The sequence below is a fragment of the Fundulus heteroclitus genome, chromosome 16 (genome assembly GCF_011125445.2).
Source record: "Fundulus heteroclitus isolate FHET01 chromosome 16, MU-UCD_Fhet_4.1, whole genome shotgun sequence".
Taxonomy (NCBI): domain Eukaryota; kingdom Metazoa; phylum Chordata; class Actinopteri; order Cyprinodontiformes; family Fundulidae; genus Fundulus; species Fundulus heteroclitus.
The window spans coordinates 26,302,797-26,373,728 of NC_046376.1; the positions used below are offsets into that span (position 1 = coordinate 26,302,797).

A 70,932-nucleotide genomic window follows, 5' to 3' on the forward strand; every position below is an offset into this window, starting at 1 on the left:
CAGCGGCGCTAATGCAGCCCCATACCATGACACTCCCACCGTCATGCTTGACTGTCAGCAAGACACATCTGTCTATGCACGCCTCACCTGCTTGACACCGTCTGGATCTAATAAGTTTATCTTGGTCTCATCAGACCACAGACCTCGATCATATTGAGTTCCTCTGCACAAATGCATTGACTCTAATCTCTTCTCTCTCTGCAAGTATTAATTTGTCACGCCTGCTAAGCAAATTTGTTGTAGTTTAGGTTACCTCTTCAAATAGTATAAGATGTAAGTGCAGATAAGTGTAGTTGCATGACTCTAACTTTGCTGTGCAAGAAGTGTGCTATACAGATAAACTTGCCCTGCATTACCTTGTTAAATGTAAGATCAAATGTTCTTCTTTCTCTCAATATAAACATTTGGGATGATGAACATAATGTTACTCAGATGATAAAAGTGAACAACAGCTTTGCATCAAAGTCAATATCTGTTTGCAAACATTTTCTGTGCATGAAGCTCCTCACCAGCTCTTCTGCCGCTGGTGTTGACAAAAGATCACCTCCAAGATTCAAATTCAAATTCAAATGTACTTTATTGATCCCACAGGGAAATTAAATGTTTTTGTAACTCCTATTGATCCGGATTCTTCAAAGAGTTATTGTAGATACTGGATAGTGATGGCTGTTGGCAGGAGAGATCTTTTCAAGAAGCCTCTGATTGAAGACACTGTTTTCCCAAGACGGTCTCATGAAGAGGATGGTCAGGGTTGGTCGTAATGTTCTTGGTTTTATAAAGAATCCTTCTTTGCATCATCGTCTCCAGCGGTTCCACACTCGTCCCCAGAACAGAGCCGGTCTTCTTCATCAGGTTGTTGAGCCTTTTTAGGTCGCTGGCTCTGGTGCTGCTGCCCCAACAGATGACGGCAGAAGAGACGACGCTCTCAAAAAAAGAATTATAAAAGATAAGTCTGTTGTTAAGAGTGTTGTCCCGTCTGGACCTCTCAGTTCGTTGTATCTCCGAGGTTTTTGGCAAATCACAGGAAACAGGAGTGAGTGTCCATCTCAGTAAGCGCAACCTATACGACGATGAACTTGGCAGCTTAGCTTTAGCCATAAAGCAAGATTCAGATCTGGGTTGCTTATTTTATTGAATACATTTTCTGATAATACCATCCCAGTTACTTTATTTGTGCTAAAAAACTTTCAGATGTACCTGATTAACAGTAGCTGGATATTATCGTCAGGTATTCATCTGATTTCCTCCACTATGAATGCCTTCCAATGTGCTGTTGTCATGGTTTCATGATGGGATGTCTTTGTAGGGTACAGAGGGGTGAAAGGATGCCTGGGGTGACTGGGCCACAGGGTGCATGGGATCCCATGCTCCATGCAGACTGTGCTGGACTCCTGGAAAGGATGGGAAATCTTGAGTGTGTTGCTAGAAGGACATACGGTGTTTTCTCGGTCCTCTGTCACTTCTCCAGGTTGACATCAACCATTAGTTAATTAGATGAGTTTAAGATCCTAATAGTCGTCAGGGCCCATTCATAATTAACTCAGACACACATATGTAAACCTTTGGTGTTCATTTTGCTCATTGTTGTTGTTTCTCTCCAACTCTTATGGGAAACAAATGACTCTCAATATGAAAATACATTTGAGGTAATTCTTCATGATGCACAGCGATTAAATTGTAAAATGACCATAATCTCTGCCTACGACTTTGGAAGCCATTTTTGAATTGTGCTGTTGTCAGAGAAAAAGGCACGTTGTTGTGGTGTAGACAAACAGTAGAAACAAAACAAAACTTTTCTGTGTTCACAAAAAATAAATAAAGAAAACTGTATGCACAGGGTCTCAGTGGTGCCTTGTTAGGGACCTCAGTTGGGGAACTGCTGGTTACAAAATTCCAGGGATTTTCTAAGGTGTAACTTTCCATGGGGATTAATGGGAATCTGTGGGAAGAAGGTGAAATAATTCTGGAATTTAAAATATCAACGATTGGCCCTTAACAGGGATTAAATGAAACAGTAAGCGAAAATATAGCTTAGCAAAACCTTGACTTAAATCACACCTGAGCGTTTCTGTGTGATTCCTCAGCCAAGTTCACAGAGCACATTGCTTACTGCAAGCCACGCCCCCCTGCCTGCTCCATCACACCAGCATAGATCACTTCCAGACCCCTAAACCACTGAACCTAGAGGGGAAGACTATTACACGCAAAAGCCCGCAAACTAAACACATGTAAGGTCATTTACAATTATATTATTGGGTCAACATATTTAACGTACTTTATGTTAATCCTTGTGTGGTGTTCATACTGTTGTTACTCAACCAATGTTTGTGCGTCTGGTGGACCCGTTGCATTTAGGGCTTTTTAATGCCTCACAATCAAACACTTTTATGTAAAAAATACTCAACAAATGTTTCTTCATTCCAAGTTCAAGTTGTATAAACAAAATATTTGGTTATTTAAAATCACATGGATGTCTCCCTATAAAAAAACAAAATGTTTCTATTTATGTTTGGATATTATGCACTTCATTTATATCCCGAGATTTAAAGTTAACCCTTACAAAAAGAGAAAAAAATCCTACAGATTTGTATTTTTACCATGGAAGATTCCCAACTTCCTAGATTCTCCAAAATCGACTTTCAAAGGAAATTTTCCACCCATTTGTAACCTTAGCTGATTTTGCATAACCTGACTCCGCCAGATGGATTTGCTCCGCATATCCATCTGGAAACCTTCCGCTGAAGTAATTTTGGGAAGGGGCGAAAATACTGGTTAGCTGATTGGCCTATGTTGGTGATAGACGGGCCAAATGAACCAATCAGATCAACGAAGCATATGACGTACTAACAGCGACGACGAAAACACAACCGCAAGCTCTTGCCGAAACCAGTCGGAAGAAGAGCAAAAACATCTTTTCCTCTGAGAAAAGCCTCCAGAGCAGTGTTTTGCTCTTCTTTCAGTGAAGAAATACTCTGTAATTCCGATAAAACTTGCTCGATAGCCACACTAACGCTAGTTTCATCGGCTGAAGCCGCCATGTTCTTTAGACTGAACTGTCGCGCTTCTGGTTGCGTCACACCTCAACCCGCCTCAAAGCCAACGCTGATTGGACGTTCGTTTGGTGAACTGCTCCAAATTTTCTTTAACGGAAAGTAGCCAGACTGATCTGCGAGTGAAACCTTGAAAGCTCGCGAGATCAGGATGGTCTCACGAGGCTAGATTTTGCAGACCATCACAAAAATAGTTGCTTCGTAGGCTTTTAACTACTGAGGTACTGAAGAAGTGAGGGAAGTACTTAAACATGTAGGAGTCAGTATGTGCAAGATTAAGCCCGGTCTGGTGGTAAAGGTTTTACTGGAGCTGCACTATGAAGAGTCCTACATGCCTTTAGTCAATACATGCACATTTTTATCAAGCATATGAACCTAAACAGGAAGTGAAAAATAAAATCTCCATTTCTGGGGCGGCGTTGGGCTCATTCTTCACTCTTACCGGTGAGTCGGGTCATGCATTCCTCGTAAACAAAGGAATGCATTTCCCCACGCTATATGCTCTTAGAAAACCATTAGGACGCTGCTTACGCATGCACCCCCAAATTTATAGCTCACGTTCCGATTGTGTGCGTGTGTTTGTTTGAGATAAAAAGCAATTACCGTAGCTCACAAAGAGCCTAATGGAAATAGACCGCGTCAAATCAATGGAGATTAAACCTGCAAACCCACGTGACTTCGGTTTGTGAATCCACTTTGAGGTGGATCATGATCCAGGAGGATTGCATTTCCTCTGCTTATTTACATTTCGTTTGACTGCTGTTGCGTCGAAAATCCGAGAAAGACGAGTGCCGAAGACGGTGAATTATGCAATCTTCTAGTAACATTTTGTGCAGCTAATTTGTGTGTTTAGAAAGATACATTTTAAGAAAATGACAAAATCACTAAAACAAGCTTCATTCACTCCTCTGATCATTTGGGGTCTTAAAAGGCCTTGACATCCAGGCTGACCACACAGATTATTAGCGCAAAATCTAACATTTTGAAAGAATTTTAAGACAATTGTTATTCCAGCATGCAATTCTTTATGCTATACTGACCTAACTATGGCGATCTTATAGAGTTATGAAGACAGAAGTCCATTAAATCACCCTGCTGAGTGTTTTGTCTGAGTTTTGCTGTTTAAAGAGAAACATGGTTATGAATGATACACCCTGGGGGGCCCTTGCACTAAGACACTCTTTATAGCACCATCTGTAGTTGGCATGTTCAAGCACATGTTTTATAGATCTCAATAACCCCGCTGGGGAACCCCGGCTTCTGCTGATTTATGTTTTCATAATGCAGCATGAATGTAATCACTTTACAGCATCGGCAGCTTTCGAACGCAGCCGATGCTCCCCGGGGAAACCTGGTGGAGGAGGGCAATAGCTACGTGTAAATGGAGAAGCACTAACTCAACCTGACGGAAATCATTTTGATTCCAAAGCCCGTTTCTACGTGGGCATGAAGCGACAAGGTGTGATATTAGATGGAACAAAACGTTTGATTGGAACAGAAATGGGTTTCATAAAAAATGTTTGTTTTTGCCAACTTGAAGTTCTTTACATTTGGAAAAAAGAGCTGCCTAGAAATAACAAAAGAAAAAACATTGTTTATCTTATCAACAACAGCAATAATAATTAGAAAAAGCTGCTCCTGCGTAACAGCAAGTAAGAATGCTAATCTGCAGAATGATTTGAGGACAAGATGCAGAAGATCCCTGCAGAAGAGAAAAAGTAGCTGAAAAACGTTAAAATCAGATTTCAATAATTTGAAAAAATTGCAGAATTTGAAGGGATTTGAAGAATTTGAAAAAATGGAAGAATAAGAAGAATTAAAACCGCAAGCGGTGATGATCGGCCCTCGCAGCCAAGCGCCGCTCTGGCCTATGGCCCACCGCTAGGGTACGCGCACCTCCCGCCGCCAGCCACCGCAGAAGCTGTCAAGCATTTTCCTCACCCGTCTACCATGCAATACACACGTACTCGTTGGGCAGCACTCATCCACGACTCACAAAAAATCTGGTGCAGATCAGTTGATGCACCGAGGAGACACAGCCGTTGAATAATGAAAATGCATTTGGCCACCGGGCCGGACTAAATCGTTCGGCGGGCCATATTTGGCCCGCAGGCCGTACGTTTGACACCCCTGGTTTAAACACTAGTATACAAATTTAATCAAAGGTATCTTACTAGCTGTTAATCCAGCTTCATGTGAAAAGTTAACAAAACCTTTTTAGTTATTTAAAGTTAATTATTTCATGTGTTTAAGGGTTTCGTTTCTTGCATTAAGACAGCTTTTATGAAAGTTTGACAGTTAAATTGGTGGATACACACCCAAAAGTAATAATGTAAAAGTAACACTTTAGCAATTGGAATATTGCTAAAGTAACACGTTAGCAATATTCCACATGTGTATGTTGTGTACAAACTTTAGTAATTTCTAACAGACCACTTCACTCTCAGAAAGCAGGTCTGCTGGTGGTTCCTAAAGTCTATAAAACCAGAATGGTAGGCAGATCCTTTAGCTATCATGCTCCTCTCCAGTGGAACCAACTCCCAGTTTTGGTCCGTGACGCAGACACCCTGTCTACTTTTAAGACTAATCCTAAAACTTTCCTTTTTCCATCCATCCATCGTCTTCCGCTTATCCGGGGTCAGGTCGCGGGGGTAGCAGCTTCAAGAGGGAGGCCCAGACCTTCCTCTCTCCAGCCACTTGGGCCACTTCCTCCGGGGGAATCCCAAAGCGTTCCCAGGCCAGCAGAGTCTCTCCAGCGTGTCCTGGGTCTTCCCCTGGGTCTCCTCCCGGTGGGACGTGCCCGGAACACCTCACCAGGGAGGCGTCCAGGAGGCATCCTGATCAGATGCCCGAGCCACCTCAACTGGCTCCTGTCAATGTGAAGGAGCAACGGCTCTACTCTGAGTCCTCCCCGGATGACTGAGCTCCTCACCCTATCTCTAAGGGAGAGCCCAGACACACTACGGAGAAAACTCATTTCAGCCGCTTGTATCCAGGATCTTGTTCTTTCGGTCACGACCCAAAGCTCGTGACCATAGATGAGGGTAGGAACGTAGATCTACTGGTAAATCGAGAGCTTGGCCTTTTGGCTCAGCTCTCTCTTCACCACAACGGACCGGTACAGCGCCCGGTTCACAGCAGACGTCGCACCAATCCGCCTGTCGATCTCCCGCTCCATCTTCCCCTCATTCGTGAACAAGACCCCAAGATACTTGAACTCGTCCACTAGAAGCTGGCTCTTGGGACTTTCCTTTTTGACAAAGCTTATAGTTAGAGTGGTTCATGTTACCCTGAGCTACCTCTATAGTTATGCTGCTATAGGCTTAGGCTGCTGGAGGACATCAGGGTCTATTGTTCTTCAATTTTGCATGACTGTTGTCATTTCAGCTTTTAACTTTTTGTTTTTTCTATTTTTTCTTCATAGTAGGTACACCTGGTCTGGCCTTCTGTTAGCTGTGACATCATCCAGGGAAGACAGATCACCTGTTATTACCATCTAATGTAAAACAGATTACTGGATCAATGTGTGCTTCTGCGCTTTTTTGTCTGTCTTGTTGTGTCTCTTCTCTCTCTTTTGTAACCCCCAGTCGGTCAAAGCAGATTACCGTTCATACTGAGCCCGGTTCTGCTGGAGGTTTTTCCTTCCTGTTAATGGGGAGTTTTTCCTTCTGCTGTCACTTCATGCTTGCTCGGTATGAGGGATTGCTGCAAAGCCATGTACAATGCAAACGACTCTCCCTGTGGCTCTACGCTTCTTCAGGAGTGAATGCTGCTTGTTACGACTTTGATGCAATCAACTGGTTCCCTTATATAGGAATTTCATTTACCAATTTGGATAATCTGACTTAATACGTATAATCTGATTGATTTTGACATTGTAAACTGCCTTTAGATGACATGCAGGCATGGACTGGTAATCGGGCGTACCGGGCATTTTCCCGGTGGGCCGACGTGCTGTTTGGGCCGGCAGACCCGACATGTATATTAATAATATGTATTATTATTATTTTATATATCTGTCTTGTTATATTTGCATCATGCATGAAGAAAAATAAAATCAGCAGAGCAAGAGTCTGTTCCGATCATCCGGCCCTTACCACAGGCTACTGCAGCCCATTGGTTATCATCCCTGACAGTCTAAAGGGCTAGGCCAATCATAAAGTAGAAAAACACCTTCACGCTCCATGTGGAACTTTGTGCAGCGGTGTTCACAGTAGTAATGGATAAGAAACGCAAGGGAGGCGCAGAGAAACTGCACGAAAAAAAGAAACGAGTTCTTCAAACGGACGCTGCGAAATGTCAAACTGACTGACATGTTCCCAACAGCAGGCCCTTCATCTGCTCCGTTGTCTGATGTAAAATATGGTGGTGGTGGTGGTTGTAGTCAGTGACGTACGGTAGGGTTCATAGCTGGTGAGGCACTGACGTCATCAGAGTCAGATTTACAAATATATACACTCTACAGAGTAGACTCGTTGCAAAGTGCTGAAGGCGACTGATTGAGCCAAATAAATTCACCAAGATACATGGAAAAATATTGGTTCTTTGATGAAAAAATTAAAATAAATTATTTGTCATTTGATTGGTAACAGTTTATGAGTTATGATGGATTTCTGCATTTGTAACACATTCTAAAACTATAACCCACATTACGCACATTTTATCACAAAAACAAAACATGAATAAGTATCGCTGTCTTACCTCTACTTATAATTTAAGTCCCTGCGGCGCTCTTTCTGAACAAAAATATCATCATTTTCCGGTAAAAGTTCTCTTTATCTTCTTCAGTTTTAAAAGTCTCTCAGTCTCAGTGGAGCTCACTGCCAGGGAGGAAAGCCTTCCTTCATCAGTCCTGTTCCGGCTGGATGTTTAGAGTCTTTTTAGTGCTTTACTTGTTTAGCAAAACTCGCTAATAAAACATCAATAACTTGTTTTGACTCTACTATTTGGGGATCACGAGCGGTGCCCCTTGAGCGCCCCCTGCCTAGCGGCCAAGGAACTGCCGACCTCACCTACAACCAGTTCTTTGCTGTTTATGATCGGCCAGCACCACGAAAACATGTTATCTGCACACAGTTTGATGACCAAAACACAATTCGTAATCCACATACATTAAATTGTGGAAAATCTGTTCATAACTGTTTGAACAATTGAATTTATGATCTAGAGACAGGAAGATGCATTCACAGAATGGAAGTCAGCGCAGTTAACATGGGATTGCACAATCCCAGGGGAGGCCAAGCTCGCTGCGGCCTCACCGGCTTCGCTATGAAGCGCCACCAAGGATTTACATGAAAAATAGCGAAAAGTCTGCGATTTTAAAGAAAATAGGATAAAAATTAGGAAATTAGATAAATAAAATACTTATTACAAATGACTGAGTAAATCAAAATTTATATTATGTTATTATATATTTTCTTTCTTTCCATGATGACAAGTGAGGCATTCTCTGGTTCATTTTGTCATTGGCATCCTTTTTTACACAGTGAGTGCACATTAGTCCAATGTTACCCTACAGTATCTGGAAGACTGAATAGATCTGATGAGCAACTTACAATAACTTCTTATAATGATGTAACGTGATAATATGTGTGATTGACCGTGAAACCTCTCTTTCTCTCTCCCCTTTCTGATCTAAGAATTGTTGCTGTGCTGTGGTGGAGTTTACATTTTACAGTGTTAATAAATTAAGATTTTGGAAGTATTTTAAGTGTCCACTCTCACTAATTTCCATTAACCTGGCCTCAAGGTATTGCACAGTTGGTATTGCACAGTTGATATACACATTCAGTACACAAAACAAATGTGGTGGGCCAGTCTAATCCAAAATGCCAGGGCCGATTGTTTTGTCCCAGTCCACCCCTGATGACATGTTTCATGATTTGGCGCTATATAAATAAAAACTGAAATGTATTGAACAAGAGTAAGTTTGTCAGTTTTCAAGCAGGATTTGTACATCTGTGCAACTTAACTATATAAAGAAAACCAGAGTTAAGATCACTTACTTACCAAGAGAAATTCCTTTGGGGTTTATTTGTGGTCTCTTGCTGCCCCCTGCTGGACAAGTTTGATCAAATCCAAATGCTTTACATGTCAACATGGTGTCAAAATTTAGATTTCAATCTAAAATGGCTTACTTCCTGTGATACTTGCACTATAACATTAATTGTAAATTCTGAGCGTCTTGCTGAGATCTACAACTGTACAAAATTTCATTACTCTACGATGAACTAAGTGAATAGCAAAGGGTCCTTTGAAAATTGCTTGGTGGCGCTATAGAGAAACTAAGTCCTGCTCACTAAAGTTTGTTATGGATTCCTGTTGGGGGGTGGATAAGGATGCATCCAAATGAGTTTTAAGCAGCTCGGCCCAAAACTGTGGAATTCGCCCCCTGCTCCATCGAATCCAGTTTGGCCTGAAATCCACAACACATCAACATGTGTTCTGTCTGTGGACACAGTTTCATGTTGATTAGTTCAGAGGGGTAACATAGCGACCGCTTACAGCAAAACATGACACTTCCTGTTGTCAGGGGGCGTGGCCTAAGTGATGTCATCATTTGACCATTGGGTATTAAAGAAGACCCGATGATGATCAATCACAGAAAGTTTGGTGCCTCTGTGTGTTTCTGTGTAGGAGATATAACAGTTTTATTTTTTGTGGCGAGTAGGTGAACTTTGACCCCTGCTAATGCCCCTTCAGCATGCTCAAAAACTCACCGTTTTGATAACTTTTAATTGGCCATGCCTTATGATCAGACTGACCGAGTTTCAAGCCGCTCGCTCAAAATCTCTAGGAGGAGTTCGATCAAATACCAATGCTGTAAACGTCAAAAATGGGGTCAAAATCAGACCTTCAATCTAAAATGGCCGACTTCCTGTGATATTTGCACTATGACATTAATTGTAGATTCTGAGCGTCTTGCTGAGCTCTACCACTGTACCAAATCTCATGTCTCTACGATGAAGTAAGTGAATAGCAAAGGGTCCTTTGAAAATTGCTAGGTGGTACCGTTGAGGCATTTTTCTTTTGATTTTTGTGACGACCTTAAAATACAAAATTTTTAAACAGTCTTCATGCATCCGCCAAGTTTGGTGAGTTTTTGAATATGATAAAGCCCTCAAAAAGGCCCCTCTTTGGGGTGGCAGATTAATAATAATAATAATTAAACACTACAGATACAATAGGCCTTCGCAGCGCTTAGCTGAAACACTACAGATACAATAGGCCTTCGCAGCGCTTAGCTGCTCGGGCCTAAATAGAAGAATTTGAAGAATTTGAAAAATTTGAAGGAATTTGAAGAATTTGAAAAAATTTGAAGAAATTTTAAAAATTTGAAGGAATTTGAAGAATTTGAAAAAAATGTGAAGGAATTTGAAAAAAATGAAGAATTTGAAAAAATTTAAAAGAATTTGAAGAATTTGAAAAAAATTCAAAAAATTTAAACATTTGAAGAATTAGAACAATTGGAAGAATTTGAAGAATGTGAACAATTTGTATCAATTTGCATTGATTTCTATTGGAACAGCCAAAAAATCGCACAAAAAGTGAAATAGAAAGAGTAAAAGTTAGCATAACTATGAGATATAGCAGTCATTCCGGTAGTTGTAGAATGTTTTGATACCAAAATTGTTGAAATCGGTTAAAGTGTGCGGGAGTAGTTAGACGCCGACGGAATAATAATAATAAAGAAAAACAGGAAAACAATAAGTGAGAATGCTGTATAGCCTTGCATACAGGTTACAGGGTGGCCTTGCGCACTGCAAGGCCACCCTTAGTTGCACAGTTAATCTGAGTATACCATATTTAATAACTGTACACTGTTATTCCTGCTGTTGCTATTCCTTGCGTGCTGCTGACACACCTGACTATCACTACTGTGGGGGCGATAAAGGATTATGCACATTTTTATTTCTTCATTGTCCTGTCCGGCAATGTGGCAATAAGAATTGTTGTCTTAATGCTAAAAAGAGCCCAACAGATTTTACTTTCACAAGCGGAGCCGTAACACTTTCGCCATAGTGCTCCGCTTGATTTAAGCACGCAAGCAGCTTTATTATAATTGATGCAGTTATACGGACACTAAAACAAGAAGGTAGAAGAGAAAAAAAGGAGAAAAGGTGAAAAATAGAGGAGATAAAAGGGAAAGACTGATACAACATCCTCAGTTTACTTCTTCACCTGCAAAGGAGGAGTAAAAAGAAAAGCACAGCCAGCCGATAACGTATTACAGATACAATCAATTAATGCCTTGGTACCGTCACTGAAGTATATACAGTATTAATTAATACGACGTGTATAAAGTGACAGGGTTTTCTGTATGGAAGTGAGTCTGTAAGGATTATTCGACTCTAAGTAAATAAAAACTGTATTTTAAACACAGAGCATCAGAGATGGAGAAATCCGCCTTCAGAAAATAAAAGCCCTGCTTAGTTTTCCTCTATTCTGTTCACTTAACCAGGTGATGGTAACGTTAGTCCCCGTCTATGCTGTGGAGCTCAAAATGCAAACGGTTGGAACGGATCTTTGCACAGGAGTTTTCCTTTCTGAACCCGGATTACCCTCCTCTGTGGAGCATAAGACCAAAAAGTAATGAAATTCTACACATAATCAAAAACTGAATTTAAAACCTTAATGGTGATGTTTTATTTTTATTTTTTTGTTAGTATTTTACTGGAAAAAAAACACATTTAGTAAGGTCCTCATCAATGGGAAATACATTTGAACTTTTTGGTTATGTCAGTTTTGTTTTATCTTATTCTTCTGTAGTTTCCGACAGGAGGCAGAACACGAAGGCAGCATCATGACATTACATATATGTTAGCCGGCGCATAGCATCGTCGTTTTGGATCTGACATCAGAACTCGCATTGTGACAGTGTGACAATGACAGGTAGCCGTAACGACTCAGACTATCGAGTTACCATGGCGATGCGTTTAGGGAGAGCAGCCTGCAGTGGTGACAATAGTGCTCTGAATAGATGAATTTATAAAGAGACATGGCCCGAGCTGAGTGACTCTGAACAAGGAGGCTCGGGAGGGAACGGGAGACTTTTCTCACGTCTCCCTGTTTTCACCTGTGTCCCAAACGGGCTAAATTCAAACAGGTCGGAGTCCCAAGCTATTAGCGGTCCAACAACACTCACCTGGTCAGTCACTGTTCTTGGTGGGGATTATATTTCTACAAGGCTCAAGGTTTACCAGCAGGTGTAGCAGAGTGATGGAAAGCCAACGGACCAAATAGTCATGCGTCCTGTTGAATCGCCTGTTGAAATAGTAGCAAAAAGGAGTTCAATCGCTGAGGTCTTTAATTCTGTTAACCTGAGCTGGGAGCATCCATGTTCTGCTGCTGGGAAAGCAGAAAGTGATCTGAAGACTGAACTAGACCTCCTTTTTCAAAACCCATCTTTTCCCCTATAGACAAATTAGAATCAGAACAAAAACCTGGAGACCTTTTCCTTGTGGGTTCTGAGTGAAATTAGCTTAATCTGGCTAAAAATGGTTCTGAATGTTCATTTCTTATTTCTTTAGTTGTAGTAATAGTAGTATGTATATTTTTAGTTGAATAATCCAGTTTAAAAGGTGATTTTATTATTAACTCCGGATGATTCTCTCTCAATGTCATTATCTCTGGGTCACTAATAAATTTATAAATTTGAATTATAAGAAACTTTTGGTTATTATTTGAGAGATGATTAAATGAGCAGAAAATAATCTGTGCCATTTAGTCACTTCAATTTTTAACTGAGCATTTTGACTCGTGAGTACGAAAATTGCGGTCTATGAATGTAAGTTAATGCAGCATGGATCTGCCTGTGGCTGGTTGAAGGATGTAAACGAGTACGTAGCATGAGGAAAACATAAAAGTGTTGCAGATTTTCTCTTGTTTCTGCAGCTGAAAGTAGAAAATGAGTCATTTAAAATCCCTCAAGCCCCGTAAAAAAAAGAGAACCTTATGGCCAAAATAAGATTTCCATTTATGATCCTGTTATTGGTTTTTGCCCTCTGGCAACCATTTAGACAGACAGTAATTGCCATAAGTGTGTGTCTATTTTAGTGCTTCTGAAGAAGTTGCTTTAATATTAATGATTAATAGTAACTATAATAAAAGCTCCTTCAGCGAAGGCTAACATAGTGTGCGTGTTTGCAGGCTGAAGAAGTAATTCCCGATTCTGCCGGCACGTATACGATTTTTAGAACTGAGAAAGTGGGAAAATAACGTCATTTGTTTTGGTAGTTTACAGCTCTGGATGAGGAGGGGGGAAACTATACTTCTATCTCCAGACTTTATTTGCTGTCCCAAAGTCAAAGCGTTTTTTTCCCACCTTTTCATCCATCCTCCCAATCTTTAGTAAAGATTCAAGCTCTTTTAGATTACAGTACTATATAAATCAATATGTAATTCAACCTAATGCAGCTCATCATTAAAAAAGTTTAACTAACAATCTTAATTTTTTTTTAATCTGCTCCTAAAAAGTGTAGCTTGTTTCTGTGAGAAATAAAGGACTCGTCCTATGAAGCCTTGGAGATAACTCCCCATGAGCTACTGCTTGAATCAAAGCATACATTTATTAATTAAAGTATTCTATAATCACTGGTATTTACTGATGAAACATAGACTAGATGGCCTAACAGAAACACGAGACAAACAACATTATTTACTTTTACTGATAAGAATTTCAAGGCTTTGGCTGGAATAATGAATGGGACCTATCAGTCATGATGTTCTAAGGGCTGTAAGACATTTACAACCCTTTCCACAACCCTAAGAAGTCTCTAAGTCCCCAAGTCTCTAAGATAAAGTATCCTACCTGTGTGGCAGAGGAGTTCATCCTCTGCCTCTTCCAGCAGGGTCAAACTCTGGCGGCGTGCTCCAGTACTTGACCTCCATCTCTCAAGGATGGGAAATATTGGCACGATGTGCTCTGGGTCCACTTTGGGGATTTATTAACAGGTTTCCTCATCATTCAGAATATACACCAGAGGCGAACACAGGAACGAACTTCTGTTGCAAATTGCTCAGTTAGCAATTCCCGTGGCCAGGGGCGGATTTAGGAAATTTGGGGCCCTAGGCAAAGAAAAGCATGGGGCCCTCTGAATTTTGAAGTCAACACATAAAACAGACCCATTATACAGATACAAAAAATTGAATATAATAGACATTATTTTTTCTACCTTTTGTCCCTCTCTTATCCCTTTTCTTGTTGTTTTCCTCTATGTTTTCTTTTGTCCCTTTTTCTAGTAGACAAGCCATGATCTGCTTATCTGTTCTTTTATTTGAATGAAATAATAGCTGGAAGTAAATCTGCGCCCATCTCCATTTCTTGGCAAGATCCTCTTCTTCACCTGGAGTAGTCCTCTCAGTACTATTGAGCAGCGTGGATGGTCAGACAGCTGATTGGCCAGAGCTGGGTCATCTTCAGGAAGTACACTGTGCTTACTGCTTACCAGCAGAGTGGATGATGCTGGACTCTCTCAGTCTGGTGGAACAACGTCATTATCAAAGCATGGCTGGATAATCGGGGCCCCCAGGAACTTCGCCTAATGGTAAATCCGCCCCTGCCCAAGGCACTACACCTAAAATTAAACAAGTTTAAAACAATACAGTAAACAAGAAACCATATAAAAGCTGGTAAAACTATATGAAGCTAAACTGTGGCTAGAAGCGCAGCGACCAGCAGTTCAGCAATGACCCGGCTCTCCCTGACACCTTAAAAAGCTTCTTCGCACGCTTCGACTCAACCATTGGACTCAACCATCAGCCTCTCGTCCTGCAGCTCCACCAAGTGACCTCTTCAACTGAAAAAAGGTCCACATCAACAAGGCTGCGGGTCCAGACATGGTGTCGGGTCGGACGCTAAAATCGTGTGCTGACCAGCTAGCAGTGGTCTTTCTGGGTATCTTCAACCTCTCCCTGCAGCTCTCCGAGGTTCCTGCCTGCCTGAAATCATCCGTCATCGTGCCTGTCCCCAAGAAACCCACCATCACCCTCCTGGATGATTATCGTCCTGTTGCTCTGACCCCCCCCCGTCATCATGAAGTGCTTCGAGAGGATCCTCCTGAAGTACGTCAATGACGCCATACCTGCTGGTCTGGAGAGCCTGCCTACAGGGAGAATCACTCCACGGAGGACGCCGTCTCGTGAGACACACTAAAAAGTTTAGGTTTACGAATCTCACACAGTGGTGCTCCAGGAACAACTTGATCTTTAACACCACCAACACCAAGGAGGTAGAAATAGACTACGGGAGGTCCAGGAGGACCGAACACGCTCCTCTCTACGTACAGGGGGAGGCGGTGGGGCGCGTGGAAGGATGTAGCACGGGTGGTGAGGACAGCGCAGGGGATTGTGGGATGAGAAGTTTGTGGTCCATCATGTTACAATCACACTAAAGCTATATTTATTATTGCCTATTTGCACACTCTTATTCTCAAGCATAGCAAATTGCACATATCTATAAGTAAAGCCTCAAGATCACTTCACAAAAGTGATCTCATTACTTGTGATTCATGAAGGACGGACTGATCCATGCAACATGGATCAAATCATTCGCAAAGGGACTGATATCATAGCCTCCGAACTCTGATACGAACTTGCATTCTCTAATGTGTGGGGAAAAAAGTAAATACTAAGCCTGATGTGTATGTGTGTCATGTTATCTGTGTGTATCCTAAGCTGGTGTTTGCCTCAAAATTAATCTGACCATGATAAAACATTGTGACAATAAAAGATGCTTGACTCTTGAGAAGACAGTAAAGGGACGGTGTACATGCAGTGAGAACACAGCAGGCTTATTTCACTACATTCGAGGCAGAGCCAAATGCTGCCACAATTTTCCCTTCTCCACACTTGTTATCATCATTCAGCGCACCTGTGAGTCGCCTCCCGCGGCCGCAATCAGGTTCATCACCTCCACCTGTTCCTCCGCTTTTATATACATGCCGCTGACAGACAGAAAGCGGCAGATTATCGAAAGCCTTAGCCTGTGTCCTTTGTCTTTATCTTCTGTCTGGTGCGTCACAAACAGTCATATTTTTGGACTCTGGGAGGAAACTGGAGAACATGGAGAGAACCAAGGTATGCACAGGGCATGCAAACCCCCATGCCGACAGAGCCTTCTGGCTGCAGTGCAACAAGGCCAGCCACTGTTTAATCACTGTCTTTTCTATATGTCAGCTAGGAGGAAGAACTTATCTATCTCTTCATGGTCTTAATCCAAATCTCTAGGTAAAAGGGTTATTTTGTTGTAAAAACCCAATATACCGGAGGTGACAATGTGCATGACCTGAAAGGAAAACCATGTCACATTTGGGGGTCTCTCTGTGCTACACATCAATCCATTCGTGCATCTATCCAACCAAGGATGCAAAATTTAGAGTTATTTAGCAAAGAAGGATGGGCAAGCATTTCAGCCTGTAGATGTTTAAAGCTGGTGGACCTAAAAAAAAGAGAAATGGTTTCATTTAGGGAGTGGTGGCCTAGTGGTTAGAGCATTGCGCTTGGGTGCTGGAGGTTCTGAGTTCAAATCCTACAGACTGTCACTCTGGGTCCCTGAGCAAGACCCGTAACCCCAGATTGCTCGCCAGGCGCCGCACAGTGGCAGCCCACTGCTCCCCAAGAGTGATGGGTTAAGATGCAGAAGAGAATTTCTCCATAGGCTATTATTATAAACTTAATACTTTTGAACTTCTCGTTGGTCTATCTTAAAAAAATCCCTGAAAAACGATGTTGGAAGTTTGTGGTTGTAATGTGACAACACGGGGAAAACTTTAAGGAGTATGTAGAAAGAACTTTACAGCTCACTGCCGTTTGCTGGAGCCTAAATGAGACGAGGAATTTACCTCCACTGGCATCCTACACGACAGCTGGATAACCTCTGAATGATGAATTGATGAGCCGTGCCTGTGTGTGTGTGTGTGTGTGTGTGTGTGTGTGTGTGTGAGTGTCCAGACGTGTGTCAAAAAGAGGGTGTCTGCTTGTCAGCTGGGGAGAGCCACCCCACTTTGTATTCCACAGTATACTACAGCCTCTTTCATCGCTCCAGGGGTGCCTTAAGAGAAGGAGAGCTGAATGAAAAGGGGGTGAAAAGAGATTTGACGTTGGAAAAAAGAGAAAATCAATGGCAGACTTGGATGTTGACAGGGCGTGGTCACCGAAGGCGGGAGGGAGATAGAGAAGAGGATGGACGGAGGAAATATGAGATATAGATGCAGGGATAGGGAGGGGGGGGATGACACCGTGATGGATGCGTGGAGGAGAGAGCGGACGGCGCGCGAGAAGCAGGAAAAGTGAAAGCCAACGCAGACAGCAGACATGCATACGGGCATGACTTAGAGTTAGGAAGAGGTGAGACGGGGGAGGGAGAAAGGAAGCGAGGAGTGAACTAGGGAGTGGAGTGAGAGAAAGACTGGGGTTGGGTTGGGGGGGGGGGGGGTAAAGGATGAGCTCATTGCAGTCGCTGGGCTGATGAGACGAGGAGCGGAGGGAGGGATGCAGGAGGGGAGGGGTCCGCTGCTTGTCTGCGAATCAATAGCCAGAGTCTGAGTGCGCGCGCACACACACACACACACATACACGCGCACACAGCCGGCGAAACTGCCTTCCCCTCACGGGTCCCAACATCATTGCTGCAGGAAAAATAATGTTCAAAAGATAAACACCAAATTACGCCTGATTGAGTTGAAGCTTTTAGATTTCTCTGGGTTTTTTTTCTCTCCCCGCTGAACTTCAGATGGTGAAAGATAAAGCAGCAGAGAGAACCAGCTGATTCTCCTGTCTGCTGCTTCCCCCTCACCCTCCCTCCCTCTTCACTCTCTCTAACTCACACATCCACACCCACACCCAAGGATACCCTCACTGCTTCACTGCCGCTGTTTCCCCACACACTGCTTCCTTTTCTTTACCCCCACTCCCCCACACTCCCACCACCACCACCACCACCACCTCTTTTCACTTTCTGCCTACCCTCTCCAGCCGCAAACACGTTTTTATTAACGCTCCCCGGGGGAGAGATGCTCGCCTGACCCCGTCGCCGGGACTTGTGTGGATGCTGCATCCCTTCGCTCCTACTTTGCTGCTACCTGTGGAGGTTCCCTCGGTTCTCCGGTCCAGCCGTCTACAGCGCAGAGAGGAACCATGCTGGGTCTGGACGTGTGTGAGTTCGGGGGTCAGGTGCTGGAGCTGCTGTGGCTGACCATGTGCTACAGAGGTGAGCCGGGGATAACTAAATCGTTTTTAATTGCACTTGTTTTGCCTCCAGATGATCCATTTTTATTTATTTATTTATTTATTCTTGTTGGGGTTGCTTCAGAAGGGTGTGGACAGTTTGATGTTTGGCAAAATGAGCAAAAAGCCATCAGCCAAAAAGCGTCCTTTTTTTTATTCAAGTGTTTCTCTCATTTTTTATCACCTTCTTTTATTTAAAATGTACCTTTTATTTTTAATGATAAGAAAATGTGTGTGTAAGCATGCTGATACAGCAAGTGCAGGAGTGGAATGATGTCACCAACATCTGCTTTCACATCTAATGGTTATCCCTCCTTCTGTGTCTGCAACACACTCAACACAGAGCAGCTGTGTGTGTGTGTGTGTGTGTGTGTGTGTGTGTGTGTGTGTTTGTGTGATATACTGCAGCAGCTCCTGTGAGTAGCTAATGAAGAAATAATGCCGGGGTTCCCCACTGTCTCACACAGATTTGGAGTGTGACTTCTTTTGCTCCCATTATAGGAACAAAAGTGAACAAGGGGCAGGGCAACGCCAAACCTTACTTGAGGTCATTTTTGAAGACAGATTGTTGAATCGGGGTGAGGGGCGCCTTTGTACAAGCGGAAGTGAATTGGTAAACGAATGGCGTGAATTGTCAAAGTACATCAAGTTGCAGCCTCTAGTGAGCACCAACCGTGGTGCAAGGTTAGACTCCATTTAAAGGTTCCCTTTTATTTTATTGTAGATCCAAATGCACCTCACCGGCCAACCGCACACCTGCCTTTTGTGTGTTCACACCGGGGGGGTGAGGGTTCTCTGGTGCTACTGGTGATGTAAGGAGAGGGGGATGCTGTTGGGATTTTCAGGGCTTGCTTTGAACAGAAGGAAGCAGAGTGCTTAAAAAAAACACACCGACAAAACGTACTTACGCTTTGATTGTTGCGACGACCGACATAAAGTCTGCTTTGATGTCCAGAGCTTTTGTCAGAAGCCTGCATGCACTCACCGTGGGCATGGCGGTCATTCAATTTGGACTTTTCTTCCAGGTCGGAATGATAATGTGGCAAAAATAAAATAAATAAAAAAGTTAATAAATTTGGTGCACAGACCTACTTCTGTTGGGGAGTGTCCTTAACTTCCACTGATTTAAAGCATCTTTATAGTTGGACCTCCACCACATGCTCAGTTCTGACTAAATATCTGACAACTTTTCTTGACAGAGAATTGGTGGAGAGTTCATTTGAATTGCTTGACTTCCTGACACTAAATGGCTTCTAAGCATTTCAAGAGCCACCATTGATATCTTATTAGGATGAGAACCATATTATAACACCTGATGGAGTGCAAGTTTCAACCGTCTGACCCAAACTGTCACCTTACAGATGGTGGTGGCCCAGTTGTTAGAGAGCAGTGGGGTTGCGTCCTAGGCTGAAAGATTTGTGGTTTGACTCCCGCAGACTGCCACTGTGGGTCCCTGAGCAAGTCCCTTAGCCCCAGAATGGTCCCCAGAGGCTGCACAGTGGCAGTCCTCTGCTCCCTAAGAGATGGGTGGGTTAAATGCAAAGGACAACTTTCATTGAAATGTGGGTTGCAATGACAATAAAGATTATTATTATTATTATTATTATTATTATTATTATTATTATTATAAGAAAGCTCAGCTAAAAAAAACACCAAGGCTCAAGGCAACCATAATCTGTAAGATGCTGGACCACCAGTGCTAATGTCCACAGTGAAGGGACTTTAACATTAACCTAGAGTGATATGGTGCAGACTAAGAGGTAAGAACGTACCCCAAACCCAAACAGCTGGCCATATGGGAAAGGAGCATGCCTTGCGGGTGGTGGTATCTTATCATCATATGAGATGAAGATAGCCCCAATGGCAGGAGGAAAGGGTGAAAGGAGCCATGGTGAAGCCTTAAAGCCTAAGCAGTGTCAAGTATGGCGGCGGCTGCATCATGCTGAGGGGTTGTATTGCTGCCACTTTTTGCTGCATAAAATTGAATCAGGTTTCTTTGTAAAAAAAAAAAATATTTACAACTGTACAAATTTAGACACCATTAAACTATAATGTCTAATTGGAAATACACTGTGTAAGGGGATGGTCAACCTTCCTTATCAAGCATGAAACGTACTGCATGCCAACCCCTGTGTTTGGTTTGCTCTGGCTTATGTGGCAAATAGGGGCATATTGTCTCTCTTGAACCTTGAAAAACTGGAAACACTTCAGGAGATGACCTGGAGCCCAACAGAGCGTGTTTTCTCTTTTAAGATGATCTCTCTACTCCATTACATATTGCACATATTAAAAAGTGATTCCCCTGCTTGTTAAAGTGTGTGGATCATTTTGGATTTCTGAAATCTGATTTTATTTTATTTAATAATAATAATAATAATAATAATAATAATAATAATAAAGGCATCTCTCATTTAAATGCTGAAGCCCATCTCGGGGTCAAAAGGTTAACCAAAACTTTAGACTAACATTTTCCATATGCTCTCAGGGAGGGAAGTGCAAGACAATGTCATAGACAGTGAAGCAATGTATGTTTCTGAGGCTAAAGACATTATCATTATTACTCATTACTGAGGGAGCAAGACCTTAAAGCATGACGTCAACCCATGTCATAAAATGGCCTAAAATAGTTATAAATTGTATTTATAACTATTTATACTTATTTTGACTATCCGCTCTAACACAGAGTCAACCAAGTCTTTCTAGCACATCCATGTTGAATGTTACTGTACTAATGTATGTTGTCAGAAAACTATATTAAGACTTTGGCATCTTAGACCTCGTGGTAATGAGCTGCACAATGTGATGCACCTTCACCATTGTTGTCGTTTCTGACTGCGGTCAATAAGTCATGAGAATATGATCTACAATTTATTAAAACAGAGCAACGCTGACGGAAATGCAAGCAGATATAAATTAAATCATAGATCAATAATCAACACTCCTTATCTTATTTTCACTTATCAACTAAAAACCATCTAAAGACTCTATGCACTTCAACTCTGTAAGTCCAATAGAATAAGTTAACCCTTTTTTTACACTTTTAGTGGTTCCTGGATGTGAGCGTTGCCACCTAGAGACACAATAGCTATAAAACTTCAATAAGTGCTATGCAAAGGTTGCAGCAACAAGCCAGCGGTATTGTTAGTTAATGTCGTCCTGCAGACGCTCTTCGTCCCCTCTCATTGGCATCCACTCTATCTCTGTGTGCAAAGCATTAAACTTTCAGCCAAAGAAAAGGTCCAAAGATCAATATTTAAAGAGAAACAAACAAGGAGCTTTAATCAATTTTACTCTCCCATACCTTACAGTTGAGTATGATATAAACCCCGATTATCTATAAACATTGCCCATGCCAAGTACTACAGTCACCTGAGTGACAGGTGTTTCTGAGGGAGTGGCGCAGAGCTATTCATCCACTGATCACCAAAGAAATGTAGAGAAAATAAATTGTCTGCAAATGTTTTTTCTTGCAAAAAAAGATAAACTAAATATCTCTGTAATCTTTGTTGTGTTTTTTTTTTTTATTGCATTTGTAAATTCGACTCATCAAACACCATCGTGAACACTTGGCAAGAAAAAGAATTGGGAAAAATAAAAAGGAGAGGGAGCAGTGGATTTTGATTTGAACGTAGGAGGTGATATGAGCAGAAGATAAATGACATGACTAAGAGGCAAAAAAAAAAAAAAAATGATGAAGCCAGGAGAGAGTGAGGGGGCAGAGCTCTGGAAAGGTTTTGGTAACCAAAGAACGAGAGATTGGCGAAGAAAAAGAAAAAGAGAAGACAGCAGGAGAAAACGTTGGATGACTGAAAGAAAGAAGGATTAAATGTGTGTCGCCGGATGCTTTCTAGAAGCCGTCAGTCTTCAAACACAGACCCTCACAGCCAGCAGCAAGCAGGCTGAGTGACATCTTCTCCTGTCCATCTTCATTTCCCTTTTTTCTAACAACGTGCAGCGTCCTTATCCTTCCCTCTCTTTGGTTCCTTCTTTCTTTTGTGTATTGAACACAACTTTCTGCGTTTCATTCGTTGCATCTTTCTTTCTTTCTTTTTTTCACTTATCTTTCCCAGTCTCTGATAACCGCTCCCACTTTGACTTTGTCAGACGTATGCCGTTTATCTCCGCTCCATCACCTGGTTGGGATAAACGAGGCTGAGTGGGTGAGCGCACAGATACGAGACCAATCAAGTCAGTCAATTAGACAACCTGCTGTCTCATCAGGGCCGACCGAGGAGCTGAGGAGAAGCCGCCGCTTGTGTTGCAGGAGAACGACGTCGTCTTAAAATCAAAGCTGGCTGGCAGCAACTTTAAATGTGTGATTTACTTTTCGTTTAACGTGGTACTAGGTTCTAGTATAGAGAAACGTGACGCAGAAGTTCAGCTAAAAGCTAGTCGCAATTTGGCTACTAGAATATTTAAATGCCCTGCAAACAATATGCACGCAACATCTCACTTTTGCATCAGATTTCTTCATCAGTGATTTATTCACTAGTATGTAGCTCACTAATATATAGGATGCCTTGCAAGTTATATGCTGATATGGCTCATCAAACTCTTTTAAGTCACCTCTTCTGGTCAGGAGCAGTGGTTGTGGATTTACCACCTCTGGATAAACATCTCTGCTATGTGTTGTTAAATGAATTTTGTAATTATGCATTAGTAGACGATTATCCAACATAACAATGCTGCGTTCGATGTGTTTAAGAGCTTGGAATGACATCACAGAAAAGAAAGTCATGTTCTGATTCAATGTTTGAAAAAAACAAACAAAAAGACACCGGGATTTGCTTGCGGTAACCGCTGTAAGTTTATAAGCCGGTGAGAACAAATTTCTCTCTCTTTTACAAATAGATTTGTTAAAACACTGAGTGATACCAGATTACTGATCGTCAAACCATCAGAAGGGACAAAAAAAAAATGTTTTATACCAGCAGCTTTAAGCATATTCTGCATTCACACAGTCAAATTAAACATTAGAGTCATTATTCTGAATTTAAAGGTCATTCTTGGTTATTTTTTTAAGGAGTTAATTTTGTTCCATTATCGTTGCAAGCGAAAAACACGTTTTGTAAATGGAAATAAAAAAAAAAAAACTATTTGTAAAGAATGCAATTTGTAAAACTCAATCTGAATAAGAGACATTTGAACTTTTTTTGAAAATATAAAATCTGTGAAAAAAATGTGAAAAAAATTAAATATGATGATTTTTTAAAAAAAATCTAATCCGAAAAAATAGCAAAGTTACTCTCAAAGACTCTTCTCATTAAGAGGATTTTCAAAGTTTAATTTCTGGATTGCCTTTCTTTTTTTTTTCTTCAAATTTCCATTTACAAAACCTGTTCTTTGCTTGTAACAATTATGAAATAAAAATCACTCCATGTTTTTTAAACTGGGAACTTTGAAAATCCGGGAACCAAATAGAAAGAGAATGCAGCATGACCAAGCCACACGCTGTGCGCGCTGTGTGATGGCACTCCCCAATACGGCTTTAATAAACTAAAGGAAAGGGATATTTCTTTCTTTTGAGGATTTTTGACGAGTTTCTTTGTAAATAAAAACAAATCTAGCTAACTTAGCAAACTCTGGAAAGTCAAAATTCACAGAAAAACCTTAGAAGAATACAAATGCATGGGCACATAACTGGTAAAAAGTAAAGTGCTTTATTTATCATTATACATGCAACAAATTTACATAGAGGGATGGAGAATTAGTCTGAGCAGCTGCGACTGAGCTCGCCACCACTAATGGCCGACCTGACCAGCATGCCTTTATTAGTTGGTGGAAACATGCAAAACTCCATACCTTCCTGTGAGGTGAGAGTGCTAACCACTGGATAGGTGGGGTGCTAGTTCATTTAATTTTTTTGTATTGTTCGTCTTTTTTGACGTTACATCTTACCTGAAATTATACAATTTGAAATATCCAAGTAAGTTTCTTTCAAGAAACACTAATACAGTTTCACAATGTATTTCTATTGCTTTATGATGTTTTCTATTTAAATCTGTAATAGGAAAAACAACTAATGAATGCATTGGCTCATGCCAGGAACCAAAAGGTTTTAAGCAAGGTGCCATTCCTCCCTGGTATCTCACTCTTGGAGCTGACTCTGGCTTATTGCTTGCTAAACGTTTGCAAAGATTTCAAACACTGGACATAGTTTTCTTTGTTTTGTTTATTGGTATTGGATCAGTTGAGGAACACAAAGACATGTAGTAAATGCTATCTTTTCATGACATGTCATCTCAAGGCACTTTACAAAGTCAATTTCAATCAAATCCTACAGATTGGTCAAAAAGTGTCTTATCTAAGGAATTCCAGCAGATTGCATCAAAGTCTTGACAAGCAACATTCCCTCCTCCTGAAAGAGCGTCTGCATTGTCCATGGCTTTGCAGCAATCCCTCATACTGAGCAAGCATGAAGTCGTCATGCAATGCTTTGACCAAAAAAAACTGCACCCATTAAACAATTTCTATGTCAAAACACTGAATATTATGACGGTTATTTCTTTTTTAGCCTTTGAAGAGTTAGCTATTAGCTAAGTGTATCCTGAAACCTGCACTATGTCCAAAACAAACACGGTGAACAGGCTCCATGCAGTCAGCAGTGGCTTTATCAACGTTATTTACAAGGTAGGATAACTGCTGTAGAGAATAGAGACGTCAGCGCTTTGCATTGTGTTTAAGCACTGATGGGGTGTCCTTTGGTTCTGACAGATCGAAGCTTTCCTCAGATATGCTGCAAGTGACACATCAATTAAAAAGTTGTTTTGGCACCAAATAAAAAAAAAAAAAAAAGAAAGAAAAAACACTAACATTGTCTTGCAACGCCGAATGTTGCGTTCATCATTCTTCCTTTACTGCCTTTTCTTTCATTGTAAGCTCTGACAGTGGCTTCATAGAGACCTTAAGAGCTGCCTCTTTATCTCCTGCCGTGCACCTTTTTGTATACGAGTGTGCGCGGTTGCTTTTTCTCAGAGGTCTCGTTAAAGTATTAGAGCAGAGCGGTGACAGCGAGGCTCCGTGGACTATAAAAAAACAGTATATCAGTGCTCAGGGCACAAACACACACACACGCTCACTCCCACAGAGTCCCGACATAAAGAGAGAGAGAAAAAAAAAAGTGTTTTTCTGAAACAGTAAATGGTTATCTGGGTTAAGGTAGGAGGAGGCTGACGGGAAGTAATCATGAAAACAAAAAGATGAGGACTGCAGGAGTAAAGCTGAAGCTGAAAGAAGGATCGCACCGTTTTGGATGTTAGAACGCCCCATCAATGCCAGAGTGATTTAAACGAGAACTATTCCTGCCTTCTTCGCAAGCCTTTGTGGTTTTGATAAACACTGAACGTCATCCACGACTCAGTTAAGAGCTGGATAAGAAGATGAAATCTAAAACTGTTTGGGGCTGCTCTGCAACTCCGTGAGGACTGGACAGCAGACTTTATCCCTAACGATTTGCACAACAGGAACAAAACTGTTCCAGCTGCAACAAGCTGTATCCTGTTCTTGTAATCCTGAACTGATAAAACCCGAAAGAAATGGGACTCATCCTGGCTTCAAGCTGTTGCCAGGCAACAACAACAAAAAAAAAGAGAGAAAGAAAGCAAGCAGAAACGTATCCAACAAAGGCGATGTTCGAATATATGAAATGGAAACAAATGCGGCGCGTGCCACTTATTAAAAGCAGCAACTTTACTGCCGTGCTGAGCTGGAGAATAGGACAGATAATGATGAAGCGAGGTTCACTTGTTGCCTGTTTTCCCTGCAAATAACAGAGCCAGGAGTGGCAGAAGTTGAGCGAATCCTCGTAACACCCTGCTTTACATTACACAGCAGCAGACACATTTTATAATGACGATGGCACAGAAAAAAAAAAACCCTGTGGTAAGGTTTCTAAGAAACAATGGCTTACAGACACCTGAAACATTACTTTGATCTGACTTGTTGGACGTTTGAGTCACTTGCACTGATTCGAGTTTTTAATGAAATCCTCCTGGCGACAGATTGTTGGAGACAAAGTGATGCTTTTCGATTTAACTGCTGCATTTGACAAGGCGAATATCCTAACAACTCGCTTACAGCAGTGGCTGTCAGACACTTTGTCGCTGTGCACTAAATAATGTTCCCAAGTACAACCATATTGTCAATGCATTTCAAAATTTGGAGCTTGGCCGAGAAACCCCAAACTCAGCACCCAGATAATAAATGTAGTGAGGTCTGTCTGTTAAAATGTTTGAGAGACGCACATTCTTGGCTTGTATTGCCAATCATAGCAACACAGCAAGTAACAAACTAGCGACCACAAGCCTGTGCAGATTCTCAGTTATCCGGGTTGTCGCAACAGCAAACAGGCTTAAACTGGAGGCAACTGGACCTTTCGTTCTCAAAACGTTTCGACACCTATCCAGAGTCTTTGTCAATTGGCGGCTCACATTTAAGCAACCTGCAGTTGGAGCACTGCTTTTTTTAAGGACATGGAGGCCCATCCTCTAAATCAGATGCAAATCAATGACCCAACCGTCACTGTCCTGGGTTGATAGAAGCTGTTGCTTTGTGTGAGTGAAGTACTTGGTCACCTGAACGATGATGAGATGCTGATGTGATCTCTTTGAAACGTCTTGGAGAACGTAGCTGTAAACTCTGGGGAGTTGGAAGCTCAATCCTTCCCTCTGTTATTAATGGCTTTTCTCTTTTGACCACAATGGCTTCTTTCACCTCTCTTTCAAACCATCTGTTCTCCCTTTCCAAAATGTGGACTTCCTTGACGTTAAATCGCTTGAAAGAACTACAAGAGTTTAATTTCCTTCCCAGCCCTGACTTCTGAGACCTCTGAGACCAACCCAGTGATCGTCTTGAAGGAACTGAATGCTTGAAAACTATACGTTTTAAAAATTTTACCGAATCACTTAAATTGGTAACGATGTCACCGCTGAGTCTTCTCCAAATGATAATGCCAATAGCAAAGTATGGCAAGCCTACTCCCACAAACGTAGGTTTAGAAATGAATAGTGATTCTAGACGTGATGATCACGTCAGTGCAGTGCTGAAATCCAGCCCTTTCAGCTGCTATGACTGAGAAAGATAAAACTCTTCCTTCTAAAGATAATTTTAAAACTGTAAACTATGCCTTTATTGCTGCTTGACCGAGTTACTTTGTGTGTTGATTTTCTCTGACATCTTTTATTCTTTATAAATACTGTTGGCTTGCCTTGACTTATTTCCTATAACTACCTGCCAAACTATAGAGGAGAGAGACGGCGAAGTCCGTCTGAATAATTCATCCGCGACCTGGATGTGGAGGTTTTTTTTCCCTCGGCTTCTAATCAGGGATCGCTCGGAGGAACCTCCTCAGGTTCTGTGGTCCTGTCTGTGCTTTGTGTCGGCGTGTTTGTGTGCACGGGAAATGTTCTGCACTCCAGTGAGCTGTGCTTCCTCTCTGCAGCTTCCCCCCTGAAGCTGAACAGATTGCCGTGTTGATTTTTTCCCTAATTGTATTGGTTTAGCTGTAAATATCAGCGGATATAGATGTTGTGAAATCTAGCTTAGAAATGGTGCTAAAACTGCTGTTTGGTTCCATGTTTTGGAGCACAATGTGCGGGAGTTAACATTTACTTGTCTAAAACTGAGAAGATATATAAATATCCTCACTAAATTAACCATTTTCATAGCAGCTAGAGGCTCCAAGAAATAATATTAAATTACATTCTGAGGTAATGTATGACTATTATTAAGTTTTGATGTCTCGATTTGTAAGGAAGTAGAGTTTGAGTTTGTATGTTCTCTCTGTGCATTGGTCTCTCCTGGTATTCTGGAGTGGATATGAGAGTATGCATGATTGTTTGCTCTGTGTGTCACCCTGTGATGGACTGGTACCCAGAGATAGCCACCCTCACCACCTGCTTGATTATAAACAATGGATGGGGGATTTCCTGACGTATATCCCGACATTATTGTGCATCCTATCACAGAAACCTCTGACTTGGGAAGTTAAAGTAATCCGATGCTTTTACAAGAACGCATTCGTTATCCATCAGTTGCTGTCAAATCCCGGCTTGGGTCTGAAACAGATGGAGAACCACAGTAACACCGACTGATCTCTACAGGATGGGAAGGTTTTGTTCTTCGTGTTGATTTTAAGTGGCAGCAGCGTACGTGAGGTCTGGTTTAAAGAAAGAGAAAAATCATACAAGAATTATGTGTTTTTCAACTGTTTCATTATACAGACCCCGGTTGAAAGGCACGGCTTACTTTACATTTTTTTTTTGCAAAGTTTGGCAAAGATTTTCTCTCACGTGCATCCTTTTTTTTAACCGTCAGTATTGAAACACTCAAAAGGACTCGAGACTCTACCTTTCAAAGCGAGCAGTAATTGATTTGACAGGTCAGAAGCTTGGAGTTCAAAGAGTAGCTCTCAGATGCTGGGGAAGGAGGTTTTTTTTCTTCTTCTTTTTAAAGCGCCCTTACTGGTTTGAAACATGCAGTGTGTGTAAATGTGTGCATTTGCATGTCGAAGCGGGGGAGTACTGCAGAGTTTGATATGTAAATACAGCTCGGTTATTAGTATCTAGAGAATCCAGTGGCGGGCTGTGCGTTTCACACCTCGGCCTTCAGTAGGGCTCCATCTGAATCAATCCACCCTTTACTCACTATTTTATGGTAATAGAATAAACGCCTCTACTGAAGAAACAAACCGGAGGTGCACAAGTCTCCTTCTACTGCAGATACACCTATGACACACATAAAAAAACAACATTATTTAAGAAAATAGCTGAATTTTACTCACAAAAAAAAAAAGAAATCCAGATTATTTGTACACAAAATCCATCCTCCTTTCTAGAGGAGTTTGATTACTATGTTGTACAGATTATCTGAGCGTTTCGGTTCAATCAGGAAGTACAACCTGGCACAGGTTGTAATTCACTTTAGGGCTGAAAATGCCCGCTTGACTGAACAGTGAAAACAGGGATGGTCACAGCCAAGCACACATGTACAGCTTCTCCCCATTCTCTCCTTCACATTCTTCTCCTGCAAGAAGTCAAGGAGATCAGTGGGAGATTTTCCTCCTGTCATGTTTTCGGTTTGGTGAAGGATTCGAGAGGAGAGCCATGACAGGCCAAACAGAGTTCTCTAATGAGAAAAAAAACAAACCTTACAGTTGGTCTTACACAGGGAGGAAAGGACAAGAAGCATGTGCTGGTGAAGATTCACAGTCATCCAGGTCATGGTCATTCCAAAAAAAAGTAAAAAACAAAGCAAGTCTAGTTGCTTTGTTTTTTACTTTTTTTTTTTTTGGAATGACAAGAAGCATGGGTGAAGAACGATGTCAACAAGTGAGCTTAAATGCAGAGGCAGGGTGGGAGAAATGACAAGAGAGCGATCAGGAAATGTGGAGTAGCTGTAGAAGAAGGTAAGCGGGGAAGCTGAGGGAGGGAGACTCATGCTGCGTTCCATTTACCTCGGAAGTCGGAACAAGGAGCTGGGAATGACGTAACACCCAAGTTAACAGCATTCCAGTTAACACAGTCCGAGAAGTCTGGAGTTAAAAAAATACCAAAAAGTTTGGGATTCCAATACGGCAATGGACAGGAATGCTGTTGTGGTACGTCTTATAAACGCCCTTTAAAGCTGCACTGTCCACGTTCAAATAAATAAAGTTTTTTTTTCATCACTGCTTACTGTTGATGATGCGAGGAGCTTCCATACTGAGTCCGACAATCAGCTTTAAAAAAATTCTCTGACTTTCTGAGTGGGAAGTCCCGCTTTAAGGGCCGTTCGAGTTGATTCTTCCAACTCGGAAGTCAGATTTTCCGAATACGGACTGGAACACCACAGCATAATTAACACAAATGGAGCCATGTGGAGACACATAGAAACTGTCAGCCAAGGACGAAAACATGAAATAGCCTAATACTAAATATACAAAGAACAGAATACTAGAATAAACTAAGAAACTGATCACAGAAACACAAACTGATATGGAAAGACCTAAATGCAGATACATAAACAACAAGGAAACACTGAAAGCAAAAGAGAAAATCAAGGCCCAAACACCTGGAAATCGTTACATCTCCAAAGTCCTCTATGACATACATTACGGCATACATGGGCTCTGTGTTGAGCTGGAGAACGCTGCATGTGGGAAATCCTTCTTGTATTTCCTAAACTCTTGAGGGCCAAGTAGGGTGACAAACATCCGTTAGTTTTAAAAATGTTTTTGACAATAAATCTGCATACAAATCTATTTCTTCTACTCCTTCGGCCATTGTGAGTGGCCAAAACACCTAGAAAAATCCGGGTGGAGTCAGCTGTTTGGGCCTGGATGGTTTTTACTGCTGTTAAGTAATAGACACACAAGCACAGAGGAGTTCATGGGAACATTTGTGTCTTCCCAGGTCATCAAACTGCCTCTCTCTCCGCAACTCTTTGGTGATTCACACAGCGTCATCTCATTATGAGCAGTAAAGGAGAACCAGAGGATGTTAAACAGGGCTGTTAGGGAAACATCACAGAGAGCGTCTCATCTTCTCCAGATAATTAGGAGTTCTGCGCATGCAGCCGGAATCTCTAATGAACCGTGATGTATGCCGTTCGAGCTAACGTTGCACCGTTTTAGTAAAAATAATCAAGCCAACCCAGTTCCATTTTTTCTGAAACAACAGAATTCCCCCCGTTTATTACGGTACCGTTATAACGCTGGTGCTATCCGCTCGGATCGCTCTAACCACAAACTTGTTCATGCCCGCAAGTGCAGATAGGGGCTAGATGTTGAAACGAAATTGCAGCAAGCAGAAACCATCATCGGAGGTCTGTGAGTATCAGTGTTGGATCAGATTCCTAGATGAAATCAAACCCATATGGCTGCAAATGGCCTGCATAAAGTAATGGGTTACGCAGACAGCGAGCCATCGTTTTATGTGCTGCCTGAGCACAGAGCCTCTTAAAACACAGCAGAAATGCATCTTTCTGATGAGATGTTTGGGGTAAAAAATGTTTTCCATTTCCAGATGTACTAAAAACAGACTCAGCAGGATATCTTTTATTACTGCCAAGCATCAGAATTTGAAGACGTAATCTGATGTGATGTTAATGCCACAACACTACATTACGATGACATATTTATACAATCTTGTCAGAGAGAAGTTTCCTAACTTTTGTAACCGTAAAAATATTTTTAAAGAGTCGCTGATTTTTGCCAACCGTGCTTCCAAGGAGGTTTCAATGGGTCTTGACAAATAGTTCTCCAGGCTATCTGAGGGTCTTCTGAGGGTTTTCTTTGGACTTTGGTTGCTTCTCACTTAAAACACAACGAATCAAGCACTGACTCAAGATTTTTGCACAGTGCTGTAAATCCTGTTAATGGTGGATCTAGATGGCTGAAAGGTCGCAGTGTGCAGAGCCGGTTTCGGGGTTGCATGAAACCTTTGACAAAATTTTATTAGGGGCATCACTTGCTGTAAAGCTCATTAGCCAAAACAGAGACTTCCCTTTTTATTGCCTATGTTTGATTTTTGTTATTTGCATTTTTGCCATTCTGCGTTTAACATCACCTTTCAGTTTCGCATCAACTAGTAATTAGCCGATAATCAATTTGACTCTACAACATGTTATGCTTTGTATCAGTCACTTTACAATATTTATTGAAAACTCAGCACTTTTAAACATGTTTTTTATAGGTATTGTAATAACCCTAATTTACAGTGTATTCACAGGTTTTTTCCCAACAAATTAGACTTGAACTTTGACTATTTTATTCATAGTCTATAAACTGTAAAGGTTTTCCTTAAATAGTTAAATTCCTCCTAGGACCTGCAGGCCAACAGGGGGCCCAAAGCAGTCATAAAGTTTGCTTATACCTTGGGCCTGCCCTAATCCGGTGACTGAGAGAATACAGTTATATTTAAGAAACATCTATTCTAGCCCAAGTGTCAAATAAATGAAAGCGAACACATTTGCAATGATGCTAATAAGTCAGCTGTTAAAATAAACACTGATTTATATACAATATACAATGTAAAACACTGCAGCACACAAGAGTAAAAAAAAAAAAAAAATCTTAAAATGTCTTCTCCCATCATCTTCAAAGGTCTGCTGGCTGACAAGACAAATTTTGCCATAGAGGAGGAAGATGATGACAGGAGCCTGAACTACAATCCTCCGGCGCAGAAGTCGCTGCAGGAGATCCAGGAAATGGACAAAGATGATGAAAGTCTGGTGAAGTACAAGCAGACCCTGCTGGGCCCAGAGGCGATGAGTGCGGGTTAGTGAGTGCCTTTGCTTACCTATTGTTTACTCTGGAGTCCAGCTTTGCTGCAGAGGAGTTCATAAAAAATATTCCCTCACTACAGGCTAATTGCTCTGTGCATAACTCTGACACACACACACACACACACACACACACAATATGCAACAACAGACTTGCTCGCCTCAGCATCTTTAACCCAGGGGCCGGGCTGCGATAGCCGACATAGCTCTGATTCCTTGATCGCTGTAACACAACGCCACCTCCTCTACAGCCTACCAGCTCTGTGTTCAGTCGGCAGCATCTCCGTAAATCAGAGGATGGCAAAGCAAAGACGGCAGGAGATATCAAGCTGTAAATCCTGGCTTGTTCAGTCGTAGCAACGCTAGAGACACGCTCTAATTTAAGCTGTCAACGTGTAACACGAAAGCAAGTGCAGCTTTTAAATGATTGTCGATGAAATTGAAATAAAAGCATCATTTTCAATCCTTTAGCCGCACCATCAACTTAAAGTTTTTTTTTCTTTGTGTCACTGCTAAACATTAGTGACTAAACCTTTTGTCTCCTCTAGACCCGTCTGAGCCAAACGTCCGAGTGACCAGACTGATCCTGTTGTGTGACGATGCTCCTGAACCGCTCGCCATGGACCTCACAGGTACCCATTCCTCCTCATCTCCAGCTCCTTGGGTCTGATTGCTGTGGCTCACTGATATAGCCCGAACCACCACCCTGTGATGTCACAAAAATGTTCAATTACCATAAATACGTTTGCGTGGCAGTATTTATGTGACTGGGAGAGCTAAATGTTTGCTCAGAGGACAGCAGTGACATTTTCCGCCCGGACAGCGCCTGGCAGGGAAGCCAAACGTGTCTCCATGTTTCACTTCCTGTCGTCAACAAAGTTGAGGAATTCTGTAATTAGCATCTGAGCACAGTTGGTGTCTGTACCCAAGTTAGCAAAAGGTTGTTTGGGGGTCATTTCTTCCAGAATACAAACTGTTGAAATCAGCCTGCATTTCCTCAGAGATTTCGCAGTCAGAGCCTCACATGTACATTTAGAACACCCGGCTGCCGTCGGGAAAGGTCAGCCGGTTGCTAGGCAATACAAAACGCTGAGATTTTTATTTTATTTTTTCTCCACCATCCAAAGCGCGGAGCGATAGGCTACAGCATGTTTCGATACGTGATGGAAAATCTGTACCATATGGAGAGAGCACACAGTTCGGGCCAGACTTTTCTACAGCCCCAAGACCTCAATTAGGTCAGATAGAGGATGTGGCAGGTGGATGGAAAAATCATTTGAGTAATCGCCAGCAGAGAGGCTGTAGTTTCAGATGAGATTTTTCTAGTCTGCCTGGATCATTGGGATCATCAGTCTTATGAGAGCTGAGGGAGCCGTCATTGCAAAATACAGCCCTGTGTTTGGTACACTAACACACATTTCCCTGCAGACTGTGAATGCAACATTTGAAAAGCTTTAAAATCTGTAATTGTTGACCCAATAAGTCATGAAGTGACTTTATTTAAATTATTTTGTTTGGTGTTAAGCAAAGAAATAAAATAATCCAATGGGTTTAAAAGCAGGACTGAGAAATTCTTCTCTTTGAGTTGATATGTTCAAGATGGAGCAGATCCCTTCAGTATTTGGTGAACAGGTAACAAGGCAGAGCTTTTGTGAAAAGTTCACAAACGCTTCTCAAATGATGCACCAATGACTTGATCATAATGTCACTTAATCTCATGCTGAGTTATGCAGAAGCTCTATCTGTACTAATGAAGATTGACCCAGCACAACATACCAAATTCTTTTATAGGTGGCATAGCAGGAGACGTGACCTCTTTTTCTGATCAATCCAAATAAAAATTGTTTTGCCACTTTCACCCTGAGATATTCAGCTGTTAAACGAGCATTAAAACAAACAACCTTTATCACTTTAATCATGCACACTACAAATTCTACTACATATTGTGAGCAATGCACAATTTACAGACAGAGCCTCTCTTCCATTTTGAATGCATTATTTATTGCATCATCTTTAACCACTCAGGTGATTTTCTGGGTAGTGATATGTGCCAGATCAAAGCTAAACACATCAAGCTAAGGCAGGATAAAGGAGAAGAAGGAGAGCTAAGAGAGCAGCTCTCAGGTACGTAATGATTGCATGTCTGCAGTCTCTGAACGACCGTGTTATCAGAACGACAGCCTGCCGGGCTGTCCTCTCAGCAGTCAGGAAGGATCCGTTGACTGTTTTCTCATGCAAGGCAAATATCCGTATGTCAGGAAGCATGATTAGGCAAGCAATGAGTGAATCACTGCCTTTGTTTCATGGAGCAGTGTGATGGATGGCGAGGCCCCTGTTTAATGGTGCAGGCTACCTCAGATCTGAGGGAAATGTCTCGGTAGGGAAAATGCGAGACGCGCTCCTCAGCCGGCCAGGTTCAGGTCAGCCGAGCCAGGCGAGCTTCGACCAAACAGCACGTTAAAACACCATGCCGGCTACGTGTCGCATCGATATGGTGTCGTCTCCGCTCTAATTAAACACATACTTTGCTCAGTGTTGCATTGACGGTTAATTGGACGAGCGCGTACTTGTTTACACGCGCTGCAGCGTAGTTGTACATCAGAGGTGTGAGCAGTCAGACGGTGCTGGATTTCGTATGGAACAGACTTTCCATTGGAGTCTGAATGCATTAGAGATCTTATCAGAGCAGACAGCTCAGGTGGCATTGTGGACGATGTTGCTGTTGCTTTACAGACACAGACGAGGCGGAGAGGTGCTGGACCAATTTAAATTCATTAAATCATGGAGGGCCACTTTGTAAACCTGAGGTTAAAGGGATTTTGAGGTGCGTTTAGGACCATTATCCTGTCCAAGAGTGTGCCCTCTTCGCGTATCACAGTAGTGTGAAAAAGTATTTGCCTCATTCTAGATTTCCTCTGGCTTCTGCTTCTCTGTCGCGTTGAAATTTCTCAGATTATCAAACAGCTGGGCCTGCTGCACTGTTTGAGTCGGTATCCTTGACTGTGCTTTAGCGTTGCGGTCCCCTGGGATCTAACAGTGACTTTGTTGGGTTCTTGTGCTGCGGGGACCGTTTTGCTGAGTGAGCAAATTGATGCACATCGATGCATCCCGACGCTCTTGACACCGAGCAGAAAAATGTCAGTTTTCCTGTTCATCAGGTCAAAAAAATGCAACTTTGTTTTTTTTTTTTATATGATGTTAGAATTTTTTTTAATAATTCATTTAGATTGTAATTCTAAGTGTCACTTTTAAGTCTGGGCTCACTTAGGCCTGTCTGTCCAACTGATGTACTATACATGTCTGATTTACAGCGTGTTTTTGGATCAGATGCGTTCATTCGAATGAAAGAGCACAGATTTAGCTGCAAAAATTTGTAAATACTTTGGTTTTGGAGTATGCAGGTAGTAATTTTATTCATGGATGCTGGATGGCCCGAGGTGGTGTCAGTTGGGATGTCTGCTCTCTGCCCTGACTGAAAAGCCTGCCGCTTGATGGATAGCCTGGGTTCATGCTGCAAACACTCGGCTGTTCTTTGAATTCTTAGCTGTCTCATCTGCGGGCTTTGTGTGGCAAACTGTTTTTTGCTGATGTTAAGAAAATATTCAATGCGGACCTTGATCTTGATCTTCGTTGTTTTTTTTATTTTATTTTGTGGCCTTCAAAATGTTCTTTTTCCCATGCTGGAGACTAATTTTTTGAAATTCTGCATCATGTTTTATACTAAATGAAATCAGAATGCCTTTGGTATTTAACTTGGTTTAAAAAAGATGAGGATTTTCTTCCTTGTGTAGTTCTGGCTTCTTCTTTCTTTTTTTGCCATCTATGCATATTTTGTAAAGCATTGGTTTCAAATGCAAAAGCCATCTTTATTCGGCGTCTGCACCAGAGAATATTAAGTAGACGGTGTATGGGTGCAGTCTTAAGGAAAGCAGGTAGACGGCTTCCCCGACTGACCTATTTTCCCCCATCCAACGTTACCAACGTTGTCTGTCTCCTGAGGCTAAAGAGACTGGATGAGATGAATCAGAAAATGAGGGAGGGGGGAGTTAGATCCAGGTTTGTGGTTCTCAGAGGGGTACGGGTGAAACTAAATGAAGCTGCAGCAGAGATGGTGAAGCGATTAAAGTCCAGATCATCAGGAAGTCTGCCAATTAGATTGATAGAGTGATTTCTGATGGACTCCTTTACAGCTTTACTTGCACTTATGATCGTTTACATTAAAATGAACTTGACCAGTCATTTTGTTACTGGCTGAAAGACAGTGAAGACAAGCTTTGTTATTTTTGTGGCTAATTCCGCAAATTATTTAATCTACATCTGATTAACCAGCAGAATAAAGTAATCCTAAACTGTCCCCATAAAGGCTGAAGCTGCAAAGTTCATGAAACACGACATTTAAGCAACTGCTAACCACTTTGGGCCACGCCTGTTCAATGAGAGTCTAAATGTACGTAAAAATAAGATGTATATTCATGCTTTGGATGTGGAGACCACAGTCATCCCGTATGGTGCAGTTCCTAGAGAGTTGCCATCATCCACCCTCTCTTTCTTCTTCCTCTCATCACATCCCTGCTCTTCTTCTATCCCTTCATTTCTTTATCTCTCCTTTATCTCTTCCTCCTCTCTTTCCTTTGTCTCTGTCCATTAGGAAGCACTCCGGACCCATGGCTGGCTTTAAATTGAGATATAAAGTGATTAGATGGTGGATGCATTTCTGATTGTGGTGTGTGTGTGTTTTTTTTCAGTGGTCCATCATGCTTTTTTTTTACAGCGTCGGTATAAACTTATTAAACCTGCCCGCACACAGAGAAAGCTCGACTGAAATCTGTCAGCCACAGGATGAATGGAAAAGGAATCACTTACTTGCATGTTTTAGTTTTTTTTTTTTTTTTTTTTAGATTTTGTTAAAAAGAGATGAGGAAAAATCCATTAAAAAAAGTAGTTTGCATGAAGTGTCATCTTGTATTTCACAATGCTGTATGTTGGCTGTAATCTGTGCTGGGTCTGTGTGCAGGGGACCTGAGCGCTCTGAAGGAGACCAGCTTCACCTTACAGGAAGGAGCCAAATACAGGCTGAAGGTTTACTTCAAGGTCAGACGGATTCATGAATTGGTGTAAAAATTTCTAGGGATGAAAACGGAGACATTTTCAGATGTGTCTGTGTACAGATGAAATAAAAAGAGGACATCAAGAGTTTGTAATTGGTGATATAAAGATTTAAATACACAATATCACAGTATGAAATAGGATTTTTATTTTGGTTGAGTTGCATTAATCTTCGTCAGTGGCGGCTGGCCAGTAGGGGGCGCTCGGGCGCCGCCCCCTTTAAATCGTTTAGATAATAAATGATTTCTGAACTGCAAAGTACTTAGAAATGTATTTATTCATACTGTGTCCAATAGACATGTTAGAATTTATTAAAATAGTAAATACATAATTCTATTTAATTGCTCACATTGTGCACACTTCCTATGTGCAGGGCGCCGGTCTAATGGGAGTGAATGTAGCCGCGTCAACTTTGGCAAGCACGTGATCTGAGGCTGACTTTTAATTGGTTATCTAGGCTTTTGCTTACCTGACTCCGCCAGATAGATTTGCTCCGCATATCCATCTGGAAACCTTCCGTTGAAGTAACTTTGGGAAGGGCCGAAAATACTGGTTAGCTGATTGGCCTATGTTGGTGATAGACGGGCCAAATGAACCAATCAGATTCGTCGTCACTCTGTTACGAGCGACGACAAAAACACAACCACAAGCCAAGCTACTCTTGCTGCTGCAGGTAAAGGCTCGTTAGCTCAGCAAATAAATACTCTGTAATTCCGATAAAACTTGCTCGATAGCCACGCTAACGCTAGTTTCATCGGCTGAAGCCGCCATGTTCTTTAGACTGAACTGACGCGCTTCCCGTTGCGTCACACCTCAACCCGCCTCAAAGCCAACGCTGATTGGACGTTCGTTTGGTGAACGGCTCCAAATTTTCTTCAACGGAGAGTAGCCAGACTGATCTGCGAGTGAAACCTTGAAATCTCGCGAGATCAGGATGGTCTCACGAGGCTAGGCTTTTGCATAGGGGCGCACTGCTCTGCGTCCCGGACGCACATATTCTGTTGCGTCATTACTGGTAGAGTGTCAGTACTGGCTAATTTTTTTAAAAACATTGTGTGATTGGACAATCCCCGATTCGACTCAGCTCAGCTGCAGTTCGTTAGGTTGATTCACGGTTATGCTTGCAAAGTTGAGTAGTTTTAAAATGAGAGAAAATTCTGTTTTGTCTTTACAAAAAAATGCTTTTACAAAGCGTTCACTTGAAGAAAAAAAACAGGATAAAGGAGCTTGGACCGGATCGTCTTAATTTACAAATTCAGCAGCAGGCAAGTGATCTCTCCACTCCATGGTTGGACAAAGCAGTGTAGCTAGTAGTCAGCCAGTGAAGAAGCGTTGGACACTCAGTGTAGAAGACCATGAAAGGATTGCTGCAGAGGTGAGTTGTTGTGGAAAATCACTGTTACACTGGTTTATTGTAATGTTATTTAATATATTAGGAAGATGTGCTTTGTAGTTAGAAATACCTTTAGTTGTGTCTATGCTGTGTAGGTATGTTGATATAATGTTTGTCAGCAAGATATTTTATTATTTAAGTTGTACTGAAGTTTATGGGTAATGGGGAATAAAACATTTGGTTACTGAATTTTGTATAATCTTGTCCCACAAAAATGCTGTAACACATTTCATAACACAGCCTTAAAAAATGGCAGCAAATGTTATTAAAATCAGGAAAACAATCTAGAAGAAGTCTTTTCAGAAACTGTCACGCTCTTGAAGATCCTCATCACCACACCCATGACCACGGCAGAAGCTGAAAGGTGCTTTTCAACTCTGAAAAGGAATCAAGACTTTTCTGAGAAACTCAATGACTCAGGACAGGCTGAATGCATTGGCCATGTTGTCAATGGAGAAAAGACTAGTCACAGAGATGACTGACTTTAACAATTAAGAATATAATTGAGAAATTTGCTGGGCAGAAGGAAAGGAGGGCAAAATTCATGTTCAAATAGTGCTATTTTTTAAGATTTGCTTTGTTTGTTTTTCATTTGTTTGTTTGTGTGCGCCCCCCTCAGTTTTTTTAGCACCAGCCGCCACTGATCTTTGTCTGTAAATTACCTGAAATGTAATGTCTCCTCCTGTAGTTCCTGTTTTAATGTGCGGCATCTTGCATTCTACTTGAAGTGTCCTAATTTGTATTTTGATCCACTTCTGATCCAGAATTAGTTTTGGGTCTTGCGATAACAAAACTTTAAAGGGAGCCGACAAACTTCTTTAACAAATACACTTCTGAAATGTCTCCTTTTATTCCCACAATCGTAAATTTACCATTTTGTTTCCTAACATGGCAAAGGTTAAAGCCTATTTTCTAGTCTCTGTATGTACTGTGCAAGCATAAAGCCTACATACACTCACTGTGGCCATTAATGTCATCCCAGTTTTGCATTGTTACAGATTTAGATTTTTCATTTTTCACAGTTGACTAAAAATAAAATAGGCCAGTTCAATGATTTTCACTTCATGAAACCTGTGGCGTGTGAGGAAAGACCAATATGAGGAAATATGGAAGTAACATCTCAAGACATCAGCTGAAAAGTTATAACTCAGACAAAAGGGAGTCTTTTAAATAGGCAGTGAAACTAAGCAGTTATCAAGTGACTTAAGTACAACAAAATCAAGGTTTTGAATTGACCGTCCCAACGCCTTGATCTAAGTCGGATGTAAAACTAGTGATAAAAGCTGAAAAGGTGTCTGGGAGCAAGGTGACCTACAATCCTGACTCTGTTGCACTGGTTTTGTCAGGAGGAACGGGCCAAGATATGTGGGAGGATACACTTAGCGCTTGACCCTATTTATACAATTTATGGGGCAATTCTGCCTAATATGGAGAGAATAGATGTAAACTACTAATTTTCCAAAAAAAAAAGAAAAAAATCCTTTATTCTGGTATTTAGCTGTTGGAACTAATTATGTTAATCCCAAATCAGAAAACGTTTTATGTTACTGTCAGATGGTGAGAAAGAAAAGGTGGCGTGCTTTTTCAATCTCTGGTTTCGGCTGTATCGCTGAAGCGGTATTCAAATTCAACGAGCATCCCTACAGTACCTCTCTCCACTGCTACATTCATTGTGATACGATGTAACAAATATCAACAAATTACTGATAATTTATTGATTTTATTGATGTTTGTTGTCTGCCTGCTGTCTGTTGTACACAGAGCTCTGTTCTGGTCAGATTGCAGTAAGGTCAGGATTGACTGGACTTTAACTTAACCAGTTCTAACATCTTGATATAGTTTTTCTTTTGTTTTCTTTTATATATATATATATATATATATATATATAACAGTGGTAAAAATCTTCCCCTTTTTATTTTCGATGCCTTGCAGAAGTATAAATGTCTCCTCGTTCCCTGTTTTTAAAATGTGTCACATTACACCCACAAACTTAATGTATGGGGTTTTGTGTGATGAACTGATGCAAACCAAGTAAATTGTAAAGTTGAAGGAAAAGCTTGCAAGGGTTTCAAAATAAAAATCTGAAAAGTGTGCTGTACGTTTGCAGAATCCCTTTTTCACTGCAGTTACAGCTGTAAGTTGTTTTTCTCTTTCTCCAGTGGAGGTCTCTGCTTTGAAACTCTCCACAGAAATCCTCTTAAGTAGCAATTACGTCAAAAGAGAAAAGACTTTGGCTGTAAAGATATAAACCATGGTTTATGCGTGTGTGCTGGGAGCATTGTGGCAGTACCAGGCAATCGCTTAAAAGCTGCTCAAAGAAAAACTGTGCTGTGGGGACCCCTGCTGGACAAATGCAGACATAGCCTTTGACAAACTGGATGTTCTGAATTGTACAAAACCTTTCTTTGGTGCCAGTTTGCAGTGGGAGAAAATCTATGTCAAAAAAGAAAGAAATAACAAGGATGTTTTACTAACAAAGAACATATAAACCTGTTTTTTTGCAGGTGAACAGAGATATTGTGTCTGGCTTGAAGTACCGTCAAGTGACTTACAAGAAAGGAGTAAGAAGTAGGTTCAGTTTGGTTCGGCGATACAGCCAATGAATTTAGATTATTATTAATCTTTTACTCTTTACCTTGATAGTTAATATACATTTTGTGTTTGCCCCGCAGAGAACACAGTCGTGTGCATGATGGGAAGCTACGGGCCACGCCCAGAGGAGCAGGAGTTCCTGTGTCCAGCTGAAGAGGTGCCTCAGGGCATGATTTCCCGAGGCCAACATGTCGTCAAATCCTGCTTCACCGATGACGACAAGAACGTCTACCTATCTTGGGAATGGATCCTCAACATCAGCAAGGATGGAAATTAACAGGGAGTGTGAGGAAACTGATGGCGAATTCTTTCCCCTTCTTCCATTGCTGCCCTTTTTTCTGATCCCACCACTCCTGTCACCTTCGTCCTCGCTATAACTGCGCTCAACGAGACAGGATCCTCTGTTTACAGTTCTCTTTTCTGGGTTATGTGCATCAATCCTAATGTTGTCTATTCCTTTTGTTACCAGAGTTTTGCTCCCTTCTGCCTTACATTGTCATGTGGCCTATCACAGTTTGGTCAGTTTTAAGCACAGAATTGAAACACGGCAGAAGGATATTTACGGTGGAATGGCGTAAAACTATGAATACTGCGGCAGACCTGCAAGATCTATTCCATATGATTTACAGAAAAAAAAAATATTTTCAAGAAAGAATGTGCAAAACACTGGCAGAAAGGCTAACACGCTGTTTAAAATAGGAGCGATGACCTAAATAAATCCTCTCAGACAGCAAGGAGGAGCTCTGGACTATAATGAGCGTCCTGAAAACCTAGCTTCAGATGCTGGGTCACAGCTCATGGAGACAGGATGGTTTTATGTTTTGTTAGAATGCAGAAGAGGCCGTACTCTAAACATATAATTTCACGTAATTTTTCTATTCAGTAAAATTTACACATCGAAAAATGCCAGTATCCCAGGCGCCAAACCCCAACGAGTGCACAAAATGAATGCAGGAAAATAAGTGCTCCTTACAACTGGTGATCGCTTTGTGAGTCGTTGACCCGTTTCCAATTTAGATGCATTCTCCCACAGCAAAGAAAAAGAGTACAGTGATACGTTATGTGATCACATTTTGTTCCTGTCTTTTAACTAGTGTACATAGTGTCTTTTCAATAGGGTTTAATTGGTGTGTTAAGGGTCAAGCTCAGAAGACAAAACTTTTTATTATTTTGTTTGACTTAATGTTTTTCCTGTGATGTAAAATAATGATGTCCGGATCTTTTTAAGAAAATAAATAGGTCAAAACTCAAGTAAAAGTTTACTTCTGTAGCACACTTAAAAGTAATCTCTTTTGATCAATGTGCTGCAGAAGTTCTGAAGCACCGACAACAAAAGTTAAGCACCTAGAAGAAGTGGTCTAATTTGGATATAATACTGTTAAAAAAAAAAGAATTAAAAAGGGATTTACTGCACATCTTTCAAGACTCAAAATCACAAAGTACTGTGCAAATGAAAATTAAAAACCAATGGGTGAAGATTAGATTACAATATTCCAGTCTCAAAGAAACTCTGCTATGGCCGCAGGTCTCCGTGCCCATGGCCAGTCAGAGCTTTTTGTGTCATTCTTCAACCAATCAGATAAATACATTATTTCTGTCAATCAAAGTCACACCTCTGACAGCTCAGAAGTGCTGGCACAAATGTCACTCAAACCTTTGAATGCAAACGGAAAAGTCAGACAACAGCAAAAAGACTGGAGAGAATGGCAGCGGTGACAGAACATTCGGTCGTTTGTTTCCAAAATAACAATTTCACCAAGCTTTTGCTGGACTACTAAAGCATATAATGGAATTCGGACCAGACTTAAGGGATTAATGTTCAACCTTGAGTGACCCTGATAAAACCGCAATAAAGTACATGGAGGTTTGTGGTTGTAATGTTGCAGAATATGGGAAGGATCAGAAGTATCAGAAGGTTTTCATAGTCCATGTACCAAGCATTACAGAACCTCATGGCTTCTGCTCCTATCCTACAAATGCAGGTATGAGACTATTTCCAACTCCCCGTGTCATCTAACGCTGGACTTCAGCTGGACTGCAGGTTTACCATCCCACACGTATGCTGCCATTAACACCAGAGCAGAGTCAGCTGTGGTTTAATGCGGTTTAGTGACTTTTCACTTGTAGTTTTATAACTTTCCCACCTCTGGGTTCTAAACTTTTGTTGTCTTGAGAATAGGAGTAAAATGTGGTTGGGTTATTTTACTCTAACCAAAATGCTGATTTGCTTTTTAAAGGGCAAATATCATCATATGTTACAACCAGAAAACCTTAAAATTTGTACATTTTTAATCGACCTCAACTGGCCTTCCAACGGTTTTTCAAAGTAAATAATCTTAAAATCATCCTTTATAATAGAAAAGAGGACACATTTCATGCCAGGGTAACAACAGACAGCCCTAGCAGGGAGTCAGCAGCCAGACCGTTGAGGCAATCGCAGGTGTTGTTTGTATCCGAAAATGTTATGTTACCATGATTTTTACATTTTATGTTTCATCTGTCAGTGTAAAATCTCTTCTGATATTAGCAGGTTACCTTAAGCAAAGGACCATTCTCTTCAGCAATCCATCTGTATGTTCACAACAAGAAATAGCTTCTTCGTCACTCATTAAGTACAGCGTTTTTTACAGCAGCTGCAATCTGATTATTTCAGTATTTTAACTTCCCTTTCATCCACCAGATGTGAAGCCTTTGCTTGAGGATATTTTTTTTAGGTCTAAACAGCTTTTTGTTGAAACTGAACTAATTGCAGATGGATTCATAGTGTGTTTTTCGACATTACTACATTACTGTAGTGCAAACAAACCCTCATGAGTAACAAACTCATTTTGTGGAGAACAATGAGACTCTCCCTATAACTGCATGGCTCAGTGACACAAAGTACATTGTTTTGTGACACGCTTGTTGTTTGTGACAAAGGACTGTGCGTGTCAAAGTGACAGTGCAAGCCACAAGAAAAGCAAAACTTACATCTGCATGCTGCAAAACTTTTATGTTTCCAATTTGAGTTTTTGTCACAAGAAGTCCTTAACCACTGTGTTGAATTTCAGGCAAACTCAGCTTGTGACAGAGTGCTTTTAAATCCCTCCATAGGGGTCCGGTTTGGTAAGTCTCAAAGGTGCTTGCAACCAGACAACAGTGTCTCCCGACCTCCTCCTCCTTCCCTGATAAATTGCCCTGTAGATCTTCAGTTTCTGAAATGAATTTGAGCTGGAGTCTTTCCCCGTCGCTGCTCTTATTTTAGGAGGAGACTGTGTTTTTAAATGATGGCAGCGGTTGGCGTCCCAGACACATTGTTCTAATCCTTTAACAATTTCCGGCTGTGTTCTTGGCTGCCTTGTGCTCGCGTTGTTCCATTCACACATTTCTCCAGTTCAGCCGTGCAAAGGAATATAATTAGCTACGAGCTACGAGTCTGAACACAGTAGACGAAAGAAAAGTTGTATAAATGATGATATATGCCTTTTAACTGCTGTTTCTAATGTTTGGTCTTCTTACCGCAGATTGAGAAGATGAATACTTTCTTTATGAAATGATCTTTGAGTTGTTTTCATTTCAATGTGTTTCCTTTTTCTGGCACTGTTTTTAAAGAGCACACGAGTGAAAACCCGTACCTGAACTGTGTATACTGTAGAAAGAGATGCATGTAGGTCCTTTGATGCTATTTACACAGGCAAAAAAATATGAACCAAATCCTCTTTCTCCGGTAGATTTCATGGGCGTGAGATGTAAATAAAGCTTTGCTTTGAGGCTATGAGATGTTTGGAGTCCAGAGTATTCCAGAGGGATCCATTGATGTCTCAGAAAATGCTAAATAACTCTACCGTGCTGTGTTTGAGTATGCTGTTGTCATTGTAGGTGGACATATTTGAACTTGCTGATTAATGAAGCTCCATTTGAGTGAACTGTTGTGGTCAAAGACTAACTGTAAATGTTGGCTTGTTGGGTTTTGCATGATTTAGCGAGATTCCTTTTTTTTTTTAAATAATTCTCCTAAACAACTTATTGTCACCCAAAAATTGTGAAAAACCTTCGGAACATTTATTGTGATGTCAGCACCTGCTACATGGGACAGGTACACTGTTGTGGGGACAAGATTAGGCCGAAAGGCACAGAAACCTGGAAACTCTGTATTTCTTGCCTCCTGCAGTTAACAGCAAAGTGCTGCATCTTCAAATATTGCTGTCAAATTCTAGTATGATGTATTGTTTAATAAAGGTAATTTCAAAAAGCCGCTAAGATGTCTTCTTTGAAAAGGTTCTGCTGTTGAACCAAGTGAAGAAGGGGTACAATGACATGGTCATAATTTATAAAGACATTTAAAGGAGACATACCATGCAAAATCCATATATTTAGCCCTTAAATACATTTTGTTGTGTGCTTTGATTCTCTACAAGTGCAGAAAGGTTTACTGTCGTCTAACCATGTGCTGCATAAATAACCTTAAATTCTGTTATGGACACATTTTTCAAGCAGTTCATTTTTCTCTATTCTTTATTACGTTTTATGAACAATAATGTCACAGCATTTACTGCAGAGCTGAGTCATGGACTTCAGGCTAACCAGTTTAGCGAATCCCTCATTTTATTTATTTATTGCCATGACTACATTGTCCAAGCTGAAAGATACCAGAGCTACAAGTGGATAAGAGAAAATGTTTGGTTGTTGGGTGTATGAACCCACACAATTCATTCACACCGCCCTCCAGAATACTACAAAAATGGCCAAACGGAGTGGAATGGAACAATAATGAGGAATTCAGACTAAAGCATTCCACTTCCACTTTATGCAGAGCACAAGTGAATGATTTAAATGTGAAAATGAAGAACTAAAAATCATAAAATGTCCACTTTAATTGAAAATCAACCTCTAACTATCCATCCATCCATCCATCCATCCATCCATCCATTATACAACACGTCTAGCTCTTGTGGGGTCGCGAGGGGTGCTGGTGCCTATCTCAGCTGTCAATGGGCGAGAGGCGGGGTACACCCTGGACAGGTCGCCAGTCTATCACAGGGACCTCTAATTATCCTTTGGTGAAATAAATTTTTCTAAAACATGATTGCTGTTGAAGTTAAGATTCTTGCCTGCACACTTAACCCCAAGGAACATCAACATGTGACAGGGGGAAAACAGAATCAAACCCGCAACCTTTCAATTGCAGGACAACAACGCCGCCCATTGACTCACAGTCGTCCATGGATGGATCATTGGGGGTCCAACTACTGAGGCTCAGTTGCAGTCTATTTTTTTTCCATTTTTACATGCTTGTCTTGATAAAACTGGAGCATAAACTAGAAAAAAAATGTAGACTTCCGATGGACTTACAGCGCATGCACAATCACTCAAAAAACAAAACTCACTGCTGTTCTACCAATTTGCACTTGTGGTAAACTCAAGATATTTTGGCATACAGTATACATTTAAATGGTTGAAAACTTTGATGTGTAGCCTACCTGGATGATAGGACAGACCACCTTCACCACCAGCACCCCCAACTTCAACCCCACCATTTACTTTGTTCGACACCCCAGAGTCTTAGTCTACATGGCCTGGAAATGTACATACCAAGTCAAGGTATAAGGCTGAAAACAAGTTGCCACGTTTCTGAAATCTCAACATGAAAAGAAGGAAACCAATGGGGCAAATCTAAGTAACAGATATCAGGATAAAACTCAGATCCATATTTTGTACAACACGGCAGGGAACCCTACATGTTTAATTTGCAAAATCAACTGAGAGGATGTGGGTTTCCTGGCTGGCTTATTGAAGGGTCGAGTCCACAAATATTACGTTATCATAAAAGTTGACAATATTAAATTAAAAAAAGTATTTACAGATATTTCTTAATCTCTGCAAACAAACACACTAAATGTAGAGAAAAAATAGTGGAGACTTGATATTTAAATGTTGATCCTGATGAAACAAGTAGAGAGGGGGTATAATGACATGGTCATAATTTATGAACACATTACACATAACGTAAAATCCACTTATTTAACCCTTAGATACATTGTGTAGCAGTCTCTACACATGCAGGAAAGTTGAATGTAGTCTGCAAGTGCTGCATCAATCCTTTTTTTCTATGTGGGTCATATTTTTCAAGCTGTTCAGTTTTCTCTATTACATTTTTTTCTCAACAATAACGTCACAATATTTGCTGCAGAGCTCGTTCTCTATACAGCCCTGAGCATAATACGCCAGTCTTCAGTTTATCAAGTATTTGACGCTGCACCCTGTCACGCTTAAATACTGTCTCCAAAATAAAATAAAAGGGATTTTTACATTCATTTACATTTTATTAAACCAATGTCAACAGCTAAGTAGTTAAGAATGGCTTTGCTGGAAATTGCTTACATTTATTCATGATAACGTGCTGTAGTGGAGACATGTACGGCCAACTTGGGTCTGCCCTTTTGAACATAAAACATTTAAATAGAACATTTTTACATCTAAAATGATGGTTTGTCGGGTGCATGCTCCGATGGTGCAGGGGTAGTGAGCACAACCCATTTATGGAGGCATTAGTTCTCAACGCGACTGACCAGCGTTTGATTCTGAGGTCCTTTACCGCATGTAATCCCCCCTCTCTCAAACCCTGTCTGTTTCCTGTCAGCCTACTTTGAGAAAAGCCCAGAATAGTATCTATCTATCTATCTATCTATCTATCTATCTATCTATCTATCTATCTATCTATCTATCTATCTATCTATCTATCTATCTATCTATCTATCTATCTATCTATCTATCTATCTATCTATCTATCTATCTATCTATCTATCTATCTATCTATCTATCTATCTATCTATCTATCATACACATACACACACATTTATGTGTGTGAAATGATACTTTGGCTTAATGATCTCAGATAGTCAAGACGTGACTTTATATAATACTGGATATTTAATTTGTTGCACCACATAGCCTACCTTAAAGACCTCTACTTATTCAGATGTCTAGTTATCTAGTAATTTGAGCACATCAGCATAAAAAGTCAACCAGCTTTGTTTCTTTTCCTTTTTTATTCTCCTTGTGAAATCAACAAATGAACACATGATGAAGAGAGGGACAAAAAGGGTCAATTAAAAAATACTGTGGAGGAGCAAATAGCATACATGGACATACAAAAAAATACATTAGATTAATGGGAAGAAAAATATCATAAAAATAGGAAACCTGTTAAGGGGGAATTGTAATTGAATAAAAACCAAAAGCTGCAGCAACTTGATGCGCCCAGGCATAAGCTGAAACACTTAAGGACATTGTTGACGCATTTAAAGACTTCAGTCCTCTTTTGTTCACGCACAGTTAACCTGTGGCACCAAAATAAAAACTTTTGCTTTTCCTGTAGGACATACCACACATTTTCTCATATGTGTCGTTTAAGTAATGCTACAGTGTGCAGTGAGTTTACAATGGATCCACTGGAAGCAAAGATTAAAGGAAGCACATATTTTCTGGTCCGATGCTGCCACGTCGTTCATATATATATTTTTTGTGTTTCTTTAGAAAAATTTACATTTTATGCTGTCTGATGGGGATCCTCTGTTTCATGTTATGCAAAAAGATTGGAAGCAGCAAAATGTACCCAAAGCAAGGAGAGGCTTTGATCTTCTGTTTACATGTGAAACAATGAAAGCCTCCTCACTGATCACACAGGGTCATGGATTGAAATAGGCCTGCTGCCTTTTTATTTAATAAAACGTTGCCTTTATTTACCCAATAATAATAATTAATAAGGTTTAAAAAAGATCCAAATGAAATAAATATTTTTCTTTCATTTCAACCTTTTACCGTTTTATCAATTTTTCATGTTGAAGCGCAAAAAAAGAGAAGTCTGCCACAGGATGCCGTTCTATTGATGTAACATGTATTTTGTTTTATATGTGCAACATTATGGCCTCTGTGTTTGTATTGAGTGCTTTATGAATAAAGTTGGATTGCATTGGATACAGACTTTGTGTCGATTTCGTACCCACCTTGGGTTTATTTCATGCCTGTTTTGAGAACCGAATAATTTATTCAACTGATTTAGTGAAATGTTTGACTGAGTCTGGTTTCATAAAACGGAAGGACGCAGTTACAAAAAGGGGTCATGAATTGGTGAAGATGTGAATTGACCGGGTCCTGAGCATTCTCTGGTGGGACATGCTCTGTCTTGAGGCAGGACCAGAAAATTGAACGTTCCTTACAGAATAAGTACAACTTTAACCAGAATGATACACACTGGATTTCAAAGTTTAGATTGAGCCTTTTTATAGACCCTACATTCAAAAAAGATTTTATTCGATGATTAATATTTTGTGTCCTCAATGGATGTTGAGATACATTTCATTGGGTCATTTCATTTCAGATTGTATGACCAGAAGTAAAAGATTTTCTAATTACACACACACAGATAAAATTGAACAAATCTCATATTGTTTTTTCCCCCCATTATATCAGAAGGTGAACTATTTCTGCTTCTCACAAGAACTACAAAAAAAAGAAACTTTAGGTTCAAATCTCCTTCTTCTTCTCTTTTCCATTTCAGTTCAGAAAAAGTTACAACGGCGGGGTTTACATTCCCGTTACATGAAAGCAAAATGAGAAACGGCAATCTTACAAAACAAATCTGTCCAGAAACAACCTTGATCCAGGGGACTGATAGCACGACAACAAAAGAAGCCTCTGTTTGTCCTCCAACAAACAACGTGTCCCTGTCCATCATTCCTGCTCATCTGGGAGTTGCAGCGGTGGTGGTGTTGTTGCTGCTGAGAGCCTGCTCCAGCAGGGCTCGCTGGGCCGTGGCGGGGAGGTACAGGAAGGAGTAGAGGAGCGCCAACAGCAGCAGCGCCAGCAGCAGAGGGAGGCCCCAGTCCGTTGTCATGATGGTCTCATCGCAGCGAGCCTGCAGGAATGACTCAGGCATGATGGACCGTGGTTCACGTCAGGTTAAAGAGGCATAACTTGGTTCGCAAAGTTGCGACAGAAACATGTAATCCAGCAAGTCCCCTTAAGGCGTTGACGATTCCAAAGAGAGAAGCAGATGTGAGGTGTGTTGGTTTAGCAAACAAAGAGCCAGCAACATCAACAGTATCCAGGCCTTTCTTCAGATAAAAAAAAATAAATAAATAGAAAAATCTTTCAAGAAAAGTTTCAGTTTAAGATTGAAATTTGCAGAACTCAAATATCCCATTCATGATTTGGGTGGAAAACCATGTCCTCCAGAAGTGGATTAGATCAGCATGGATGCATCCATCCTCTGATAGGGCCTGTCATCTCTTCTCTTCTTTGTCTGTCATTCGACTGACTCTTTTGTGATTTTCTGTAATGACGTAGGCCTGCTGAGTCACATGCATCTCTTTGTTTCTGCTGTGCCACGGGTGCACACGCAAACATAAAGAGAACCAAACTGTGTTATGAAATATGGCTTATGTAATAATTGTTAATCATCTTAACTGGAGAACAGATTCATACCTGAAGCTTGGAAGGATTACCCACAGGTAGCTTGGTATTCACTGATGATTCAGATACAGTCTGCCATGTGCTGTGGACCATGTGAGGTCATCGTTTGACATTGGAATGATGTTTTTCTTGAGAGATTACGTAAAAAAACAAACGCATATGGGTTTTAGCACAAACAGTCCCAACTGTCTGCAGATTATCTCCAGGTATTTAATCTCTTGTGAGGTCATTCACATTTTGAGAAAGACTGAGATCACGTGAGCTTTGTTGATCCTCTCTGCAGGCAACAACCTACTGAGAGGATACGTGTCAAATTTATTTGGCAGGGTTAACCAAAAGGTCAGCTGTGGAAATTAGGATTTACCGAACCCTAAAATGACCGAGAATTACAACGTACAGCGTGAGTTTATGCCAACTAATATAGCCAGGCCAAGTATAGAAACAACACACTCTGCTATGCTATTTGTTGGTTTTAGTGATCCATGGCAGTATCTGTAGAGAAAAAGGTCTCAAGTTACTCATATGCATGAATCAAAAGCAACTGAATACAACTGATTTAAAAATGTGGGGAACCCTTTAGACAGAACATGTTATTAAAATATGACGAGACATATGACACTTTGCAAGAAATGCTTGAAATTATAAAGTCCAGAAACTGCTAAACGATTCAAACTAATTGCAAAAAAAAAAAAAAAACAAGGAGGCCAAAGACCAAATGTGGTTTTCAAAATTCTTGTAAAAGAAGAACAAATTATGTTTGAAATACATAAAATGTAGAAGGAAATGTTTCAACAGGTCCACCCATCCGGATGGATGGACCCGTGGGTCTGGGCTGGGATCGGGGTGGGGGGTTAGAGTCGGAGCATGGACCGGGTAGATCGGGTGGGTTTGATGGTGGTCCATCCCCCCGGGGTGTCCTCCCAGTGGGTCACGCTCAGAAGCCCCCCCAAAGGGGAGCGCCCAGGTGATATCCTGATCAGATGTCCAATCCCACCTCAACGGGCTTCTTTTGATGCGGAGAAGCAACACCTCTACTTTTAGCTCTCACCGTGTGACAGACCTCTTCACCCTATCTCTCGGGTCATTTTGGCCGCTTGCATCCAGGAACATGTTCTTTCAGTCATGATACATACCTTATGACCATAGATGGGGGCTGGAAAGTAGACAGACCGGTAAATAACGAGCTTTTCCTTTTGGAATATAATAAACAATGTCATAGCTAATGATGTAGTTAATTCATTAAGTTTTTTTCTTGTGAACGGGCAACCGAATTCAGCTGAAATGACCAACGAAAATCGATTAAAACCAAGGGAAATAGTGGAAAAGATTCATCATATATTATTCAGAATCACTGTTTGCCAAAGCAATTGAATCACAGCAAATCACAAAATTGCAGACATGAACCCTCCATTGATTTCAGTGGATTCAGATGCTGGTAAGGAAAGTAACCGATTGTAGTGCAAACCCATTACCCTACATTTCATTTGCTCCAGGATATTTCCACACAAAATCACTCCAGACTGGGGACCAGCGTCTGTGGTTATAGAGCCTCATTTCGGTTTCAGCCTGTTACCCTGGCTGATTTATTTGTTCAGTTCTGGGTTTTACAAAGAAAGAGCTTTCATAACACACTGCTCTTTTTCTTAAAAGAGTAAATGCATAAACACGGATTAACGATTTTTACTAACAGCCTCTCTCAGACTACTGTTATCTTTTTCCTCCATGCAATGACGGTGGGAGGCGGGTGCATGGGGTGTGCATATATATATATATATATATATATATATATATATATATATATATATATATATATATATATATATATATATATGTATAGATAGATAGATAGATAGATAGATAGATAGATAGATAGATAGATAGATAGATAGATAGATAGATAGATAGATAGATATATAGATATAGATATAGATAGATATAGATATATATGTTAAGGTATGTTTCATCTTGAGGGTAGGGTGCATCTGGTATCACAACACAACATGGCAGAGTACTACCATCCTTCTGTATGACATACATTTAATTTCGCTTTGGGATAAATAAAGTATTTTGAATTGAATTTAAAATTTAAATTTAAAAACAACAATTTGAATTGTTGTTTTTAAATTTTCGGGGTGTAATAGTGCTTTTTATTTATTTATTTGTTTGTTTGTTTTTGTAAGACAAAGGGACAAATAAACCTTTCCCCTGCATTTTTAGCGCTCCATACCTGAGGGTGGCGACATAATCCCAATTGACTATTAAACATGAGAGAAGAAGATCGCGCGCATGCGCAAAGGGGATCTGTGAGTCGTGGTTCTGTTTACATGTTCTGGAGGTACGCTCCTCACGTTTCGCTTCATTAGGAGTCAAATACGATTACTTGTAGAGACGTGTAACAAATAGTTTATTGTCGGGAAAGATGTTCGTATTCCACATGCTTATGTACAAATTGTTCAAACTTTTAGAGGTGAAACGGCAGCGCTAACTTGCTAATTTTAACTTCACTCTATCCTCATGGTGTCAGTGAAAGGGATGTACTCATTTGGGATTAACAGACAACTCCACCATAAGCTACTTATTACATTATAAAGGTGGTTTACTAAACTAAAGGCTTAGTGTTGATCCAGTCAGAAGTTAAACACCCGATATTAGCTGTTAAATAAAAAAATAGTTACGACTCAGTGTGTTGGCTCCTTTTTTTGTCAGAAGCGGCCACCCAGTCCCTGCAGGGCTGGACCACCTGACAGCTGCTCAGGATGAGCTCAGAGCCAGCCAGCATTGAGAGCCTGCGTGTGTTGTACCAGAGCGACGACTACATCATTGTGGACAAGCACTGGGATATCCGCATAGACAGCAAGATGTGGTATGAAAAGCAGACTGTGCAGATGCAGCTGCAGCATCACTTCCCCCATCTGGCAGACCCCAGGACCTACTATGGCTTCAGGTCAGCACCTGCGTTCATTCAAGTGGTGCATTTATTTATTTATGCATTTATTTGTACTTTTCTCCCAGCAGGTTTTGTCACCAGTTGGATTTTTCCACCAGCGGAGCTCTTTGTGTCGCTCTCAATAAGGCTGCTGCTGGAAGGGCGTACCGCTGCTTTAAGGACCGTACCGTCACCAAAGCCTACCTGTCTTTGGTATGGAGAAAAAAAAACCGCAAGCATTTACCAGGATTTGCTGCATACTGCAGCAAATCGCCATGTTAATATTAAAGAGACTGGAAGACGGGTCAATTAAAGCAAATCCGGAATTTTTAGGGTTCCTACAAAGTCTTGAAAAGTCTGTAAAAAGAAGCTTGAGTTTGTAAACATATTCTTATTTCAAAAACCTTGTTGGTCCATTGTGGAGAAGAAGAGTATGTTGAATTCCTAAATGTAGGTTTCAGTTTTCACTTAGATGCAGATGGGAGTCCTTCTTTCGTTTCTTCCTTCTTTCCTTCAAAAAGTAAAAAAAAAAAAACAAACAAAAAAAACAGCATCTTAGCTCTTTCAAAGGTCGCTAGCTTTGACTAAGCCAGTTAACACAGCAGCTAGGAAAGAAAGCAGGAGAGAAACAGGCAAAGTGCTCCCTGTTAGGGATGTACGGGGTAATTAAACTTTGATCGGCTAGTTTTTAGTTTCGTATCAACGCCAAATTACTGCCAAAAAATCCCTTCAGCATGATGAAAGATAACGACACCTCCTCCTACCAAGGTGGCTGTTAGTTTTAATCGTATTTAAAATTACTTGATATATAATAGTTAATACATAAATTACAAATAAGGCGATTATGCAGGTAAAATGTTCCTGTATGATCTGAAATCTCTTTTCCGTTTAGCTTTTCAATCCTGAAAGTTATGGTCGTTAAACAGGATGTACCACAGGCGTGCAACTGCTAACACATCTCTTTGTGAGCCTTTCTGTCTTCTGCTCCTTTCCATTTGACAAAACTCCCACAGGTATTTGGACATCTGTAAATCCTACACTAACCGTTTGTTGCTTTTAAGGAAATGGCGTCAAGTCACGCTAAAAAAAAGTTCAAGTCGTACAACTTTAAAATGTTTAATAGGAACAGATGACGAGGATTTGCTCACCTAGTTTCTTTTCCTTCCCAGCTTCGTGGATGGGTGGAAAAGGAGACACAAACTCTGGACTTCGCCATCGGCAAGAACTCCATGGAGGGAAAAACACACATGATGTGCATTGAAGGAAGTGAAGGTACAGGAGTGTTGGTCGGTTTGAAATCCGCTTGTTGTGTTTAGACCTGGATAATTAATTGTGACTGGGAGGGATCCCGGATGTTAAATATAATAGTAACAACAGACGGCTTGTTTGAAAAGGTTTGCAGCATTTCCTCATGTTTGCTCCACAGGTTGTGAGAACCCAAAGCCTTCCCAGACTGAGCTGACAGTGTTGGAGTACGGGGTGTATGACGGAGACCCGGTCACCAAGGTGCTGCTGCAGCCACTCACTGGTACAGTGCCTGATCCAATTTCTTTCCTTTCATTGACAAAGCCTTGCAAACTAATCATAACTCTTAAACTTTTCCACATTTTGCCACTTTGCAGCACATTAGTATATTTTGTTGGGACTATATGAGGTAGACTAAGCAAAGTAGTGTTAGTAGATCAGACCTAAATGTATCTTTTGGGCCTAAAAGGAAAATTGCTGTGTGTGGGGAGAATCAATTAATCACAACCTAGGGCTCGGAAATATATATAAAAAAATGTAAAATATCGAGATTAAAAATGAGAGACATAAGATGAGACTATATCATTTATATCGAGATGGTCTAAGTCGCATTATAAATATACTTTTATGTATTACAGTAGGCTATTTTTCTCCTATTTCCCATATTTATCTACAGCTGTTTGTTAAAAAAATGTGCCTGTGAGACATTTGGGATAAAGCTTTGATTCAGAGACGCCTTTTTCTAGTTAATTCCAGAAAAGAAAAACATATCCAGATAAATATGCTATATTGGCATTCAGCCTAAAAATATTTAGATATTATTTTTGCTCCATATTGCCCAGGAACACTCTCTGTGAGGATGGTCAGAGTTGATAAAAACACGGATGGCTATATTTTGAAAAGAAGGATGCATAAATATTTGGGCTGTCGATGTCCAAAAACGGTAGAGCCATACCGCAGAACTCGTGTTGCTGTTAATTGCAACAAAAGGTGGTCATGTATTGACTCTGGGAGTAAATATGAATGCGCACCAACATTTTAGATTTACCGCTAGGAAGTTTGAAAATCCTGTTTCATGTTCCTTTCACTTCCCAAATTTGTTTTGCCCTGTCCCATTAAATCCCAAAAACTGCAATGGAAAACGTTTACCTTGACATACTTCCAGCATATCAGGAAACTGTTTCAGGTGACTGCTGTGACGTTTGTTCGTTTATTCAGGTCGGACCCACCAGTTAAGGGTCCACTGCAGCGCCATCGGACACCCCATCGTCGGAGACTTCACCTACAGCCTGGGAGCGGATGACTCTCCGTACCGAATGATGCTGCACGCCTACCTCCTCCACATTCCCCTGCAGCCTCAGCACCTTCTCGTCACCGCCGCAGACCCCTTCGTCCCGGCGGTCGACCCCAAGTGGGTCTCGCAGCGCTCACTGCGGACAGTGGAGGCCACCGTTGACGCCGTTCTGGAGCACAGAAAGACTGAAGAGAGGGAACGCGAGGAGGCGAGAAGAGAGGAGGAGGAGGAGAAGAAGAGGAAGCAAAGTAAGCAACGAAGGACTGAGGAGCAGAGCGAGGAGCAGAGGCGGGTCTGCCAGGAGTGGCTGAGTGAATGGGCCGCAGACTGACGGGTTTTAATGGTTTCGGTTTAATTTATTGTAGCAGTCCACTCCAAAAAAGCATGTTGGGCATGCTTTTAAAAGACGAGGGGCAACCCGCGGTGCATTAAAGAGAATGAACGAGCGACGTAAAAAGGCATGTTAATGAATATTTTATGCTGCACTTAAAATGATAATTCTTGGATCGTTCTTCCACAGAAAGTGAAGTAAATATTTACTTCACCGCAGCTAAAAATTAAGTGCCTTCACTCATTATTTTCACTTCTGTTTTTTTACGAGGTTTAAATTTAACTTCTTTTGTTCAACAATAAAAAAAACAAATCACTCCTTTTATGCCGTTAGATTTTGTTTGCTGATCCATGTCATGTAGGTAAAGAAGTTTCATTGACGTGTGTTTGTTGCCATATAATGTATGTTGTTGAGGAAATTCCAATTAAAACCTGCTGTATGCATCTCTGCTGCTAAGTATCACGTGTCTATTGAAAATTATTCGGCCACACTTTTTTTGGTTGGTCTTGTGTTTGAGAGGACCTGGAACCTAACAGATTTGTATTATGACCAAGTTTAGACTGAATATGCCAGCATCTGTTGAGATTCCTTGCAGAAACTGCACAAAAAAACAAAACAAGATGGAAGACTTCTCCTTTTTGGGTTTAACAGTCTTTACTCACAGTATAAAGCAGTTACCACATGTTAAAACAATGTCCAAACGAGCATTTAAATTGTACAAGCAGCTGCTGATGTGGTACAACTGTAGTGTCGGGCTGTTTTACTTACTTTTTACTAATTTTCTTTGTTCATATACTACCAACATATCAGATATGTTCTCTCAAGACACTTTACAACACAAACAAGTCAAGTTGGTATACAGTTACATTTATATTAAATCCAAATCCATCCAGTTCATTCAAATAGGAGCCAATAATAAAGTCAGATCCTCATTACATCCACATACAGTTCAAACCTAATTACAATTCACTACAGTTCAGTACATTTGATCATTAATGCCAAGAGTTAGTGGGTTCAAAGAAGTGTTCAAGGAAGCCAAGCTAATTACAAAGTTCAAAAAAGGGAAGTAAAAGTAGCAAATGTTATTGAAGTTAGTGTATTTGTCCTCGATTTTAGCAGGTAAATATGGTTATCTGACAACGGAATAAGATTGTTGCACTTAAAATAGTAACAGCTCATCTCAATCATCTTATTTCAAGTGCAGTATGTCTAATTATCTTATTTTAGGGGTCAAAATACTCATTCCATTGGCAGATAGTCGTATTTACCTGCTCACCTGGTCTGGAGAGATTTTAATTGGAAAGTAAACTCTGAGTAACTTCTTTGTTGGCTTTTTTACAGGAAATAATTATTGCGTAGAACAAACTGACTGGAAGTACTTTCTATGGGATAGAAAAGAGTGAACAGCAACAATATGTCTTGTCAATAGCTTTGTCTAGAAAAGAAAGCTAAAAAAACGAGGCCATGAGTCCTTTTCATGGGTGAATACTAAAAAAAAAAAATGATTCGGCAGCTAATGGCAACGGCACCCTTAATTACTTTATTCAGGAAATGTATACTACTAAATTAGAGAACTAGGGGGACAACTTCTATGCAAAAGATAAATGTGCACAGTTAATGGCATTGGCTTTTAATGTTACGATATCAACGTGGTCAAGTGGATCGAACTGTTTATCCCAGAACTGCCTGCCACACTTGGATAACACCGGACAACAAAGAAATGATTCATCTGTCTGATAGCGTCCCGGAATTGACACAGTTTATCTACTGATGATGCACTTAGGGTGTTTCACCGCCGACAGGCCGCGGTAGCTTTTAACAACAAAATAGCAAAAGCACATGGCCAGAGCTTTTTCACTGGGAGAAGAAAACACTGTACAAAAAGACATTGTGAGATGCACTGGCCAGGGGTACTTTTTTGGTGACAAAATGAAAACAAAGAGTAATTGGCAGCAAAAGCTCAATAGATAACTTTGTAAATGAAATAAAAAAGAAATTCCCAATGAGAAGAAAAATGAAGAGTGCTGAAGCACAGGACAGTTGCTTTGTCCATGACTACACAGAGCACTGAGGCAGGAATACTTTCCATAAGAAATGTAAAACAGAGAGGAAGCTAGTCCACACAGTCCATTTACTACGCTGTGTATTTATGAATGGTCTACATTAATTATTCCTGAGCAATAAAATCCAACTTTTTTTGTCAGAAAGACACATTGAGAGGGTGGAGGGCGGTGGAACGAAACAGCCTTGTTTAAAACTACACTACCCATAATGCCGTTCTTTAAGTCCCAGCTTCCAGGTTGTGCAACAACAAAAAATAGCCCCAAGCCAGCGATCGGTCCGCGGGGTAACCGAGCGGCGTGTTGACAGCTGTTCTGTTCACAGACGGAGTTTCTCATCAGCTGAGCTTCTCGGACCGAGCTGAACATGAGCGCCGAGGTTTTCTCCTATGAGAGTTTGGTCCATGCCGTGGCGGGGGCGGTGGTAAGTCTGCTTTCACAGCCATCTTTCTCCGCTTCTTTATTCCTCCATTCACTATGACAGAAGGAGAAGGTCTCTGTTTGAAAATCCTAGCCCTCAAAAAAGGAATTAGGTTCGTGCTTATGACACTGAATGCTACTATAAATTACACACTATAATGTAAACTAAACCAGCCGAATTAAAGTAACTTTCATATATAAATAAATATCTCTCTTATTTTTGAGTTGGTATAGCTTCATATATAGGTTTTACTTTTAAATTGGTCATTTCCTCAGCCCGGTTTGGTGCTGTGTAGCAGCACTATCCAGACAAGGTCAGTCTGCTGAATGCTGACTTTGGTCTTTTTTTTCTTTTCTTTTCGTTTCTTAGGGAAGTGTGACTGCAATGTCAGTATTCTTCCCTCTGGATACTGCCAGATTGCGGCTTCAAGGTAAAACTAGGGACGTCGCTCTCTCTCGCTTTCGATAGACTTCAAATTCTGCATGTATGATAACGTGAACGTGATATATTTCCTTTTGAGTTCAGTGGATGAAAACAGGAAGGCCAAATCTACACCGTCCATCCTGGCTGACATCATCAAAGAAGAAGGCCTGTGAGTAACTTGGTGTCACGGCTGAATGACGAGAGAGAGAGAGAGAGAGAGAAAAAGAAGCTGAGTTGAAATGTGCTGCCGCTGCCTCTCTGCAGTCTGGCCCCCTACAGAGGATGGTTCCCTGTCATCTGTAGCCTCTGCTGCTCCAACTTTGTCTACTTCTACTGCTTCCACTGGCTGAAGGCCAGCTGGCTGAAGGACAGGCAGTCAACACCCAGCACTGACCTTATTGTCGGCATCGCTGCAGGTGAGCTGATCTCCGTCTTCATCACAGATCATTGGCAATAATAATAAAAAAAAAGCTTTGCAAGCTACAAGCGGAAGGGGAGATTTTTTTTTTTTTTACCAGCCAACTTGCTTTTCCAGGTGTTATAAATGTCCTGCTGACCACTCCTCTGTGGGTGGTCAACACCAGGCTGAAGCTGCAGGGCTCCAAGTTTCGCAACGCCGACATCCGGCCCACGAACTACGCTGGCATCCTGGGTAAATGGCCGAGCGTTTAGTTCACGCGCACATCGCAGTGGAACGTGATTCGTGCCTTTTGAGCTTTTTTTTTTTTTCTTTTTTTGCATCTTTGTTTCACTGCAACCGCAAACCTCGGGGTGTTGTGTTGAGACTTCGCCGCAACAGACCAGCCCAAAGTAAAGCATGATTATGAAGTGAAGGAGCGATGGTGAATGGTTTTAAAAGAAATTCTTTATGAACACAAATCAGAAAATGTTGGTGCTTATATACTTTGCGGAGATGCCTTTTGTCTTTTGACCACCTCCTCTGCCTCGGCTGAACAGAAAAGCATCCCCACAGCATGATGCCGCCAACGCCGTGCTTCACTTTAGGGAGAGCGTGTATAAAACCCACAAAGTTTCATTCTCACCTGACACCTTCTTCCACGTGTTTCTCTGTCCCCTGGTGACAAATGGGAACACATTAACTGGGTTTACTTAAAGCGTTTTTTTTTTGTTTTTTTTTACCAACAGTGTTTTTCTTCATGCTTCTTTTCTGTTATTTATTTTGTGGACGGCACAACCAGTGGTTGCCCTGTCAACAGATTCTACCGCTTGAGCTGTGGATCTGCGCGTGGATTTCCTCGAGATGACTTTCTTTACTACACAGGGCTAGTCTGAAGGCATTCGATAATTTGCACATTTTTACTGGGAAAAAAAAAAGGAAAATCTAGATTTTTTGATGTCACTTCCAAATCATGCACTACTTTGCGTTGGTCTGTCGTTTTAAAATCCCCAATTAAATGGAGGGGTATTTATGGTGGGAACGTGACAAAATGTGAAAAAGTTCAAGGGGTATAAATGCTGATTCAAACCACCGTATGGCACTGCTTTCTTTATCGTTCCTGCAGACGCATTTCAGCAGATCATCCGTAAGGAGGGTGTCGGCGCCCTCTGGAACGGGACCTTCCCGTCCCTGCTGCTGGTGCTGAACCCCGCCATTCAGTTCATGATTTACGAAGGTCTAAAGAGGCAGCTGAGGAGAGGGGTTCCCAGGGAGGTGAGCTGGGAGGACAAACATTCGAACGTTCTCTGGATGAGAGGACACTTGATATGCAGACACTCGGTAGCACGGTGCACATGACGAATTAGCGCAAAATAAAAATGGGGGCCGACCTTTTGTTTCTTACCCGCTCAGCTTTCGTCTCTGGAGGTGTTCATCATCGGGGCCGTCGCCAAAGCTGTTGCCACCACTTTCACGTACCCACTGCAGACGATACAGTCCATCCTGAGGGTGGGTTCTGTTTGTGTGTCGGTCATTAGTTTCTCACATGTTCAAAGTGACGCATTGCCCATCAGCAGATAACGTTTCAAGACTGGCTTTATTTATTTAATTTTTTGCCTCCCACTTTTTTTTTAACAACAGTTTGGTCAGTTCAACACACCGAATGAAAAGTCCAAACTGCTGTCCAGCCTGCAGACCATCAAGGGTCTACTGGTGAACAGAGCCAGGTGAGTGTTCACTTCGGGAATCTGGCTTACCGATCGAGCCGCAGCGCATGTATGAACCCGCAAGTAAGTTGCCCTGAATTTCTGTAGAAAGGTGAAAAAAGGCGGGGAAACCAGTCCAGAACTGGTTTTGGCACATCCAGGTTAAAATGGGTCTTCACTTGGGTCGTGTGCAGTGCCTTGCGAAAGTAGAGATGACAGATAGCAGTCAGTTTACAGGATGACGTGAAATACTGTATTATGGAAACACTCCCAGAGAAGTTAAAAGCGTGTAAATTGTCATTATGAAACATTCTAATCTTCAAGTCAAAGAACTGTGAATTTACATGGATGTCCAAACAGACATTCCCCTGAGAAACTGAAATGTGTAAACATTAGAACGTGGGGGACAATGTAAATCATTTTCAGTCGGATCAAGAACCTGTGGAACCAGCATCATGTTTGTAAACATGGGACAGATTATGAAATGGGCTGGTGGGTTATTTGATTTTGAACAGGTGGCGATAGCCCTCACCGCTTTGGGAAATAAGCTGTTTTTAAGTCTATTAGTTTTTGATTTAATGTTCCTGAATCATTTACCTGATGGAAGTGGGACATCTAGGTTCTGTGGTAATATGTCTGGCCCCTTTTCTGGATTTTTGTAGCATAAACTGTGTTTCGGTCTTGTAGACGGCGTCCCACAATCCCCTGTGCTGACCCTACCACATGTGCTAGATCCTTCCTCTCCTATGCTGTGGAGTCTGATTTTAAATCTTTGTCTGATATCAAAGTTTGTGTTATAATCCAAAACTTGTATGTGTGACACCAAGCAAAAAAAAAAAAAAAGTGTTCTGTTATATGTTTATCATTCGTAAGTCAGTTTTGTGTTTTGTACTGGCTCTCTGCTGCAGGAAACATGGCATGTTGGGTCTGTTCAAAGGCCTGGAGGCCAAGCTACTGCAGACCGTGCTGACCGCGGCCCTCATGTTCCTTCTCTATGAGAAGATTGCCAGCTGTACCTTCAGAGTCATGGGACTGAGCAGCAACCACTACAAGAAACGCTAAGCAGCAAGCAGAGATACAACCCTGGACACTTGACAACATAAATGCACTGTGATGACGACTGGATGTGACCTGGTTTTTAGAGTATTTCATTCACCTAACCCTTAACTGTTTTAGATAAACCACTACTGATGATTCATGGTGATTTTTTTTCTGAAAGAACAGATATGGGAAGTGTGGTAATGTTGTGAATCAGATGTGGATCTTTAAGTGGACATAAAGATGAAAGTTGTAGCTAAGGTTATGCCTTAGCTTGGTGGTCTTACACTAAAGGTAACTGGCTCAAACCAGACCTTGAGGCAGATGTCCTGTATGTATAATTTATGTGATAAGCAGCTCCTATTAAAGCTAAACTTTATACTGACTCCCTAAAAGTATCAGCCTTCATTTTGTTCCTTGTAATCTTTTTCTGTCTTTTATTTATCACCAGCTTTCGCTGGTTGAAGCTTAATTTACCTGAATATTCAACTTTTATTTATTATTGGAGTGTTGACAGTATTATTTATGATCATGTTATAAATGTAAAAGAGGTTGAGCTCTTAGTTTCTGTTCTGAGAATAGCCTGAGACTTCAAATGCATCTAAAGGCTTTTGAAACTTTAAAATTAGAAAATCTATGATATTTAATTTGAGCTCTATGAGGTCCATAGAAATGCATATACAATTTTTCCAAGCTTTTGCGTATTCTCACAGCTTTTTTTTTTTCTTGTATTTTCTGTCCTATTTCTCAGAGAGACAGCTTGCAGAATTTGTTCATCTGTTCAAGATCGCAGGTTTTAGGGCAAAAAACACACGGGCATTATGTTGTCATGATCAGGTTCAAGGACTTTATAGAAAATGTGACAGAACAGCTCATATTCAAAGGGAAAGGTTTGAAAGAGTTTCTTAAGTGTGGCTCGCAGGAGTAAGGTGCTCGCCTGTTCTGATTGGTTGCTGCAAAGCACGTGAAACTTTTTGAAAAGGCTGTTTTACATGTTAGGCTTTCTAAGAAAATCCGACGCGTTTGCAATACCGAGTGCATAAAAGCATGTATATAGTATAATTTTTAAAGTAAGACGTTCAGTGTTAAGCATTCCTTGGATTCACTGAACTTGTGAATACCCCAACATATTTCAGCCGTGTCTGGGTGAATATTGTGATGTGATTTTAATATAGGAAAATGGAAAAAAAAAGCTTTTAAAAAGTATCCTCCTAAATCATTAAGGTTCAAGTCCATCGGCCATTGAAGATGGGGGCCAGGTGTCTGCAGGTTTGAGTAGCAATTTATAGATCTTGGCAATAGATGGAAATTAAATATTGGATCATATTTTATTTAATGTAAACAACACTGACTTACTGTGATTACAAGTGAACCAAAGATTTTTCCTGCCACCTTGTGGACTGATTAAATATCTACAAGTTTTCTCTCTTTTTTTAAATCAATAATCCACATATGACTGTGAACACAGCTGTAATTTATATGATGTTACATAAATATGTGTTTGCATTTATCCATAAATGCTCCTGTAAGTACCGAGCCTTCTTGGCCTCGGATAGGGTTGATAGAGTCACAGAGAGTTTGAATAATCAGAAGACTGAAGCAAATGGGTCATTTTCCTAAAGCACACGGAGTCCATTTCTTCCACTTTGACTAGACTGCCTTTGCATTAACCCCACTGGCTTCTACAGCACCTATTCAGCTTCAAAGGAAAGTCATTGTAAGGGCATCAGAGTAGGACTGTCAACAATGCAGCAGCCCCTTTTTATCACACCACATGATCAGTAACTCCGCTCTCCAGGCAGAGCCCTGACATTTGAGCTATAATTAGTCAACAACTGATTGTTTAAACATAATAAATGTGAAATGTGAAATTACCATTAGGCACACAGCATACAGAGCAAGCAGGGGTTGACCAGCACTGGGAGAAAAATTATCTGTTTAATCATTTCGTCGCACATAACATCTTGAGGTGCTAGAAGCGTACAAGTAAAAGCTGAATAGTAGTTTCCTCAAAATAAATAAATAAATTTCCCTGTTTAGAAAGACCAATAACAGTAGTGTATTCAAAAAGTGCCAAAAACTAGATCTGTTTCAACTCAATTAATTTTTTTCAATTAAATTTTATTTATATAGCGCCAACGTGTCATCTCAAGGCACTTTCCAAAGTCAAATTCAATCAGATTTATACACAGATTGGGTTTCAAGTGTTGAGCGCTTTAAATTGATCATCAATATTAGAAAGGTACTTCATCATTGACTTCATATTTATCTTTGGGTCATTATTGTTCCACAAATCTAGCGGAGTCGGACTGCTTCCAGAACTCCGAGGTGTGTGAAAAGGGTGTGTGTTTTATTACGGCAGACCGTTCGTGCCGGCGAGCGCCACCTCACACACGTGGATCAGCCATGACAGCGTACGCAGATCTCACAGCGGAAGAAACGGGGCGTGACCACCATGCCGCGGTGCTGAGCTCGCCCCATCCCCATGACATACAGATCTGGGGCACTTCAACCGTTTCGTGACGCGACAACCGGCAGCACTTCACACTTTCATCGTTACGTAAGCAGCCCGCTGCCGACGCTGTCTCCCAAACAGTTTCAAGCTTCAGCTTGTTTTTCAGCAACATGGATCCAACAACCGCAAAAGAGTCCGAGAAGACGTGCGTCCTGTGCTGTCAAGACATCGACATCTTCGCTTTGGGCAAATGCGACCACCCGGTGTGCTACCGGTGCTCCACCAAGATGAGGGTGCTCTGCGACCAGAAGTACTGCGCCGTCTGCCGCGAGGAGCTGGACAAGGTGCGGATTCCTCCGCTACTCTAGCCCGGGGTCGTAGCTAGCTAGGCCTCGGCGTCCTTTTTAGTCTCCCTAAGTATTAAAACGGCCTCCTAGTAATAGTATCTTAATTTAATTTAAAAGGGGGATAATTAAGCCAAGGAAAGACGTGGTGTAGCTGCCCTGTGCCTAAACTACATTTAGTAGGCTGTCATCCGCCGAGCAAAGTAGTTCATGCTAACACCAGCACGCCAAACGCTGTTGGTTCATCAAGCTCCGTCACGTTTGGTGCTTCTTTTTTTTTTTTTAAAGCAACAATGGTTCTAATAAAAATGAAGACATCGTCATAATCTTATCTAGTGCTGGTAGCCCTGTTTCATTTATTGCAACGCGTCGCTAAATGTGTAATGTAGTGGACCTGCTAATTGCTAATAAAGGTTTGACACTTTGGACCACTTTAGGGAAACACGAGGTGTTTGACCATTTATTGCTGTCAGGTTCAAACTATAACTTTAATCTCAGTTACACGGGGACAGCATCAGCAGGCAGGAGGGGTCAGGACATCACAACAATCTCCTAAAGTGTCTGGCTACCTGAAGCAGACGAATGCGAGTGACAAAACCCACAGATTTGGCTGCCTTTTGGAATCTAGACCTTCTTAGTTCTTCAAATGTGATAAAATGAATTTTGCTCAGGCAAGAATTGACAAATCTAATCAATATATTGTCTACTTGGTTTAATTTCCCAAAAAATATGAACGGTAAATAAAACGTGTGCCATTTATCTGGACTGGAAGCAAACCTCTGGATTGTGTTGTTCCTTGATTTATAGGACATACGCTTACCAGACAATCTTTCAGTGTTCAGATGGGGAACAATATCAACCCAGATCGAGGTTTTCTAAAGTCAAACAGGGTTCTGAATGTTTTTGGCTGTGGAATATCTGTCAAATTAGTAGCAGTGGGTAAATTTTAACCCATCAATGTCTCCTAACTCCCTGTCGGACGTTGTGATCGCAGCTGGTTGCTCCTCTGTGGTCTGAAAGTGATTATCGAATTGCTATCTGGATCTTCTGCATTGCTGTTATTCTCGACAACTTTCAAGAAATTAACCGTGGTTCACAATAAAATGTTCTTTTTTTTTTTTTTTCTTCATTAAATGTAGTTTTGTGTGCTCTGAGTTGAAGCCTTTCTGTCCTGCTGCTGTTCCAGGTGGTGTTTGTTAAAAAGCTGAAGACCTTTCAGGCTCTGCCCTATCAGCAGTTCCCCTGTGAGAAGAGATATGACATCTATTTCGTTGACGAAATGACCCACTCTCAGTACAGGTAAAGGATGACTCTGTTGCCTCACACCGCTATTATGTGTACAAACATAAAATGATACAGTTTGACACACCTGTTGATTTATTAACTAAGATTTTTTAAAAAGTAGCTGTGTTTAAGGTAATTGATTGGAAATTGCCCCCTGTCAAGGTTTTTTTTCTTTTCTTTGGTTGCTCAGTTACTAATGGGTCTCCTTCAAGATTTGCTAATTACAGAATCCCAATCTGAAGTTTATAAATTTGGTATTATGCTTGAAAAGTCAGCGGCTATGGAGTGCAACAAATAACACACTGCTTTTCATTAGCAGCACGCTGCAAAAACAGACTAAACTAAACTAAAAATAAGTAACATTTTCTTGAAATTAGTGTATTTGTCCTTTTATTTGAGCAGCTAAATAAGATAATCTGCCAATGGAATAAGATGTTTGCACTTGAAATAAGAACAACTCATCCCCATCAACTTATTATTTCAAGTGCATAATATCTAATTATCTTATTTTAGGGGTAAAATTACTCTTCCCATTGGCATATAATCTTATTTAGCTGCTCAAATAAAGTACAAATGCACGCATTTTTAGTTCTGTTTTTGCAGTGCAATGCACCGACCTTAACGACGTACCAAGGAAGCCTGTGCAGGCATGTGCAAAGTCGACCTTTATCTCGTCGCTTTTCATTATATCTGGATAATCGGATACACGTTTACGTCACAGACAGACTTTCTCACCTTGAAACGGTTGTTTTTATTTATTTATTTATTTTTGTCACTAAAAAAAGGAGGGGCAAACCCAGCCCCAAATCTGTTTTGTCAAGTATACGCGTTAGCTCCTAGCTTTATCGTTTATTTCTAAATATGTATCTGACTAGAATCGTGCAGCTAGACGTCTATAAACGTCCGTCCTGCTGATTTGGTTTATCTGCCGACCGGTTTGCTGATCTACACAGCTTGTGCAACCCTGTCTTTGCTTCCCTGGTTTGCAGTTTAGCTCGCAACATGTTTCCGAGCCGTCCAGGGTGACCACACGTCCGCCGAAGCCAACGGAGAACTTTGTTTTTGCTTTTCCACACCATTAGTATTTTGTTTTGAATGTTTTATGGTCAGTGTTTTGGTCGCTCTCTTTGAAGCGCTTCTGCTGCCACACACCGAGGGCTTTCACTTTCTAAAGAGCAGCTCACATGAGGCCAGACAGGAAAAGGCGGCAGCCGTCGCTCTTTCACTGCAAATGCAACTGAACTGATTCATTAGAGCCAGTGGGTAATGGGCTCATCCTATAGGTTAGTTTTGCAAGCCACGCCCACCAAACTGGGCTGCAGCTGACATAACAGCCCACAGACCAGCAAGGGGTACCAGCACTTCCTGCAGAAAGCTTTATGAAATAAACATTTTTGTACAGGACTTATTGGATTGTCATCAATTGGATTATTATTTTTATTATTATTATTATTATTATTTTTTTAAGGAAACTGATACATGTGCCATCTGTTAAGGTTTCAGCTTATGACTCTGTGGTCTCAAGATTATCCGTTTGGCATGTTGCAGAATCTGAGGCTGCAGAGTCACCACAAGGCTGTTATGAATCATTCAGTTTTTTTAATGATTTAATGACTAGCTGTTGCAGTAGTTTAGCACTGGGTTGGATGCGCTCACCAACACTGAATGTTTAGACTAATGGCTACGGAAACTATCGCTTAGGTGTACTAAAAGGACCCGTTTTTAACTTTTCTCACGACTCTGACTGGTTTCACTCGCCTTGCAGCGTCTTCCTGATGTATTTGTTGTTGTTGTTGTTTGTAATCAGGCGTCTGCTGCTGTCAGAATGCGTCCGTTGTCCAGAGCCGAAGGTTTTCTCCCGGTATGAGGAGCTGGAGCAGCACATGAGGAAGCAGCACGAGCTCTTCTGTTGCAAGCTCTGCTCGAAACATCTGAAGGTACGCTCGCTCTGAGCCCCCAGCTTAGAGAAACAAGACATTTCTGACTGCGATAGAGCTGAGAGGTTATTTGTAGTATTCATTTTAGGATCTATAGTCCTAAGAGAACTAAAAATAAGTAAAATTTTCTTGAAATGAATGTTTTTGCCCTTGATTTGAGCAGGTAAATAAGACTATTTGCCAATGGAATGAGTATTTTTACCCTCTAAAATAAGATAATTAGATAAACTGCACTTCGAATAAGACAATGGAGATGAATTGTTCCTATTTTAAGTGCAAAAATGTTATTCCATTGGCAAATAGTTCTATTTACCTGCTCAAATCAGGGAAAAATACTTTAATTTCAAGAAAGTATTTCATATTTTTAGGTCTATTTTTGCAGTGCGGCCAATAAAACACACCAGTAGGGAGATATGTTTTTTTTTTTTACTAAAACCTCTCCCCTCTTTACACACAACTTTAAATGTTTACATATTTTTGTTCATTTCATTGATTTTTCTATTTTAGCAAAATCTTCTATTTAAAATAAAAAAGCTGTTTAGCCAGATTGTTACTAAAAAGTATGAACCGTCATCATAGCGTTATTTTATCCACTCCTATAAGAAAAGGTAACTTCGTCCTCGGGTTCCAAATAGTAATTCCAGTTTAAACGCGGAGCCGACGCGTATTTTACAGAGCGGCTGAAATGTTAATTGCGCTCTGAAATCCCGACACCCCTCCAGATCTTCTCCTACGAGCGGAAGTGGTACAATCGCAAAGAGCTGGCGCGGCACAGAGCGCACGGCGACCCGGACGACACGAGCCACCGAGGACACCCGCTCTGCAAGTTCTGCGACGAGCGTTACCTCGACAACGACGAGCTCCTCAAGCACCTGCGCCGGGACCACTACTTCTGCCATTTCTGCGACGCCGACGGCTCCCAGGAATACTACAGGTGCCTGCGGCGAAAGCAATATGCGCCCCGCGTTGTCTCTCGTGTGTCCGACGGTGTTCTCACTTTTTCTCTGACCCGCCTGCCCTCAGTGACTATCAGTATCTGAGCGAGCACTTCAGAGAGAGCCACTATCTGTGCGAGGAAGGACGCTGCGCCACCGAGCAGTTCACCCACGCGTTCCGCTCCGAGATCGACTACAAGGCCCACAAGGCTGCGGCGCACAGCAAGAGCCGCGCGGAGGCCCGGCAGAACCGCCACATCGACCTGCAGTTTAACTACGCGCCGAGGCAGCAGAGGAGGAACGAAGGTGGGTCGCCGCGTTCTCGCGTCTGCATCGTGGAGCTTGAAACGGCGGGGAACTTGAGTTGTTGTGTGCTTCCGTAGGTATGGTCTCTGGCGAGGACTACGAGGAGACGCGGCACAACCGAGGAGGACGGGGAAGACCTCAGATGGGCCAGAAAAGCTGGAGGTACTCCCGGTAAGTTCGCAGGACCGCTTCCGGGATCCGTCTAAGGTTACCGTGGCGTCACATCCTTTTGAACGTCACGTTTTCTCATTTAACAATAACAGGCTCGTCTTTTATTGTATGTTGCCCTGTATTTATTTATGTAGGATTTAATTGGATAAACCAACACAAAGTAGTATGTGATTGTTAAATAGGAAAACGACACGTCATTCTCAGCATATTTTACAAATGGAAATCTGAAAAGTGTGGCGTGTGCGTTTGTATTACTCAGATGGCCCTAAATGAGATTTAGAGCAACACATTGCTTTCAGAAGTGATTTCATTAGTAAGAAAAAATCCATCTATGTGTAGGTTTGCAAAGCCACTTTAAATTTTTATTAAATATTTTTACTTCTGCATTCAGTTAAACACGCTTTGCACCCCAGTCTATCCTGCCGTCAGTCACATCTGGCTTCTCGCAGTGTTGGTTCTCCAGCTCTGAGCCGTCTATCTTATCCGTGCAGAGAGAGGGAGGAGGAGGACCGGCAGGTGGAAGCAGCTTTAAGAGCGTCGATGGCGATGCAGCGGCAAACGGAGCGAGCCGCCGCCTCCGC

At 41.2% G+C, this 70,932-nt stretch overlaps 4 protein-coding genes across 5 annotated transcripts in view; all 4 read left to right on the forward strand.

Annotated features, from left to right (window-relative positions):
- Positions 1-17,868: 17,868 nt before the first annotated feature.
- On the forward strand, positions 17,869-45,859 carry arhgdig (Rho GDP dissociation inhibitor (GDI) gamma). The gene is made up of 6 exons (XM_012873094.3): positions 17,869-18,258; positions 32,356-32,529; positions 33,083-33,166; positions 37,549-37,625; positions 41,538-41,601; positions 41,706-45,859. The coding sequence occupies exons 1-6, from the start codon at positions 18,186-18,188 to the stop codon at positions 41,900-41,902; spliced, it is 669 nt and encodes a 222-aa protein (XP_012728548.2). The 5' UTR covers positions 17,869-18,185; the 3' UTR covers positions 41,903-45,859.
- Positions 45,860-53,338: 7,479 nt separating this feature from the next.
- rpusd1 (RNA pseudouridine synthase domain containing 1) lies at positions 53,339-57,333 on the forward strand. Of its 2 annotated transcripts, XM_012873073.3 has the most exons (6): positions 53,339-53,413; positions 53,785-54,022; positions 54,094-54,217; positions 55,174-55,276; positions 55,431-55,532; positions 56,468-57,333. In XM_012873073.3, exons 2-6 carry the CDS (start codon positions 53,835-53,837, stop codon positions 56,872-56,874), a joined length of 924 nt encoding a protein of 307 aa, XP_012728527.2. In that variant the 5' UTR covers positions 53,339-53,413; positions 53,785-53,834; the 3' UTR covers positions 56,875-57,333. The 2 variants fall into 2 exon arrangements, with proteins under 2 accessions (XP_012728527.2, XP_021177505.2); XM_021321830.2 differs by having other exon boundaries at positions 53,377-54,022.
- Positions 57,334-59,163: 1,830 nt separating this feature from the next.
- Positions 59,164-63,314, forward strand: slc25a17 (solute carrier family 25 member 17). Its single transcript, XM_012873132.3, has 9 exons — positions 59,164-59,358; positions 59,725-59,785; positions 59,881-59,947; positions 60,043-60,194; positions 60,314-60,430; positions 61,302-61,450; positions 61,589-61,684; positions 61,817-61,902; positions 62,790-63,314. Exons 1-9 carry the CDS (start codon positions 59,302-59,304, stop codon positions 62,941-62,943), a joined length of 939 nt encoding a protein of 312 aa, XP_012728586.2. The 5' UTR covers positions 59,164-59,301; the 3' UTR covers positions 62,944-63,314.
- Positions 63,315-65,390: 2,076 nt separating this feature from the next.
- The window catches only part of znf598 (zinc finger protein 598), a 12,611-nt gene continuing 7,069 nt past the window's right edge, over positions 65,391-70,932 (forward strand). The window contains exons 1-7 of the mRNA XM_012873118.3: positions 65,391-65,718; positions 66,905-67,017; positions 68,810-68,939; positions 69,662-69,873; positions 69,963-70,180; positions 70,258-70,351; positions 70,843-70,932. The exon at positions 70,843-70,932 is cut by the window's right edge and continues 188 nt beyond it. Of these exons, the coding sequence (XP_012728572.2) occupies positions 65,545-65,718; positions 66,905-67,017; positions 68,810-68,939; positions 69,662-69,873; positions 69,963-70,180; positions 70,258-70,351; positions 70,843-70,932 (1,031 nt within the window). The 5' untranslated portion in view covers positions 65,391-65,544. The remainder of the gene's footprint in view (positions 65,719-66,904; positions 67,018-68,809; positions 68,940-69,661; positions 69,874-69,962; positions 70,181-70,257; positions 70,352-70,842) is intronic.

Bases quoted from the DNA above. Each gene is read 5' to 3' on its own strand.
- slc25a17 (XM_012873132.3), top strand. From the start codon at position 59,302: ATGAGCGCCGAGGTTTTCTCCTATGAGAGTTTGGTCCATGCCGTGGCG. The intron at 60,431-61,301 runs GTAAATGGCCGA...TCGTTCCTGCAG, and splicing joins GAACTACGCTGGCATCCTGG to ACGCATTTCAGCAGATCATC. The intron at 61,685-61,816 runs GTGGGTTCTGTT...TTTTAACAACAG, and splicing joins CGATACAGTCCATCCTGAGG to TTTGGTCAGTTCAACACACC.
- rpusd1 (XM_012873073.3), top strand. From the start codon at position 53,835: ATGAGCTCAGAGCCAGCCAGCATTGAGAGCCTGCGTGTGTTGTACCAG. The intron at 54,023-54,093 runs GTCAGCACCTGC...TTCTCCCAGCAG, and splicing joins AGGACCTACTATGGCTTCAG to GTTTTGTCACCAGTTGGATT. The intron at 54,218-55,173 runs GTATGGAGAAAA...TTTCCTTCCCAG, and splicing joins CCAAAGCCTACCTGTCTTTG to CTTCGTGGATGGGTGGAAAA.
- arhgdig (XM_012873094.3), top strand. From the start codon at position 18,186: ATGCTGGGTCTGGACGTGTGTGAGTTCGGGGGTCAGGTGCTGGAGCTG. The intron at 32,530-33,082 runs GTTAGTGAGTGC...TGTCTCCTCTAG, and splicing joins CCCAGAGGCGATGAGTGCGG to ACCCGTCTGAGCCAAACGTC. The intron at 37,626-41,537 runs GTCAGACGGATT...GTTTTTTTGCAG, and splicing joins GGCTGAAGGTTTACTTCAAG to GTGAACAGAGATATTGTGTC.